The 72,089-nt window shown below is 38.0% G+C and overlaps 2 protein-coding genes across 2 annotated transcripts; both read left to right on the top strand.

The window, feature by feature from the left end:
• Window positions 1–36,556: 36,556 nt before the first annotated feature.
• LOC142523476 (uncharacterized) lies at window positions 36,557–45,560 on the top strand. The gene is made up of 12 exons (XM_075627283.1): window positions 36,557–36,768; window positions 41,199–41,229; window positions 41,356–41,613; window positions 41,718–41,927; window positions 42,018–42,110; window positions 42,297–42,413; window positions 42,495–42,905; window positions 42,988–43,574; window positions 43,662–43,862; window positions 44,497–44,583; window positions 44,696–44,742; window positions 45,412–45,560. The coding sequence occupies exons 2-7, from the start codon at window positions 41,212–41,214 to the stop codon at window positions 42,876–42,878; spliced, it is 1,080 nt and encodes a 359-aa protein (XP_075483398.1). The 5' UTR covers window positions 36,557–36,768; window positions 41,199–41,211; the 3' UTR covers window positions 42,879–42,905; window positions 42,988–43,574; window positions 43,662–43,862; window positions 44,497–44,583; window positions 44,696–44,742; window positions 45,412–45,560.
• Window positions 42,908–43,710, top strand: LOC142521870 (uncharacterized). The gene is made up of 4 exons (XM_075625044.1): window positions 42,908–42,928; window positions 42,988–43,242; window positions 43,333–43,574; window positions 43,662–43,710. The coding sequence occupies exons 1-4, from the start codon at window positions 42,908–42,910 to the stop codon at window positions 43,708–43,710; spliced, it is 567 nt and encodes a 188-aa protein (XP_075481159.1).
• Window positions 45,561–72,089: the final 26,529 nt, after the last annotated feature.

Raw genomic sequence — 72,089 nt, 5'->3', positions numbered from 1 at the left:
GTATGTCGATTGGCATTTATCAGATTATGTTTTGATTTGAGTATTGATCAGAATAGGTTTTGAACTGAGTTATATACTGATATTGTATCTATTCGATTGTCATTATCAGATTGGGTATGGACAGAGTTTACTTCAATACTTCGTCTTCGTCGGACCGAGAAGATAAAGGTATAAATTAATGTTGAGTTGGGATTGCACAACTCGAGTGAGGTTTGACTCGAGTTTCCCTATATCACATACTTTACCTTATTGTATTGATTTGATTGATATACTTGTTCTCTTGATTGATAGATAGCAGATATTAGACGAGTATCTTGGGACAGAAGTGCCTGATAGTGGTGGAATCGCCACGGGCACATTGCACGATGTCACAAGATAGTGTATTGGCGATAGTGCCAAAGTCTGTCACCGGATGGTTGGCTATCGATGTGGATAGAAATGTGGCTTCTTCTATTACTGGTGATCGGTACTGTATCGATATGGATAGAATGTAACTCTTCTATTACTGATGATCGATATTATATCGATGTGGATAGAATTGGAGTTTCTTCTATTACTGGTGATCGATACTATATCGATGTGGATAGAATTAGAGCTTCTTCTATTACTGGTGATCGATACTCTATCGAAGTGGATAGAACTGGAGTCTTTTCTATTACTGTTGGTTGATATGGGAATGCTAACTTCTGGAAACCGGGATCCCTAGACTAGGATTGAGTCTAGTCTTAAATGTGACGTCATGAGTCTAATTGATAGTGTATATTGAGTTATGTTGATTATGTTCCTGAATATGGTACATGATGAGTTATGTTCCTGATGATGGTACATGTTTAGAATAGGATTTATTCTTGATATGGATTTATATTCTGATTTGAATACATGTTAGACATATCTGTTATATGCTTTTATATTTCTTTTATGATTGCATGTATACATGATTTATACTGAGAAGGTAATTCTCACCGGAGTTATCCGGCTGTTGTCTTGTTTGTATGTGTGCATGGCAACAGGTGGGATAGGATCAGGGTCAAGAAGAGAAAGAGGCTGGACTAGATAGCGTGGAGATCTAGGCTTCGAAGCAACTTAGGATTCATCACTGAGATATAGTTGAACCTAGTTGAATTCTTGTAGATAATACAAGATTTGTATATTTATGTTTAATATGTAATTTGAATTGAACTACATTACGTTTCCGCTTTGTATTTTAAAAAAAAAATTTAGACCCTGTTTATTATAATTGGTTGAATTATTCCTAAAGAAGATTAAGGAATGAATTAGCGTCCGGGTCCCCACAATACTCCACACATTAAACAATTAAAAATAATTATTTAATAAAATATTTTCTCTCATATTGTCCTCGATCTCCGTTCCTCGATCGCGTCTCGAATAACATTCATAACACAGTTTTATGCATTCTAATATAAAGCTACATTTTAAATACGTATACATGCACACCATATTTAATTTAAGCAATTAAAACAATTCAACTAGTAATTTTTTATTTTCCCTATATTTGCATGCAGTTGGATTACGTCATCGTATTTCGGACCTTACATAGATGTTCCTCGATCGCTCCTCCTCGCTATTTCGCGATGACGATTGAATTTCGAGCATTTTAAACGCAAAGACACGTTTTAAATCTTTCTTTTTGCACCATTCAAATAATAATACGTGTTTTTATGTCTTGAAGCATGAAAACTATGTTGAACAAATTTTTTAATGTTTGGATGTGTATGTTTCAATTTTTTGATATTTTCACGCTTGTTGAGTCTAGCTTTGATTTCTAAGGGACTTGATGCCACTATGGGACGTTTAAGGTTTGAAAAAAAGGGGCGTTTAAGTGTGAGACGATGGCTGGACAAAATATAGAGGAGCTAAACATGGGAGGGTTCGAAACTAGGGTTTCGTAAGGGTTGCTTGGGGAAACATGGCACGACTGGACCACAGCTGCACCAAAGCTCGACCAGGCATGGTCCTAGCCCTGTCATGGTCATTTACAGAAGGTATGAGGCGGCTGGAAGGTTGGCTCGAAGGGCATGAGGTAGCCGTAACCCTAGGAAATAATTTACGGTTCGGGTTGGAGGGTCTCGGCCTAAGGTTGTGACAGCTGGGTTCGGGTTGGTTCATGCTGGTCATGATGGTCCTAAGAGGGTGTTGGGGGTCTAGTATTGGTTGGGACTTGGGCTCGACGCACTTGGCTAGCGCTTGGTGAGAGTCGCGATCGGTTTTGGGAAAGGGGAGGGCTCGGCGATGGCTATTGCAGCAGGAGGGGCTGGTCGTGGGTTCACGGAGGGCTGGTTCATGGATTATAGGGGTAGTCTAGGGTTGAGAAAGTCATGTCTTGAGTTTGGGAAAAATTTATTGAGTTTTGAGTTAAATCGGGTTATACGAAACGGAATTACGGTATAGCGATTAAGTTGAATAAATCAAAAGGCTCGAGTTTACGTTTAAAAAAATTAGTAGAAGTAAAAAATGAGGTTATATGATGGTTATGGATAAGCTCGAGTCAAGAAACATAGGAAAAAGTCAAAAACGGGAAGTTCGGGGTCCAGGGGTAAAATGGTCAATTACGTCCTGGGGAATTCGAATGTCCTGGCAGTGTCCCGAAGGGTCATAATACATGTTAAATGATTTTTAAAATTATTATCGTGAATTTATGATATTTTAACGTTAAATGCTATAGTTGAGCGATTTTCCTGAAAATGTTTATTTTATGATTTTTGGACGTTATGTTATTCTACAAATAAAAGGAAAGAAAAAATATTTGAAGGATGTGAATTGACTGTGACACTGAGGATTTGTAGGGGATCCGTCTTACGAAGGGGCGATGAACTTACTTTTTGGCCATGGCCCAATGACGAGAGTTGTTGACACCTCGCCCTTCAATAAAACATAGGATAAAGGATAGACATTTTCAAGGATCAAACTTCAGTAAAATGATTTATGATGAGAGAAATGTTTTATAATATTATGTGCCTAAATGATTTACGAAAATGTTTATAATTTTACGAGTTTTTATGTCAGCTTATTTTATTAAAAGAATTCTTCTAAAGATGCATGTGTCTATATATGTATTACTCGTTACGTATGGTTTAGACGTGCAGAGTCGTTAGACTAACTAGATTTGAATGGTTGTAGGTGAGGATGTTGTTGAGGGAGGCTCAGACGTTTGAGTCGATCGGGCATGGCAGTACACTCCCGAAAACCTTACGTTTTCCGCATTAGCATGATAATTAAAGTTTTGATCAAGATTTTGAGGATTATTTTAAAGGGATAATTATGTTTCGTTTTTAAAATTTTAGACGCTGGATTTTTTATTCTTTTATGATTGACGATGTTATGGATTTTTATCTCAAATTTCAGTTTATTTTTTTAAATATGGATTTATGTTTTGGTATGGTTCGGTCTTTATGAAGATAAAAAAAAATTTCTAGTATTATTTATTTAAAGTGGTAATGGACGTTTCAGTTGGTATCAGAGCAAAGGATCTTGTAAAGATTGTGTCTACTGCCACTCAGATAAGCTCAAGAAGTTATGCCTCAAGTCTGTGAGTTTTTACCGCTTTAAATTTTCGTGCTAAATTTAGATGCTTTAATGATATGGATATTAAGAGGTTTGGCGTTCTTTTAAATGTAAATGCATGATGGTTACGTGACTTGGACGGTGTGTACAGTTATACCTCTAAGACATGTTGTTCCTATTAGTGCAGACGAGGAGAGACATGGGGAGATACCTCGTGTGGGGACCCGGACGCTAACTCATTCTTCTCAATCATAATCGAGATTAATTGGGAACAAGTAAATAAATTGGGTCATAAAATTTTTTTAAAACGTTGAACACCTTATAAATAAGTGTACAAATTTCTATAATAAGTAGGTCCCATCTCATTCGAATACAAGATCAAATTTAATATCTACAACCTGATCAAAAGTACAAATCTTGTACAAAAGAAAATCATAACAAACTAAGGTTCAACCATTACATATCAAGTGATGAAAATCAACTCTACTTCTGGGTCCGGACCTCCACTCTAATCTCAATCTCTCATCCTCTTCTCGACCCTAATCATGTCCCACCTGTTGTCATACACACATACAAACACAACAACAGCCGGATAACTCCGGTGAGAAATATATTCCTGGTATAAAAAACGTATACATGCATTTCATATAACATATATAAAAGTATAGAACAATTATCAATAGCATGTATCATAATTTGAAAAACATGAATCGATATAAAACTGTAAATCAAATTCTTTGACTCTTAATCTTGACTCGACTCTTATCTAGGGATCCCGGTTCGAATAAGAACGCAACAGTCTCCCACCTACTCTTCCCAGCTAGATGGTTGTACGTTTTTATTCCCAGACTTTGGCCTTCTATATCGAATCTCTATAATAGGAGTCGATCTACTCCTAAGCAACATAGATATAAACCAAATGTCCAGGGACTTGGCACCTCTGCCAAAGACTATATACATGCTTTGCTATAAATCAATTGACTAAGCATATCAATCTCATGAATTGCAAACATCAAAGCAATTACAATAAAGTATGTGGTTTTTGGAAACTCAAGCTATCTCTGACTCGAGTTGTATCTTCTCGGTTTAACATTGATTTATATGTTTCTTTTGTCGATCAGACGAAGTCGAAGTCTTTAATTTGAAGTTGTCAACACTCAATCTGGCAATGATATTATTGAGGAGTACAATATCAATATACAATTTAAGGCAATATTGAATATGATCAGAATTCAATCTAATTCTGTTTCGACGGCATAACAGCACAATCTCGATATACCCAGCAATACAATATTAATAGATACCAATCTCAACAACTTATAATAGATCGATAAACACAATTCCAATACCAAATCTGTATATTCTCAATCAAATCAAATCTAAAAATGATAACAATTTCATATGGTATTCGTTCTTCGATCCGGTTTCGATTATACGATTAACACAATCTCAGGAACACATAATATGGATCAAATTATGATTCTCCCAACAATATATTTTCAAACCATGCTGAAAAGAAAATAAACTCACATATACTTGAAGCTCTTGTTGAGAGGAGCACGGTACCAAACTCGGATTGAAATTCTGACGGTCGGATCTCACACAAATCAAAATTTTATGCTATGGAGAATTGGAGGATTCTGGAGATGCTTTCCTCGTTTTCTTGCTGCTGAATCTGAAGAGGACTGAAGATTTTACCTACTCACTGCATAGCAAAGACTTGTGGCTTACACTTTGCACTGCGCGACCATAACCGGTGCATATGCGCGACCATAACTGGCGCATATGCGCGAGACTCTATGTCTCGGCAATTTCTTGATTCATCAACTCGCACATATGAGCGCCCTGTCCCCGCGCATATGCAGGAGACCTAATGTCTTGGCACTTCTTCATTTCACATGCTCGCGCATATGCGCGCCTCTTATCGCGCATATGCGCGAGCTCTTCTGCCTCACTCGCGCATATGCGCGGCTCGTTTCGCGCATATGCGCGAGACCTTCTGTCCTCGCACAACACAATATCACATGCTATCTGAAATCGTGCCTCAGAGTGGTCTTTCTATAATTACATCAATTCATAATCAATAATCTCAGACTAACAGAATAAAATTTCGGGCATTACAATTCTCCCCCTCTAAGATCTTATTTCGTCCCCGAAATCACAGGAATTCAAATCACATACAAGAAGGAGATATACAGAAGCTAAATAAGAAGACTTACATTAATGAAATAACTCTGCAAATTTCTGTCTCATATCTGATTCAGTTTCTCAGGTATCTTCTTCGATGCCATGTCGATTCCACAAAACTTTCGCAAGCGGAATAGTCTTCGTTCTAAACTGATTTTCTTTACGATCTAGAATCTGGATCGGTTTATCAAAATAACTCAGGGTTTCATCATGTTTTGCCTCGTCAGGTTGAAGAACATGAGAAGCATCAGGAAGATATTTGCTCAGCATAGACACATCAAAGACGTCATGTATCCCGGATAGCGAAAGAGGAATAGCGAGTCGATAGGTACGAGTAACTATCTTCTTCAAAATCACAGACGGCCCAATATAACGAGAAGATAATTTTCCTTTCTTGTCAAATCTGACAATGCCTCTGAAATGAGAAATCTTCAAGAATACTCTGTCTCCTCATCAAACTCTAATGGTCGACATCGAATATTCGCATATTTGGCCTGTCTATCTTGAGCCGTCTTCATTCTCTGCTGAATCAGCTTTACTTTCTCAGTCATATCTGGAATCATATCAGGGCAAAGTTCAGGTACCTCAGATATTTCATCCCAACAGAGAGGGGATCTGCACTTCTTGCCATACAAAGCTTCAAACGGAGTCATCTCTATACTTGTCTTATAGATGTTGTTGTACGAGAATTCACAAAGTGGCAAAGAATCTTGCCAACTAGTGCCAAAGTCTAGCACTACAGCTCTAAGCATATCCTCCAATGTATGGATAGTCCGCTCTGACTGTCCGTCGGTCTGAGGATGATATGAAGTACTCAAATGCAATTTCGTACCTAGCGCTTGTTGCAGACTGCGCCAAAAGTGTGAAGTAGATCGAGGATCACGATCTGATAAGATAGACTTAGGCACACCATGCAATCTGACCACTTCTCTGACATAAATTTTTGCCCTCTGGTCGTGTCTGTACGTCATTATGTAAGAAATAAAGCATGCTGATTTGGTTAATCTTTTAATAACAACCCAAATCGCATCGCAACCTCGGGAGGATCGTGGTAGCTTCATAACATAATCCATTGGAAATGTGATCCCATTAAAATTCTGGAATAGATAAGCTATACAACAGACCTCCTAGTTTCTACCTTTCTGCTTTCACCTGTTGGCAATTCAAGCATTTGGATACAAACTCTGGAATGTCTGCTTTCATCTGTTTCCACCAAAACTGTTTCTTCAGATCATTGTACATTTTTCTGCCACCAGGATGAATACTCAAACGACTACAGATGGTTCAGCTTGAATGGCATATAATCTCAGAGGTTGACAATCTGTCTCAAATACTAATCCAGAATGACAGCAATCTTCAATCAAATTCGAAACACCAATCGTCGATAAGGATAAAGAACATATCTTTTGAATCAGTGCATCAACAGCTGCATTTGATTTCCTCGGATAATATTTTATTTCACAATCAAAATCTTTCAATAAATCAAGCCATTTTCGTTGTCTCATATTCAATTTTGACTGTGAAAATAGATATTTCAAACTCTTGTGATCAAAATAGATTTCAAATTTCTCACCATATAGGTAATGTCGCCAAATCTTCAATGCAAATACAATGGCAGCCAATTCAAGATCATGAATCAGGTAGCGAGTCTCATGTGGTTTCAATTGTCTTGAGGCATAAGCAATAACATGTCCTCGCTGCATCAAAACACAACTCAATCCTCTATGAGAAGCATCAAAATAAACAACAAAATCACCAGTACCTGACGGAATAGTCAACACCGGAGCACTGGTCAGTCTCTTCTTCAACTCTAGAAAACTTGATTCACACGCCTCTGACCAAACAAAAGGGGCATTCTTCTGAGTCACTTGAGTAATCGGCTTAGCAATGCTGGATAAATCTTTAATAAATCGACGATAGTAGTCTGCTAAACCCATAAAACTGCGTATCTCTGGCATTGATGTCGGTCTAGGCCAACTGATCACAGCCTCCACTTTGCTAGGATCAACAGAAATACCATCTCCAGATATAATGTGTCCCAAAAATATCACTTGCTTCAGCCAAAACTCACATTTAGACAGCTTTGCATATAATTTCTCAGTTCTCAGAATCTTCAATACAGTTCTCAAATGCTCCGCATGATCAATCATATTCTTCGAATAAATCAGAATATCATCGATAAAGATAATCACAAAATCATCAAGATATTTCCGAAATATACGGTTCATCAAACCCATAAATACAGCTGGAGCATTCGTTAAACCAAACGGCATGACTATAAACTCATAGTGGCCATACCTGGTTCTAAAAGCTGTTTTCGATGTATCAGAATCTCTGACTCTCAGCTGATGATATCCAGATCTCAGATCGATATTGGAATAAACAGAAAAACCCTGCAACTGATCAAATAAATCATCGATACGAGGCAAAGGATATTTATTCTTTATTGTAGCCTTGTTCAGTTGTCGATAGTTAATGCAGAGTCTCATTGAACCATCTTTCTTTCTGACAAAAAATACTGGAGCGCCCCAAGGAGAAACACTAGGTCTAATGTAACCCTTAGCTAGTAAATCTTCTAGCTGCTCTTTCAATTCTTTCAATCCAATCGGTGCCATTCTTTATGGAGTTTTTGAAATAGGAACAGTACCTGGTATCAATTCAATATTGAAATCTATTTCTCGGATTGGAGGAAAACCCGGAATCTCATCTTGAAAGACATTAGCAAACTCACATACCACTGGCAAATCGGCCAATGAAGAGCTCGATTTCAGTACATCTACTGAATACACAAGCAATCCCTCTGCTCTTTCCTGTAATAATCGAGTCATAGACAACACATATATCAAAGGAATTCTAGCTCTAGAACCCTTACCGTAAAATTTCCGTTCATCGGCCATCTCAGGTCTGAATCTCACAATTTTCTGGAAACATTCTACGGTAGCTCTGTACTTGGTCAACATATCAATACCGATAATGAAGTCAAAATCAGACAAACCTATTACCATACAATCTAACTCAATCTCATTACCATCATACTGCAGTATACATTGTTTAACAGACTTCACTGATATAAGACCTCTCCCCAAAGGTGAAGAGAGAGATACTATAGCAGATAATGACTCAACAGGCAAATCATGTATCAATGCAAATCGTTCAGAAATAAACGCATGGGATGCACTGGTATCAATCAATACATAAGCAGAGTAACAACAAAGAGAACAGTTACCTACAACAACATCATCAGGTGCTTCCTGGGCCTGTTCTTCAGTCAATGCAAACACTCTGGCATGCTGTCTCGGAGGCTGGCTAACACTCTGGCTTCCTCCTGGCCTCTGCTGTGACTGAATAGTAGGGGATGGCTGGAAAGAGTGAACATAAGATGATCCTCTATCAGTCTGAGCCACTGATCCAGATGATTCTGCTCCCTAGGATCGTTGAGAAACTCGCTGTGGATAGACTCTGGCAAAATGTCCTTGTTGTCGACAGATGTTGCAACTACCAAACACTCCTTGGCATTGCTCTGTGGAATGTCTTCCTCCACAAGTTCTACAATAGACCCCTGTGTAGCTCTGGCTCTGTCGTGAACCACTGGAGCTAGATGAACTACTATCGGAATTCTTAAACTGTCTTCCTCGAGCTTTCAAATTATCTTTCTTCCCATTGCTGCTACTACCACTATCAAATCAGGGAGGGGGTTGGTAGAACTGAGCTGAGGGTTGCTGCTGTTTCGGGGCTGGGGCAACATACGAAGCTCCTTTCTGCCTAATCATGCCCGTTTCCGCTCCTTTAGCTCTATTCAGGGCATCAGCAAAGTTATTCTGTCACCGTGCATTTACCAGTATAAAGATCTCGGGATTCAGCTCATTGATAAACTGATCAGCCACTGGTTCATCATTCTCAGCAACATGAGGAGCAAATCGTAGCAAGGTAGAGAATTTAGCCACATATTCTTCAATGTTCAGATGACCCTGTCTTAAATTAGCAAACTCTGCGCCCTTGTCTTTTCTGTACGATAGTGGGAAGAATCGTTGATAGAACTCAGCTTTAAAGATCTTCCAAGTAATAACTGTACCTCGATGTTGCAAATCCCTCTTGGTTATGAGCCACCAATTATTTGCAACATCATGCAATTGATGCCCAATCAGTCTAACTCTTCGTTCATCTGTATAATCAAGTGAATTGAACAACATTTCAATGTCATCAAGCCAGTTGTCACAGTCAACAGAAATCTCAGTGCCCTTCAAGGTTGGCGGTTTAAACGACTGAAATCTCTTCAACAATGTTTACATGGGTGTCGCTGTAATATCCAATGGATTAGTAGAGGTACTACCCTGTTCTGGGATTCTTCGAGGAGGCATATCTGATTATCAAAAAGATTAGTAACCAAATATAATAAATATGTTTCAGTCCTCCTCTGATCATCTTACTGTTGATCAAGAATCAGTTCTGATTCATTCTTCAGTAGTACAAGTTTCCAATCAAATCAGATAATCAGGTAAACATGTATTTTAAAGCAATAAAACATGCTGGCAGTACAAAAGCAGGAAAGAAACTCAATCTACCCCGCTCACTCGCTTATATCTCAGTCTAAGGAATATACAGCTCTGATACCAAATGTTGTGGGGACCCGGACCCTAACTCATTCCTTTCAATCATCATCAGGATTAATTGGGAACAATTAAATAAACTGGTTGATAAAATTTTTTTTTAAATGTTGAACACCTTATAAACAAGTGTACAAATTTCTATAATAAGTAGGTCGCATCTCATTCGAATACAAGATCAAGTTTAATATCTACAACCTGATCAAAAGTACAAATCTTGTAAAAAAGAAAATCATAACAAACTAAGGTTTAACCACTACATATCAAGTGATGAAAATCAACTCTACTTCATGGTCCGGACCTCCACTGTAATCTCAATCTCTCATCCTCTTCTCGACCCTGATCATATCCCACCTGTTGTCATGCACAGATACAAACACAACAACTGCCGGGTAACTCCAGTGAGAAATATATTCCCAGTATAAACAACATATATATGCATTTCATATAACATATATAAAAGCATAGAACAGTTATCAATAGCATGTATCATAATCTGAAAAACATGAATCGATATAAAACTGTAAATCAAATTTTAAACTCTTAATCTTGACTCGACTCTTATGTAGGGATCCCGGTTCGAATAAGAACACAACAGTCTCCCACCTACTCTTCCCAGCTAGATGGTTGTACGTTTTTATTCCTAGACTTCGGCCTTCTATATCGAATCTCTACAATAGGAGTCGATCTACTCCTAAGCAACATCAATATGAACCAAATGTCCAGGGACTTGGCACCTCTGCCAAAAACATGGCACATCTGCCAAAGACTATACATGCTTTGCTATAAATCAATAGACTAAGCATATCAATCTCATGAATTGCAAACATCAATGCAATTACAATAAAGTATGTGGTTTTGGGAAACTCAAGCTATCTCTGACTCGAGTCGTATCTTCTCGGTTTAACATTGATTTATACGTTTCTTTTGTCGATCAGACGAAGTCGAAGTCTTGAATTTGAAGTTGTCAACACTCAATCTGGCAATGACATTATTGAGGAGTACAATATCAATATAAAACTTAAGGCAATACTGGATATGATCATAATTCAATCTAATTCTGTTTCGACGGCATAACTGCACAATCTCGATATACCCAGCAATACAATATTAATAGATACCAATTTCAAGAACTTATAATCGATCGATAAAGAAAATTCCAATACAAAATCTGTATAATCTCAATCAAATCAAATCTGAAAATGATAACAATTTCATACGGTATCCGTTCTTCGATCCGGTTTCGATTATACGATTACCACAATCTCAGGAACACATAATATGGATCAAATTATGATTCTCCCAACAATATATTTTCAAACCATGCTTAAAAGAAAATAAACTCACATATTCTTGAAGCTCTTGTCGAGAGGAGCACGGTACCAAACTCGGATTTAAATTCTTACGGTCGGATCTCGCACAAATCAAAATTCTATTCTATTGGAGGATTCTGGCGATGCTTTCCTCGTTTTCTTGCTGCTGAATCTGAAGAGGAATGAAGAATTTACCTCTTCACTTGCATGGCAAAGAAATGTGGCTTACTCTTTGTACTGCACGTCTCGCGCATATGTGCGACCATCACCGACGCATATGCGCGAGACTCTCTGTCTCGGCAATTTCTGGATTCATCAACTTGCGCATATGTACGCCCTGTATCCGCGCATATGCGCGAGACCTATTGTCTTGGAACTTCTTCATTTCACATGCTCGCGCATATGCACGCCTCTTCTCGCGCATATGCGCGAGTTTTTCTGCCTCGCCCGCGCATATGCGCGAGACCTTCTGCCTCGCACAACAGAATATCTCATGCTATCTCAAATCGTGCCTCGGAGTGGTCCTTCTAAAATTACATCAATTCATAATCAATAATCTCAGATTAAGAAAATAAAATCTCTGGCATTACACCTCGGCCACCCCCGGATGCTGCTACTCGGGTTCTAGAGAGGATGGCTCGATTATTGGAGCATCATGCTGGCAATGCTGCTCGGGGACGACATGAGGATGTTATATGCAGTCTAAGAGGATGGAGCCAAATGATTTCTTTGGCACTGCCACGAATGGATCCGATCGTTAGAGATGATTTATCATTATATGAATATGGTTGATGCTGAGAGGATCCGATGCGCCATTTATCTGCTGAAATATGATGCGTCGTTATGGTGGGAGGGTGCTGAACGAGGATTGAATCTGAATACCCTGACTTAGGAGGAATTAAATAGGATATTCTACGAGAAGTACTTCACTGCTGATTTCAGGTCTAGACTGAAGTGAGAGTTTATGAGTCTCCGACAGGGAGACATGTCTGTTGCTGAGTTCGTAAAGAAATTCGATAGGGGTTGTCAATTCGTGCCCATGATTGCCAATGATGCTGCTGAAAAATTGAGACATTTCCTACATGGTCTCAAGCCTGCTGTTCGTCGGGACGTACAGCTGGGAGATCCAACGAATTACAACGATGATGTCACAAGGGCCTCAAGAGTAGAACAATCACTGAAGGATATCGAGTGGGAGATGTAGAGGAAAGGGCCCCCTCCACAGCAGCAACAACAGCAGAGTAAGAATCCGTTTTCGGGGCCACCGAGATGGCAAGGGCAGCCACAGAGAGCAATTGCCCCGGAGACTGACGAGAAGCCACTCTACATGGATTGTAGTCGCCAGCACTTTAGCAAGTGTATGTGGGGCACCTACAGTGCTTCAAATGCGGAGGAGATGGGCATAAAGCTACTGATTGACCGAAGCTGAGACAACCCGTGACTGGACGAGATTTTGTGATGCATGATGGACTGGCGGAGATAGACACGATACTTATTACAGGTATTCCGACTATTCAAGCATTTTATGTCGCTTTATTGCTTGAAATGCTGAATATGGATGCTAGGAGTAATTTCAGGTGAATTGAACTTGATGATTTAGGGTTGTATGCTTCAATGTTTTAGAAGTACGAGCTTTAATTATAGGAAATCAAGAGCTTATGACCAAATTCTAATTAATTAGAAAGCTTTAAGGATTCAATTGCATAATTTGGAAACTTTAAAAACTCTAGGGCATTAAATTCGATATTTTGGGCTTAAAATGAATAATCCAAGAACTATAGGGCTTAAATTTCAATTTTCAGAAATTTTTGGGCTATTTACTACATTTTCAAAAATTTAGGGGCTGTTATGAAATAAATTCGAAGGTTGAGGGGTTGTTTTGCAAGATAATCGAAACTTGGAGGGCCTGGATGCTAGGAAATTTCGAATTTTATGGCCTTGATTTGCATACGATACGATTGTTCACGCAGGGAGTATATTTATAGTAGGCGTAGCCATCTACGCTTTGCTAGATTCTGGAGCTACACATTCATTCGTATCTGAATCTTTCGTGAAACGTTGGGAATCTTATCGGAGGACGTGGAATCAAGATTCAGGGTTACAGTGCCTTCATGCAAACAGATGATATCTACCAGCATGGTGAAGAATGTGGAGCTTAAATTGCAGAAAATTGTCATTCGAGCAGATCATATTGTGTTGTCTATGCCTGAATTCGATATTATCTTTGGAATGAATTGACTAACACTGAACGGAGCTTCTATTGATTTCCACCAAAGGTCAATGTCTATAGACCACCCGAAGACAAATAATTTATCTTCGAGTCTATACAGAACAGACAGATGCCGCATATCATTTTCCTGTATTCGTGTGAAGAAGCTTATGCCAAGAGGTTTTCAGGGTTATCTTGCTAGTATTATTTCTGAAACGTCTAGTAAACGTCTCTTAATTTTTTATTTTTTGAAAGCTAACACTCAAAAATTATATATAAATGCATGCATGCAATACAGCTGAAACTTCACATTTTTAAAATACTAGTAATCAACTAACAGGTAAAAATACTTCAGTTAAAATTCATGACGAATCGTCTGCCCCAAGCTTACGTCTTAAAATAAATCAAATATGAAACATGTGAAACCCCTGATAACCATCAACATAATAATAAGACATAATGTGTAAATATTCAAAATCACTCCTATCTCAAAACATGATGTGCAGAAGAAATAAGGTCATCGGGTTCGCGAGCGCACATCCAACTCTGCCTACTCAGTATTCCGCAACTCCAATCTCCTGATCAATATCCTCACCTGCATCATTCACACCTATTGAGTCTAAAGACTCAACACACCTGTAACGTTATAACGAGTACATATACATAAAATGCAATAGTGAAAATTACTGTAATCAACATACATTTCATGATCTTAAAAGCGTAAACGTAAACATATCGTACAAAAGCATAACTTGTCAAAACATGTCTCACCATAATCATCATAAACATATACATTTTCTTGATTGAATTCAGTTCGTTAGTTGTTACTTTCGTATCAACTCTATAGTATCAGTTCTATTCGATGGATCCATCAACGTATAACCATGGTACCCGACGGCGGGGACATCAGCGACAGCATTACCCGCACACCGAGCCTTGGCTTTCAATATCATGGTATACATATACATGTTAGTCACGACCAACTCCCAACCTTCAAAACATGTCATCATATTCATCACTTATAAAAATCATGCATATACGTAATTTTCCTTAAAATAAAGCATGCAACGTATTTTTTTCATATTTACATAAAAAGTCATATTCGAGAAAATATAAACATTTAAAACATGACAAATCATGTTTAGGGCACTGCCAGGACTGCTAACTCGACCCGGGTACAAAATGACCATTTCGCCCGTGGAAACCCTAATTGACCATTTTACCCCTGGACCTCAAAGTTTCGACCGGAGCCTATCAAAGTCCTTAAAACACCTAAAAACATATAAATAAGCATTTCTTAGACGTAAACTCGAGCTCGTTTCAAAACTTAACTTATTTGTTTTAAAACTTCCGGAGTCTCGGTTTTAACCCGAAACTTAACCGAATTTTTCCCAACACAAACCATGACTCAAACCTACATGACCAGCCTCTAAACCACTCATTCCAGACCACTTATGACCTACGAACCATGCCCAAAGTTTGCTGGAAATTTCCAGCGTGTTACGAACTTCAACCCTAGTACACTAAACTTGCAAACCTTCGACCCTAGTCCCTACCAGCTCGAACCAACCCTTCCTAGCCCACCATAGGACCCTCCTGGACCAACCTAACCCAAGCTCACATCCCTATGCACGCTAACCCAACCGAGAACTACCCTAGCACCATTCACTCAATCGGCCTCTTCCCTAACTCTAGCCATGTTCGAGCCATCCTAGGCCACGACTCAGACGCACCAGGGTCTGGTCCAGAGCTAGGAACGATCCTTGCACAGCCGGCGCACCACAATCTCTCAATCTAGTCACCTAGCCCAGCTAGGTTTTTCCACCCTAACCGATTGGCCTCACCTAAACAAATACATATACACTAAGCCTTGGCTTTCCATATCATGGTATATATATACATGTTAGTCACGACCAACTCCCATCCTTCAAAACATGTCATCATAATCATCACTTATCAAAATCATGCATATACGTAATTTTCCTTAAAATAAAGCATGCAACGTATTTTTTTAGTATTTACATAAAAAGTCATATTCGTGAAAACATAAATATTTAAAACATGACAAATCATGTTTAGGGCACTGCCGGGACTCCTAACTCGACCCGGGTACAAAATGACCATTTCGCCCATGGAAACCCTAATTGACCATTTTACCCCTGGACCTCAAAGTTTCGACCCGGAGCCTATCAAAGTCCTTAAAACACCTAAAAACATATAAATAAGCATTTCTTAGACGTAAAATCGAGCCCGTTTCAAAACTTAAATTATTTGTTTTAAAACTTCCGGAGTCTCGGTTTTAACCCGAAACATAATCGAATTTTTCCCAACACAAACCATGACCAAAACCTACATGACCAGCCTCTAAACCACTCATTCCAGACCACTTATGACCTACGAACCATGCCCAAAGTTCGCTGGAAATTTCCAGCGTGTTACGACTTTCAACCCTAGTACACTATACTTGCAAACCTTCGACCCTAGTCCCTACCAGCTCGAACCAACCCTTCCTAGCCCACCATAGGACCCTCCTGGACCAACCTAACCCAAGCTCCCATCCCCATGCACGCTAGCCCAACCGAGAACTACCCTAGCACCATTCACTCAATCGGTCTCTTCCCTAACTCTAGCCATGTTCGAGCCATCCTAGGCCACGGCTCAGACCCACCAGGGTCTGGTCCAGAGCTAGGAACGATCCTTGCACAGCAGGCGCACAACAATCTCTCGATCTAGTCACCTAGCCGCTAGGTTTTTCCACCCTAACCGATTGGCCTCACCTAAACAAACCAAGCTTCGACTCCAGCACTCAGCCCTCTTACTTCTCGACATTATCAACTCCATAGCAACCTAAGTCAGCATCCCCCTTGCACAAGAAACACAAAAACGTGAGTAAGAAACAATAGAATGCATATTTCGTGTCAAACGTTTGCAAAAACGATGCCACAAAATAAATCGAAGATTTACTCATAAAAATACATATAAATCAGTATACATAGCGTGAACGATGATAAAAATAATGATAGAAGGCATGCCTTAACGTTTTTGTGCTAAAAAGCTCGAAGGTATGGGCGTAGGACTTGCACCGGAGAGGGGGAGAAGAATTTTCTTGAAAGCTATGGAGGATTTCGTGAGTTTCTGCTTGTTTTTGCTTCGAAATTGCTGCTGATGAAGGGGAGGGTGGCTGCTAGGTTTATTTTAGGTTTAGGGTTTGCTTAATAATGTAAACAAATCAAAATATAATGCACTAATGGGCTCTTAACTAAAATTAAAAGGGTTAAAAGGATTTGAGCCCATTAAGAATTTGAAAAAACACATCAAGTCCAATAACACTCATGAAAAATATTTTGTCTAGATACGATTAAGAAAATATTGCCCGAACCCTCAAAAAGTCCCCGGTCTCGCTAAATTTTGCATACCGATTAAAAATATGACCCGGCGAGTAAAAATACACACCAAGGCCCAAATTTTGAAATCCTCCCTAAATTACACCTCATATTAAATAATTAAAATTAATTATTTAATAAAAATATTTTTCCTGATTATCCTCGGTTTCCGTTACTCGTTCGAGTGCGAAATGCAACTTAAAACCCTAATGAATAAAACTTTAATAACCCATGAATTAAAACACATATTTATGCAATAAACATGCATTTAATGCATCAAAACAATTTAAAAAAATACATAAGGAATTTGGTAACTTGCATGCATGTAGTTCACGTGGACCTTCAAATTTTCGGGACGTTACAATCTATCACCCTTAAATTGAATTTCGTCCCCGAAATTTTTTATCCTCGATAATCAAAAATTTAGACTCTTAATTCTAGTATCCCAATAATCAATGCTTCTGTTGCGGTACTCTGATAAAAATAAATGTTAAGCTGTCATTATGTCTTTTCAATCCTAATTAATTTCCTACCAAAATCCCCATTTGCGAAATCCCAACTTAAAATGACCTATGACGACTTAATTCTATTCTACTATGACCTCGAATTTGACCTTTCTCGCAATTCCTCATACTAGAAATGGATGTCCAAACTTATTGCACTTTACTTTGCTTATACAATACACATAATGTTCATCAACCTATTACATTATCATTTATGCAGTTCGACTTAAGAAACTTTAGGAAAAATTTACAGATCGACTTTTATCCACGGTAATACACTTAAAAGTTAAATCTTATTTCAACCACAAAATAATATTAGCCTAAGATTCATAAAACCCAAATATACAACATCGATCTTCTACCTATATAATATAGCTCTTCTAGCCTCAATTACATGCTTAAACTATTTCTTCCCAATTACAATATAACTGAGGCCTAATACCTTTGGACCTTCCTCATTACAACAAATGTTGCATTCTTATGTATCCTTAATGCTTAATTAATACTAGCGTATAAAACTTAACAAGTTCTCATCTGATAATTATGGACTGACTCTAATAAATCAACTTAACTTATAACCCATAGAGTTCTAGAATCCTCATATCAACGTTTTAGATTTTCTTACTCGATAAAAATTTTAATATTCGTTCATTAATAACCTATGTTGAACACAACTAACTCCCTCTTGTTTTTATTTCACCTAAAGTTTCCGTATGAATACCTATTTCATAAACTTGAAATTCCAGCTTACACAACCCAAGTAGTCTTAGATAACCTAATTTGAACACTCATATCCACTTAGTCCTAAGTTTCTTAATGACTTTAAAAAATTCCTCGAGACAAGATGTCTAACTCACTTCTTACTTGCTTCTATCAAATATCCTAACCATCAGTCATGCCCAACTTTCTAGAAAATATTTAACCCTAGAAAAGGTATAATTTTAACTCGTAAGATTATGATTAAAACTTATGCTCCAACAAACCTTAAGTTCCCAAAAATAAATTAACTTAATGTCTAATCTTATAACTTAACTAATTGATCCTCTTTACCTCAAATTGTTATCACTCTAAATTATTAATTTGCCACAACATTATTTCAATAACGCTTTAAATTTTTCATGCCTAATATTGATTCATCATAGAGTACCTTTGATTACCAATCCTTACAACATTATAACCTAGATATCTCAAGGTTCTAAATATCCTTTCAATCCAAAATCATAGAAAATTCCTATCACTTAAACTATTCAATTCTCACTTGTTGCTAAACCACTCCCCAAATTTCTTAACCATTGCAAGATAAATTCCTAATTTTTTTGGCGTTCTCAATTCCATTTTGTAGTTTTTCCGTAACATAAAGTTCAGTCATCTTAAACTTATTAATCCACGATCAATTATCAAAACCAAACTTATGTTTCCATCAATACCTAAAATTTCAATTTATACATTTTCATACTTTTAAAGATCGTCGTAGTCTTCGAATCATTATTCCTTATATGAAATCCTCAAAATTTATCTCAACTAGAAACCACGAATTATCAGTATTTTTTTTGGAAAATCTACATGTCCCAAAAGCATTCCTAATCTTCGAGATTAACTTATGACCCATAAGTAGAACATCAGTACTACTAACCAAAAATATAGTCAAATCATTTTCAACCTCTCCTTATGCGTAATATTCGAATTCTTAGACATGTCCAATTCAAAACGTAACCAACATTAAATCTAATCTAGTTTTCAAAACAAGTACTCTTCATATCGTAAAAAAAGCTAGACATCTAACTGAAATCGCTGAAAACATGTATCACATAAACATGTAGGTGATAGCGTTAAATCATTTAAAACTTTTGAAATCATATAAACTTACAGACTTGAGGCTTGAAGACTGAGCTGCAGAAGCTGGCGCTGGCACAACCCTATATAGGACCCTTGCTCTGTTAAAAACTGCAACATTTACTAATTTTTTTTTTTGAAAGATAACACTCGAAAAATATTTAAATGCATGCATGCAATACTACTGAAAATTCACATTTTTAAAATACTAGTAATCAACTAACAGGTAAAAATACTGCAACTAAAATTCATGACAAATCGTCATCCCCAAGCTTACGTTTTAAAAATAAATCAAATATGAAACATGTGAAACTCCTGATAACCATCAACATAATAAAAAGACATAGTATGCAAATATACAATATCACTCCTATCTCAAAACATGATGTACGGAAGAAATAAGGTCATCGGGTTCGCGTGCGCACATCCAACTCTGCCTACTCAGTCTTCGACACCTCCAATCTCCTAATCAATATGCTCACATGCATCATTCACACCTAGTGACCAATCTTACGTTTCCATCAATACCTAAAATCTCAATTTATACATTTTCATACTTTTAAAGATCGTCGTAGTCTTTGAATCATTATTCCTTATATGAAATCTTCAAAATTTATCTCAACTACTAACCACGAAACATCAATATTTTATTAGAAATCTACATGCCCCAAAAGCATTCCTAATCTTCGAGATTAACTTATGACCCATAAGTAGAACATCAATACTGCTAACCAAAAATATAGTCAAATGATTTTTAACCTCTCCTAATTCCTAATATTCGAATTCATAGACATGTCCAATTCTAAACGTAACCAATCTGCAATCCAATCTAGTTTTCGATACATACTCTTCAAATCGTAAAAACAGCTAGACATCTGACAGAAAATCACTGAAAACATGTATCGCATAAACATGCAGGTGATAGCGTTAAATCATTTAAAATCATACAAACGTACAGACTTGAGGCTTAAAGACTGAGCTGCAGAAGCTGGCGGTGGCACAACCATATACATGACTCTTGCTCTGATACTAACTGAAACGTCTACTATTTTTTTTAAAAGATAACACTCGGAAAATATTTAAATGAATGCATGCAATACTACTGAAAATTCAAATTTTTAAAATAATAGTAATCAACTAACAGGTAAAAAATATTGCAGTTAAAATTCATGAAAAATCGTCATCCCCAGGCTTACGTTTTAAAAATAAATCAAATATGAAATATGTGAAACTCCTGATAACCATCAACATAATAAAAAGACATAGTATGAAAATATCCAATAACACTCCTATCTCAAAACATGATGTGCGGAAGAAATAAGGTACTCGTGTTCGCGTGCGCACATCAAACTCTGCCTACTCAGTCTTTGACACCTCCAATCTCCTGATCAATATGCTCACCGGCATCATTCACACCTAGTGAGTCTAAAGCCTCAACACACCTGTAACGTTATAACGAGTACATATACATAACATGCAACAGAGAAAAGTACTGTAATCAACATACATTTCATGATCTTAAAAGCGTAAACGTAAACATATCGTATAAAAGCATAACCTGTCAAAACATGTCTCATCATAATCATCATATACGTATACATTTTCTTGATTGAATTTAGTTCGTTAGTTGTGTCTCTCGTATCAGCTCTCTTGTACCATCTCTTTTCGATAGATCGATCTACGTATAAACATGGTACCCAACGACGGGGACATCAGTGACAACATTACCCGCGCACGGAGCCTTGGCCTTACATATCATCGTACACATATAAATGTTAGTCACAACTAACTCCCACCTTTCAAAGCATGTCGTCATATTCATCACTTATCAAAATCATGCATATACGTAATTTTCCTTAAAATCAAGCATGCAACGTTTTTTTTAATATTTACATCAAAAGGCATATTCATGATAATATAAACATTTAAAACATGATAAATCGGGTTTAGGGCGCTGCCGGGACAGCTAATTTGACACGGGTGCAAAATGACAATTTTGCCCCTAGAAACCCTAATTGACCATTTTACCCCTGGAACTCAAAATTTCAACCCGAAGCCTACCAAACTCCTTAAAACACCTCGAAACATATAAATAAGCATTTCTTAGACGTAAACTCGTGCTCATTCCAAAATTAAATTATTCGTTTTCAAACTTGGACGGGGTCCCGGTTTTAACCCGAATCAACCCGAAACTTAACCGAATTTTTCCCAACTCAAACCATGACTCGAACCTACATGACCAGCCTTTAAACCACTCATTCCAGACCACTTATGACCATCGAACCACGCCCAAAGTTTGCTGGAAATTTCCAGCGTGTTACGAACTTCAACCCTGGTACGCTAAACTTGCAAACCTTCGACCCTATGTGCTACAAGCTCGAACCATCCCTGGACCAACCCTTCCTAGCCCACCTTAGGGCCATCCTAGACTGACCTAACCAAAGATCACAGCCCCATGCACGTTGCAAGATGCAAACGACCGCTAGCAACCAACAATGCACCAGCCGAGAACAACCCTAGCACCATTCACCCAATCGGCCTCTTCCCTACATCCAGCCATGTTCGAGCCATCCTAGGCCACGGCTTAGACCAACCAAGGTCTAGTCCAGGTCTAGGGACGACTCATGCATAGCCGGGGCACCACAACCTCTCGATCTAGTCGCCTAAAGGTTTTTCAACCCAAACCGATCGGCCCTCACCTAAACCAACAAAGCTTCCACTCCAGCACTCAACCCTCTTCCTTCTCAAGATTATCAGCTCCCAAGAAACCCAAGTTGGCGGCCCCTTGCAAAAGAATCACAAAAACGTGAGTAGGAAACAACAGAATGCATTTTTCGCGTCAAAACTTTACAAAAACGATGCCACAAAGTAAATAGAAGAGTTTCTCATGCAAATACATATATATCAGCAAACATTGCATGAATGATGAGAAAAATAATGATACAAGGCGTGCCTTAACATTTTTGTGCTAAAAAACTCGAAGGTATGCGCGTAGGACTTGCACCGGAGAGGCGGAGAAGAATTTTCTTGAAAGCTATGGAGGATTATGTGAGTTGCTGTTGGTTTTTGCTTTGAAATGGCTGCTGATGGAGGGGAGGGGCGGCTGTTAGGTTTATTTTAAGTTTAGGTTGTGGGGACCCGAACCTAATTCGTCTTCTTAATCATTATTAAGAATCAATATAACAATTAAGAAATGTGGGACATAAAATTTTTTACTTGAAATGATAAGCGCGAAAACGTAATGTACTCGATCTGATATACATGTCAATATAAACATACAAGTTTTGTACAACATTAATTTATCTCAAACTAAAGTTCAGTCACTATTTCAAGTACTGAAAACTCAACCTACTCTAAGTCCGGATCTCCACGCTAAATCTGAAACTCTCATCCTCTTCCTGATCATGTTCCTGCCCCACCTGTTGTCATGTACACATACAAACAAGACAACAACCGGATAACTCCGGTCAGAAATACATCCCAGTATAAACCATGTAAACATGCAGTCATATAAAAGCATATATAAAAGCATGAAACACATATCCATATCATGTATCAAATCAGAAGACATGTATCGATATAAAGCTGTAAATAAAACTCTGGACTCGTCATCTCAGACTAGACTCATCTCTAATCTAGGGATCCCGGTTCCTGGACATTGGTACAATATACCGAATTTCAGCGATAGGAATGAATCAACTCCTAAGCGACATCGATATAACCCAAACATCAAGTGTCTTGGCGAATCACCCTAAGACTTGGCACATCAGCCAATGACTAGGCACATCAGCCCCTGACTCAACACATGCCCTGCTATAAATCAATAGACTAAGCATACTAATCTCAAGAATTGCAAATATCAATGCAATAACCATTCAGTATGTGATTTTGGGAAACTCAAGTTGAATCTAACTCGAGTTGTGCAATCCCAGATCAACATTGGTTTATACCTTTCTTTCTTTCAATCTGACTGTGTCAAAGTCTCGGATTCAAATTTGTCAATACTCAATCTGGCAATAACAATATCAAGGTATCGTATCAGTATACAACTCACATCAATACTGGATTTAATCAGAACTGAATCAAATTCTGTTTCAACAGGATAACTGTACAATCTCAATATACCCAGCAATACATATCTGTCAGATATCAATTCCCACATCTCATAATCGATACAATACAAATTTGATATCAAATCTCAATCAAATCAACTCAGAAAATCATAAAAATTCTATACGGTATCTGTTCTTCAATCCGGTTTCGATTGTACGATGTCTAACATATCAGAAACACCATATATGAATCATATCCGATTCCTTCAACATCATATTTTCAAAACATATCAAAACGTAATAAAAGTTACGTTCAGTTGAAGCTCTCGTCGCTAGGAACACGGTACTGAAGTCGGATTGAAATTCTAACGGTTGGATCTTTCGTAAATCGCAAATCTCTGATTAAAAGGCATAAGGAAAATCCTTAACCTTCCTGAAGCTTTTCACCATTTCATTTCTGAAGGAATGAACTTGTATATATATCTCTCATGCATGCCTAGGATACGTGTCTAATTTTCATACATTTCAATCGGCGCTCGGGCAGTTGCAAATTCCCGCTCGGGTGCGGCATGTTCTGCCCGAAACATTTTATTGCATCTCGGTCGGCGCTCGGGCGATTGCAATTTACCACTCGGGCGCGAGAGGTTCTGTCCGAAACATCTCCTTGTTGGACATTAGCGCTCGGGCGGTCAAAAACTACAGCTCGGGCGCCAACAGTTCTGTCCAAATTTGTGTAAATCATATGTTTTGCCCAATCTGGTCTCGGAATGATCCGTCTATAATCATATTAGTTCAAAATCAATAATCTCAATTAACAGAATCAAAAACTCGGGCATTACATAGGTTTTGCTTAATGATATAATTAAATCAAAATATAATGCACTAATGGGCCCCTAATTAAAATTAAAAGGGTTAAAAGGGTTTTGAGCCCACTAAGCATTAAAAAAAACCCATCAAGTCCAATAACACTCCCGAAAAATATTTCGTTTAGATAACTTTTTAAAAATATTGCCCGAACCCTCAAAAAGTCCTCGGTCTCGCTAAATTTTGCGTACCGATTAAAAATATGACTCGACAAGTAAAAATATACACCAAGGCCCAAATTTCGAAATCCTCCCTAAATTACACCTCCTATTAAATAATTAAAATTAATTGTTTAATAAAAATATTTTTCTTGATTATCCCCGGTCTCCGTTACTAGTTCGACTGCGAAATACAACTTAAAACCTTAATGCATGAAACTTTAATAACCTATGAATTAAAACACATATTTATGCAATAAATATGCATTTAATGAATTAAAACAATTTAATAAAATACATATGGAATTTGGTAACTTGCATGCACGTGGTTCACGTGAACCTTAAAATTTTCGGCTAGCTTGCATGCATGTGGTTCACGAACGCCCCAACGATCTTCATGAATCTCATGAATCGCATATTTCTGATGTACCTTGATCAGTTCTAAAATGTTTCTAACTCTTTTTTCTTTAAAATGTACAATAAATTTCTTTTTTTCTTAAAATCTTTAGGCTTCTGCCGAAACATTTAAATATATATAAACTCAACATTTATTTTACTCAAAATCCCAATAGTTCAGTAAAAGTTATAAAAAAGTAGACGTCAAACCAAACCTAAAACTAGCATTTTTCAAAGTAGCATAAACGTCAAACTCCTCTAAAAAACCACTTTTACTTCCAAAAATAATCAAAATCTTTAAATTAATATAAAGAAATCATAAAGCGGAAAAACTAGCAATGGTCCTCGGGTTATGTGCATCATCAGCCCAGCAAGTTCAACCATCAATTCCTCCAATATCCTCAAAAACATCTTCACCTGCATCATTCACACCTAGTGAGTCTAATAACTCAGCAAACTCTAACCATGACAGCAAGTAATAAGTATATATTCAGATGCAACAGTGAAAATACTTTTAATAAAATAGGTTTTCGTGAATATACATAAACTATAAAATCATTCTTTCAACATATACGTTTCCTTTCGTCATATACATATACATTTCTTTTTTATTGAATTCAGATCATTAATTGTGACTTTCGTATCAGCTGTTGGTTGATTGATCAATCTTACGTATAACAATCGTACCAGGCTGCGGAGACATCAGCGACACTCTCATGCGTCAACTGAGCCTTGGCCTTACATATAATCATGTAAGGCTCGAGATTTATTAATCTTCATTGATGTGATATTCGGAAGATATGAGTATGCATGACATGCAATGAGAAGCACTAAATGAGATTATGAAGTGGTGCATGAAATAATAGACCGCACCCGCGGTAAGGAAAGGACCGCACCCGCGGTTGAGCTCATGAATTGTGGAAGAATTACAGTAGCATGAGCGCACCCTCGCTATGAACAAGACCGCACCCGCGGTTGATGGACAGAGAGTTGGAGATTAATTACGGAAGTGACACCGCACCCGCGGTGCTAGACAGACCGCACCCGCGGTGTTGTACCAGTGAGGTCAGCGCACCCGCGTTATAGGACAGAGCGCACTCGCGGTCGAAGCTTTCGGAAAAGTTGATGTATATCCTTACACTGAGCGCACCCGCGGTGCGACGTGCAGCTTGAAAAATAAGCCATGTTTCCTGGTGTTGCATGCAGTATATATATAGATATTCAAGCGATTCATTCTTCACAATTCAGAGAGGAATCAAGAAAAGGCTTCGAGGAAGGATTCCAATTTGTGATTGAAGATTTTGGAGATCCATCCGTCCGATTGTGAATCCGACTTCAGTAGTGTGTTTCTATCGACACAGGCTACAACTGGACGTAGGTTTCGTTACGTTTAGACATGATTTGAATTTATGACATTGTCAGAATTGAATATGAATCAGATATGATGTTTCTGCTACAGTAGACACGGTATAACTGAAGTCAGATTAAAGAATAGATTGTTTATGAAATTGTTATGAATTTCAGAGTTGATTTAGTTGAGATTTTATATCAGAGTTGTGTTATTATTCAGATTATGAGTTGTACTGATACTGATTATGAATTTTGGTATTATATCCGGGATGTTGAGATAGACGGGGTTATCGTGACTGTATTGTTATGCCGTCGAAACATCAGTAGGTTGATATTGATCAGATTCAGTAATGATTTCGATTGTATCGTGATATCATTGATATGAATCAGATTGTACCTTGTTCAGATATGGATCAGATTATATACTGATTTGAGTATTGATCAGAACAGGTCTTGAATTGAGTTATATACTGATATGGTATTTATATGATTGTCATTGCCAGACTGATATGGACAGATTGGAATACAAGACTTAGTCTTCGTCAGACCGGGAAGACAAAGGTATAATTCATGTTTTGTTTTGGGGAAGACACAACTCAAATGAGATTCAATTTGAGTTGCCCAACAAAATCACATACTAGAGTTGTTGTTTACCTTTTGATATAATTGATTTGTTTATAGAATTATATTCAAATCTCTTGATATGACGATGCCTTGTTTATAGATTTATATTCAAGCATTTGACATAGGAGAGTCATTGGCAGACTTGCCAAACTAGATGTTCGGTGGTATCGACGCTTCGGATCAGATTCACTCCGATTGTAGACATTCGATACAGACATGACCGAAGTCTAGGAATAAGACGTACAGTTACCCCGATTGGGAGGGTAGGTGACAGACAGTGACGTCTTATTCACATCGGGATCCCTAGAGTTAGAGTCGAGTCGAGTCAAGATATGAATTGAATTGAGTTGCATGCTTATTTGATTTTGATTTCAGAGATTATGGAATCCATTGTTACTGCATGCTTATTTTGATTGGGTTTCCTAGACTATGAAACCTATTGTTATGAATTTTATGCTTGATAATATGCTTTATGATTTATATTGTGTATATGCATGTATACATGTTTTATACTGGGATTTATTCTCACCGGAGTATCCGGCTGTTGTCTTGTTTTGTATGTGTGCATGACAACAGGTGGGACAGGATCGGGGTCAAGAAGATGATGAGAGAAGATGAGTTAGAGTGGTGATTCCGGACTTATTGTCGACTTGGTTTAATACTTGAAATTTAGTAGTTGAACCTTAGACTAGTTTGAATAATTGTTGTACATTATTGTACTTTTATACTGAGATGTATAATAGATTGATTCCATTACCTTCCGCATTTTAAAAAAAAATTTTTAGACCCTGTTTATCTTAATTTATAATTAAATCCCAAAGATGATTAAGAAGATGATTAGCGTCCGGGTCCCCACAACATGTGGTATCAGAGCGATAGATCCTTTAGACTGAGATAGAAGAGAATGAGCGGGGTAGAGTGAGTTTTCTTTCCTTGCATGTGATTGCTAGCATGAGATTTATTTTAATGTTGACTTACATTGTGTGTGCTAGCATGGCATTATGCTTTACTGCTTTGAAATACATGTTTACCTGATTATCTGATTTGAATTGGTAATATGTATTATTGAGTATGAATCAGATCTGATTCATGATCAGCAGTAAGATGATCAGAGAAAGATTGGAACAGATTTGTAGTATTTGAGTACTAATGGTTTGATAAGAAGATATACCTCCACGGAGAATTCCAGAAAGGGGTAGTACTTCGACTGAACAGATAGATGTATCAGAAACTCAGATGGAAATACAGTTGGAAGAATTTCAGTTATTTCAGCCGCCGATTCTGAGTGGTGTCGAGACATCTGAAGATTGTGAGAACTGGTTTGATGACATAGAAATATTGTTTGATTTACTTGATTATACAGATGAGCAGAGAATTAAACTGATATTCCACCAATTACGAGAGACTGCCAGAAGTTGGTGGATTACAAGTAAAAGAATGCTAGAACAGAAAGGTACAGTGATTTCGTGGGAAATATTCAGAACTGAATTTTATCGAAGATTTTTCTCGGTTTCGTACCGAAAGGACAAGAAAGCAGAATTTGAGAATTTGAGACAAGGTCAACTGAATATTGAAGGATATGTTGCTAAATTCTCTACTCTATTGCGTTTTGCTCCTCATGTAATTGGGAATGATGAAGCTGTAACGGATCAGTTCGTCAGAGGATTGAACTCGGAGATAGTTGCATTGATGAATATGCAGCGACCTTATCATTTTGCTGATGCCTTGAGTAAAGCGAAGAGAGCGGAGGCGAGTCTGATTAGACAATTAAAAAGGGTGTGTGCGATGCTACCCCAGACACAGCAATCCCCTCTCCGATTTGATCGCGGCAGCAAGAGTGGAAAGCTAGATTTACTGAAAGCTCGAAAGAAGCCATTCAAGAAGTTAGGGAGCGGACTGAGTGGTTCGTCTAGCTCCAGTGGTTCCAGCCCGAGTCATACTGGAGTATATTGCAGAACTTGCGGAGGGAGACATCCCACAGAGCAATGCCAGAGAGTGACTGGTAGTTGCCATATTTGTAGACAGCCGGGACACTTTGCTAGAGTTTGTCCTCAAAGAAGTTTCCGAAGATTTTAGGGAGCAGAAAACCGAGGAACAGACACCGGACACACCTGATGATAGAGTGTCAGGTACTGTTCTTTTATGATTATATTGCATAGGTATTGATATATACTAATGCATTCCCTACGATTATCTTTGACTGAGTTGCATTGAGATACGCTGTATCTGTTGAGTTTGATTGTACTGTAGTATTGATTCCCTTACTTGTTGGAAAAGAAAGATTGATATCAGAGATTTATGTGAAATATTTTATACTACAGTAAGATGAGAATGAGGTCGAGTGAGATTATGATGTACTTGTATTTCTGAGTTGACCGCATTATTAATATTAATATGCTGAACAAGTACAAAACTATTATAGATTCCTTTCAGGAGAGTATAAAAAAAAAAATTTCAGACAAGATATGGCTGATGAGTAAAGATTTCACGGTAAGGATTCTAGATCTAGAATTCCTTGGATATCTGTATTGTCTATGACTCGATTATTACAGAAAGGCGCAGATGGCATCCTTATGTATTCAGTAGACATACTAAAATCGAGCCTAGCATTGGCAGATTGCCAGTGATGTACGAGTTGGCTGATAATTGCCAGATAAGATTTCAGATTTCCTTTATATCAGAAAGATAGATTTCAGAATTGAATTGATACCAGGTACTGGTTGTGTTTTAGAATTCAGTACAGAATGATATTGAATGTACAGAATGTTACTGAATGAATTGAAAGAATTAAAAGATCAGTAGAAGAGTACCGACCAGGAGTTACATCTGATTTAGTGTTTCTCTTTGGCATATTTCAGTAGGTTCAGAGATATTCTGATGATTTTATGCTCGTTGTATCTATGATGTTTTGATATATTTGTAGCATCTGATTGATTAAATTGAATATCTGAAGATTGTATTGAATACTTTGAGAACTGTGATTATTGTATATAGAAATTATTCAGATATGAATCCTGCTTGAAACAGATTGTATTCAGAATATGTGATATCTGAAGTTAGTATACCGATTGATTTTGACACAGTTGAGATTGTGATCAGTGACTGAGAACGATACCGATGTCAAAAAGATCAGAAAATTCAGAATGTCAGAAATTTATTTTGGTCTGAATTGACAGATTTTCGTATACGATTGTTGTTTTGTGTCTGCCTGAGTATTGTTATTGTTCTAACACAATAATTGAGACAGCTTATATTGTTTGAGGACATATTATATTTGCAGATGATATATAGCAGTTGATCAGAACGACATGAAGACGTGATTGATTAGTCAGAATTGACAATATTGCCAGGAATTGCCGTTTTATGAGTTTACTAAACTCACTAGATCAGTATAGATTATTGATATTATGAATCTGATTTGATAGTACTGTTATTCTGAGTCAGTGTTTGATATAGATTATTCAATCCGAATCAGAGTTGAATTCGAGAACTTCAGTAGATTAGAAATATAATCAGAATGTTCAGAGCTTAATTTCGATAATCAGAATCGAACATCGATCAGAGTGACAGATATGTGATTGTACGGTATGAGAATGATTATCTTGTGATGTCAAATGTTTCAGAATTGTACAACAGAATTTGATATCGACAATCAGAACCGAATACCAGGTAGGTATTTTTCTTTAATTCATATTATTAACTGATTTTTTGTACCAAATAGTTCGAATTGGAAATGACAGATAGGGTCAGAAGCGCACAGAAATGGATTCAGTAGTCGTTCAGGTAACAGAAAGTATATGATGATTCGGACAGATAGTTTTGATATAGACAGATTAAATCAATTATGACAGAATTTGTACTGAAATGTTGGCAGAATTTGCACTGAAGTGTCTAAATCACCAATGAATGAAGATAGAAATCAGAAGAGTTATTACAGAATTGGTATATTTCTTGACTAGACATGGGGAGTATATTTCGATGAAAGTCGTAATGAAATTACTGCAATACTTTCCAGATTGTGACATAATATGATTATGATTGACAGATTGTTCAATCTATATCTATTAGTTTGTACAAGATGACGTACAAACATGATCAAATGACACATATTGATGTCAAAGAAATGGTCAGATGGATCAGAATGTAGAACTAGAATATATCAGATTATGATTTTGATTGAGTTTATAATTGTGGCAGAACGTACCATGAACTCATTCATATATTATCCACCGACTGACAGATAGCCAGAGCGTACTATCAGGATATTGATAGATATCCAGAGAACTACAGTGCTGGATGCTAGCACCAATTGATATGACATATTGTCATCCTATGAATTATAGTATGATAATAGCCATCAGAAGAGTAATGAGATAGTTACAGACGATATATTGTACAGTGAGTACTGCAGATTTCTTTGGTATAAGAATAATATCTCGGAGACACCTGAGATAAGATTTGATACGGTCAGAGATATGACAAAGAAAATGTAGCTAATTCAGAAGAAAATGAAAATAGCTCATACCAAATAGACTTAATACGCCAACGTCGAATGATGACGATTGGTATTTGGGGCCAAAGATTGAATATATCCTTGACTGGGATAAAAAGATTTCATAACAGCTGATGATATTGATTTGGTACGAGCCGTTGATTGATATATACGGATGTTGTATAGCCTTTATTGTGAGATTGATTCGGTCAGAGTTATTTCGAAGGGTATTATGATATTATGCTCTTGAATTATTATTCCAATTTAGAATCACAGATCCGTACAAGAAAGATATTTCAGAATGAAGACTATTCTATTATTGAAAATACAGTAAGTTGACAGGGCCTCAAAGAGACTACCTGAAAGACAGAACTTGGCATGAGATTAAGATTTCAGAATGGATTCATTGAGATGAGTTTTGATTTAAACTCTGTATACATTTCTTCTGATACATCTGAATTGATTACTTGTGATTTCGAGGACGAAATCATTTCTTAGAGGGGGAGAAATGTAAGGCTCGAGATTTATTAATCTTCTTTGATGTGATATTCGGAAGATATGAGTATGCATGACATGTAATGAGAAGCACTAAATGAGATTATGAAGTGGTGCATGAAATAATAGACCGCACCCGTGGTAAGGAAAGGACCGCACCCGCGGTTGAGCTCATGAATTGTGGAAGAATTACAGTAGCATGAGCGCACCCTCGCTATGAACAAGACCGCACCCGCGGTTGATGGATAGAGAGTTGGAGATTAATTACGGAAGTGACACCGCACCCGCGGTGCTAGACAGACCGCACCAGCGGTTCTGCTACAGAGAGGACAGCGCACCCGCGTTACAGGACTAAGCGCACTCGCGGTCGAAGCTTTCGGAAAAATTGATGTATATCCGTACACTGAGCGCACCCGCGGTTACTGAATGAGCGCACCCGCGGTGCGACGTGCAGCTTGAAAAATAAGCCACGTTTCCTGGTGTTGCATGCAGTATATATATAGATATTCAAGCGATTCATTCTTCACAATTCAGAGAGGAATCAAGAAAAGGCTTCGAGGAAGGATTCCAAATTGTTATTGAAGATTTTGGAGTTCCATCCGTCCGATTGTGAATCCGACTTCAGTACTGTGTTCCTATCGACGCAGGCTACAACTGGACGTAAGTTTCGTTATGTTTAGACATGATTTGAATTTATAATATTGTCAGAAATGAATATGAATCAGATATGATGTTTCTGCTACAGTAGACATGGTATAACTGAAGTCAGATTAAAGAATAGACTGTTTATGAAATTGTTATGAATTTCAGAGTTGATTTAGTTAAGATTTTATATCAGAGTTGTGTTATTATTCAGATTATGAGTTGTACTGATACTGATTATGAATTCTGGTATTATATCCGGGATGTTGAGATAGACGGGGTTATCGTGACTGTATTGTTATGCCGTCGAAACATCAGTAGGTTGATATTGATCAGATTCAGTAATGATTTCGATTGTATCGTGATATCATTGATATGAATTAGATTGTACCTTGTTCAGATATGGATCATATTATATACTGATTTGAGTATTGATCAGAACAGGTCTTGAATTGAGTTATATACTGATATGGTATTTATATGATTGTCATTGCCAGACTGATATGGACAGATTGGAGTACAAGACTTCGTCTTCGTCAGACCGGGAAGACAAAGGTATAATTCATGTTTTGTTTTGGGGAAGACACAACTCAAATGAGATTCAATTTGTTGCCCAACGAAATCACATACTAGGGTTGTTGTTTACCTTTTGATATAATTGATTTGTTTATAGAATTATATTCAAATCTCTTGATATGACGATGCCTTATTTATAGATTTATATTCAAGCATTTGACATAGGAGAGTCATTGGCAGACTTGCCAAACTAGATGTTCGGTAGTATCGACGCTTCGGATCATATTCACTCCGATTGTAGACATTCGATACAGACATGACCGAAGTCTAGGAATAAGACGTACAGTTACCCCGATTGGGAGGGTAAGTGACAGACAGTGACATCTTATTCACACCGGGATCCCTAGAGTTAGAGTCGAGTCGAGTCAAGATATGAATTGAATTGAGTTGCATGCTTATTTGATTTTGATTTCATAGATTATGGAATCCATTGTTACTGCATGCTTATTTTGATTGGGTTTCCTAGACTATGAAACCTATTGTTATGAATTTTATGCATGATAATATGCTTTATGATTTATATTGTGTATATGCATGTATACATGTTTTATACTGGGATTTATTCTCACCGGAGTATCCGGCTGTTGTCTTGTTTTGTATGTGTGCATGACAACAGGTGGGACAGGATCGGGGTCAAGAAGATGATGAGAGAAGATGAGTTAGAGTGGTGATTCCGGACTTATTGTCGACTTGGTTTAATACTTGAAATTTAGTAGTTGAACCTTAGACTAGTTTGAATAATTGTTGTACATTATTGTACTTTTATACTGAGATGTATAATAGATTGATTCCATTACCTTCCGCATTTTAAAGAAAAATTTTTAGACCCTGTTTATCTTAATTGATAATTAAATCCCAAAGATGATTAAGAAGATGATTAGCGTCCGGGTCCCCACAAATCATATCCATTCGTAGTCATATTCATATTAGTAACAATCAAGTCGCCTCTTTCAAAACCTTTTATCGTATCCAACACCTATAAAAATTCATGCATATAAAGTTTTTCTTTTAAACCAAGCATATAACACATATTTTAACTTCATCGTTTTTCGTCATGAAATCCCATAATCTTTCTAAATAAATAATTTAACATTAATTACAGTATTCAGGGCACTGCCAGGACGACTAACATTTTTCAGGTGTAAAATGATCGTTTTGTCCCTGAAACACTCACTTTCCCAATTTACCCTTATACCTTAAAACGAAAACCCGAATCAATCCAAAATTAACATAACACCTTAAAATACACCCATAAACATTTCTTAGACTTCAACTTAAGCTCCTTAACCATATTCACAATTCGCTTTAAAACTTGAACCTATGTCTCGGTTTCAACCCAAATCGACTGAAAATTTAACAAAACTTGAACCATAACTTAATCACACCTAGCCATACCCTATGAAACCCAAATCAAGTAGTTTAGAACGAATGAAATACCATAGAAATCCTACTGAATTTTTTTTTCCCTTGTTCGAACCCTAACCCTAACCAACTAAAAATTCATCGATCCTAGCCCTTAACCATCATGTCCAAACCACCCTATGCAATCATTCTAGAACCTAGACTAAACCCTTAGGACTCTACTGGACCAGCCCTAACTAGCCATGCAAGCACATCTACCACCCGCGCACTTCAAGAACCCTCGTAGCCAAGGAACACGTCTACCGTCCTTCTCATTGCACCAGCCTTCCATCAACCCTTCTAGGACCATGACTAGACCCTCTTAGGTCCCCTGCACGTGACCCAAGCGCAACACGCATCCTGCACATTACAAGGCTCTAAAACCGAAACCCTAGCTTGTTTGAAACCCAAAAAATGTGCAGCCCTTGTCCTTGCTTATTCCAGCTTTCAACCATGCACCTAGGAATCCCTAATCCCTCTGAAATTCATCCCTTCTAATGGCCCTACCATGTCATCCTCATAGTGCATAAAAAACATGAAGAATTATGCAAGAAAAACCATGATTTTCCATATATATGTCATAAAAACGAAAATAAAAGAAATGATATCATATTTTTCATGCAAGCATGTATAAACACATTTAATATGGTATGAACGATGAGTGAAGGAAGATTAAGGTATGCCTTTGCGTGTTTCACACAGGAAAAATAATTCTTGACGCAAGGGACGTTGGCGGAGAGACGGGGGATCCTTGCTGCGTTTTATTCTTCAAACTCACGTGAATTCCTTCAAAATGTGATGTCTGTGTGTGTGCTCATGGTAGAGAAAAGGCCAAGGTTTCCACTGTTGTGGGGACCCGGGCTCTAACTCGATTCTTTTTGGGATTAGTTGGATCTTTGCTAGAAATTGTGGGTCAAATTTTTGCTTTTAACATTAACTCAAATGTATATAAACATGTACAAGGTCTTCATTTATTTTATTTCTACAAACATAATATACATGTCTTTTCCAGTACATATTCAACAAACCAGTATTCAAATACAGTACATGACAAAAGTACAACTACTAGTACATCTGCTATGCCCGTGATCACCACGCTATATCCATCTCTCATCTCTGCTGCGACCCAGATCCTGCCCTACCTGTTGTTATGCACACATACAGACACAACAACAGCCGGAAACTCCGATGAGAATAAATCAAAGTATAAAACATGTGTACATGCATGTCATGCAGTTTCATACAGATCATAACACATAATCAGTAATTATGACACATTAGTGAATACAGATAAAACAATCTGACTCTTACTGTTTAACTCGACTCGTATCTAAGTTTAGGGATCCCGGTGTGAATAAGATGTAACAGGTCTCCCACCTACTCTCCCAATCGTGGTGGCGTTACATCTTATTCCTAAACTTCGGTCTGGTCTGTATAGAACTCTACAATCGGAGTGAATCTGATCCGAAGCATCGATATCACCGAACGTTTAGAAAATTGGCGTACCTACTAATGACTCTCCTATCTCAGTACATATATATATAACCACTACAAGAAAATCTACATTTAACCACACTCCAAAGACAACGGATTTACGAAAAACTGTTGTCTTTTTTTTTTTAACAACGGTTTCACAGGAAACCGTTGTCTTTGTGTTTTTTTTTCTTATCAAAGACAACGGTCTTTCATGGGTCAAAGACAACGGTTTTAAAAAAGCGTTGTCTATGAGCGGATTTTTTTGGTTGCTACGACAACGTTTTGTAAAAATTCGTTGTGTTTTAGGTGTAATAGACAACGGTTTTTTAAACTGTTGTTTATGAGCGTGTTTTTTAATATATATGACAACGGTTTTGGAAAATTGTTGTTAAAAGCCATTAAAAAACTAAAAAAAAATAATTAAAAGGGAAAAATTAAGATTGAGCGGAAAAAAACCCATCCCCACAAATATTCATTCCCGCCCCGTATGTCCAAGGAAGAAGAAAACCAAACCCTACTCCCGTTGCTCTCTCCTTCACGCGTACGACGGCTTCTGGCCAGCTCTGCCCAGAACACCGGACAAGAAGCGTCGAGCTCCTGAAGTTCTTCCCCAAGCCCTTGCACCTATTTTCTATACTGAATCAAGAAGAAATCGAAGTTGGCTTTGCGAGATTTGCGTTCGATTGAGGTGAGATTTGCATTCGATTCTTGGTTGTTTGTCTTGTATTGAGTAAGGAATTAAGTTTATGTGGAATGATTAGACAATATATGTTCCCCTGCTTTATTTATTTCATTGAACCCGTAGGTTATGAGTCCTAACAGTTTGTTCTTCGAATTTTAGCAGAAGAAAATGACTGTTTAGATTAACCAAACCTTATTGTAAATGCGGGTTGGATTGGGAATAGTGAAAGATGATTGATTTTGTTGTTGTATTTAGCTTTTGTTACCATGATCCTATATCTATTGTTTTGTTTCAAAATGTATTAGCTCCATGTTCTCTTTTAGTTGAATCCCATTTTTACACAGCTCAATACCAGAGAATATAACATGTCTGTTTATTGAAATTTGCGTATCAAATACGATATCGGGGCGGAATTGGAAATTTTTTTTGGTGTTGAACAAAATCGGTTGCTATAATATAGTATAGTATAGTATATAGATAATAAGTATCTCTGTTTTCTGAATATATAATATAGTATAGATATAGGCTATAGATATTACGGGGCTATAGATATAGGATATAATATTCTATAGATAAAACAATCATATAATATTAAATGTTTTCCTTGACATAGGCTATAGATATAGGATATATTATCTGTTTTCCTTGACATAGGCTATATTATTTGTTTTAATATTTACAACTGTTTTGAAGGTGTTGGTTGATTAGTTTTACCAAGAATGGAGAAAGAATGGATGTCAAAGGATAGACTATCACATGAATATGAATTTGGAGTAGAGTCTTTCTTGCAATTTGCAATGAAAAACGCAAAGGACCCTGACACAATATGTTGCCCATGTGCAAAATGTGGTAATCTAAGGAAGACAAATTTAGAAACTATACGGGCACATATGTATTCTAATGGTATAGATTTGACTTATCATACATGGATATGGCATGGGGAAAGATCTATGATAGGGAACTCAATGAATGGTAGTGATCAAGTAGGGCAAGATGGACAAAAATCTTTTGCTCAGGAACCGATAGATATGGTACATGATGCATATGATAGTTATGCTGGGAATCCAACTCAATTCAATAAGCTACTTGAAGATGCAGAGAAACCTTTGTATCCTGGATGCATTAAATTTACGAAGTTATCTGCACTTGTGAAATTATTCAACTTGAAGGCAAAATATAGTTGGAGTGATAAAAGTTTCACTGACCTACTCAGTTTGTTAGGAGAAATTCTTCCAGATGACAATGAATTACCTTTATCTTTATAAGATGCGAAGAGAAGCTTGTGTACATTAAGGATGAATTACGTGAAAATTCATGCTTGCCCTAATGATTGTATCTTATACCGAAAGGAGTATGCCAATTTGACCAGTTGCCATACTTGCGGGATTTCAAGGTGGAAGTTGGGCCAAAAAAATACGGTAAGGGAAGGAGTGTCTACAAAGGTCCTGTGGTACTTCCCACCTATTCTTAGATTTCAAAGAATGTTTCGGAACAAGGAGATATCGAAGGATCCGACATGGCATGCTGATAAAAGACTTCGTGATGGCTACTTACGTCATCCAGCCGATGTGCCATCTTGGAAATTAGTTGATCGCAAGTGGCCTGGGTTTGCTAATGAGTCAAGAAATCTTAGATTGGCCATATCAGCTGACGGGATCAATCCCCATGGTTTGATGAGTTCTGCATACAGTTGTTGGCCAGTTTTAATGATCACTTACAATCTTCCTCCATGGTTGTGTATGAAGAGAAAATTTATGATGCTCACTTTGTTGATTTCTTGTCCCAAACAACCAGGAAATGATATTGATGTTTACTTAGCACCTCTGATTGATGACTTAAAATGCTTATGGGATACAGGCGTTGAAACATATGATGCATATCGACAAGAAACTTTCTCACTTAGAGCTGTATTACTATGGACGATCAATGACTTTCCTGCATATGGGAACCTATCAGGATGTGTTGTGAAAGGATATCATGCATGTCCTATTTGTGGTGAAGAAACCTATTCAACAAGATTGAAGCATAGTAAGAAAATGTCATATACAGGCCATAGAAGGTTTCTACCTGCAACTCATCCTTATCGACGGCAAAGAAAGCCATTTAACGGGAACGAAGAGTTCAACCCCGCTCCAAAACCATTGAGTGGCCATGAAGTTTTGGAAAGAGTTGAAAGAATTAATTGTCGCTGGGGAAAAAGTATTGGGATCCTTAAGTCGAGCAAGGATAATGTCAAATCTTGCTGGAAAAAGAAATAAATATTCTTTGAACTTGAGTATTGGGAACATCTACATGTTCGACATGTTCTTGATGTGATGCACATTGAAAAAAATGTATGTGAAAGTCTCATTGGCACGTTACTTGAAATTCCTGGAAAAACAAAGGATGGAGTAGCCGCGAGATTGGACCTTGTGGAAATGAATGTGCGGACAGATTTAGCACCAAATATGGGGGAGAAGAGAACGTATTTTCCAGCAGCATGTTATACACTTAGTAAGGATGAGAAAAGAAAGATTTTGAATACTTTGAGTTGAATACAAGTCCCTACATGTTACTCATCCAATGTTAGAAACCTTGTATCGATGAAGGAATTGAGACTTGTTGGCCTTAAGTCACACGATTACCACACTTTAATACAACAATTGCTTCCAGTGGCCATCCGTGGTGTCTTGCCCAAACATGTCAGAGACACTGTCACTCGATTGTGTTTTTTCTTCAATGTGTTATGTAATAAAGTGATAGATGTGTCAAAGTTGGATGAAATGCAAAGAGAGATTGTGACGATATTGTGTTTACTTGAAAAGTAATTTCCACCTTCATTTTTTGATATAATGATTCATCTGACTATTCATCTTGTGCGGGAGGTGAAATTGTGTGGACCGGTTTGGTATAGGTACATGTATCCGTTTGAAAGATACATGAAGATTTTGAAAGGTTATGTGCGAAATCGCAATCGACCTGAAGGTTGTATAGCTGAATGTTATATTGCTGAAGAGGCTATTGAATTTTTCTCAGACTATCTGTCTAGTGTGCACACAATTGGGATCCCATCAAGTCATCGACAAATAGAACTTACGAAGCCTTTATCTGGTGCAGTAGTGCACTCCGCTTGTCACGATGAGTTGCAGCAAGCACATCTTTATGTGTTGGCAAATGATGTTGAGATTGATCTTTATGTCAAGTAATTTCTCCAAATTAATAATACTTTCATGCGCTTTGCTTACATTCTATTTGTTTATTTATTTTTAATAATAATTTAATTAGGGAACACATGGAGTATTTGATCGCCAGATTTCCTACTAGGGCTAAGTCCAAGAAGTGGTTACAAGATGAGCATAATCGAACGTTTATTATTTGGTGTCGTGATCGTGTAAGTTCCTTATGTATTACGTATTTACATACATTCTTTGATTCGATTTACGCAAGACAAATAATTTATCACATACAAAAATATAGGTTGCACATGTTGTTGACCATTCAACACATCATGTATCCGAAAGATTGAAGTGGATATCGCGCGGACCTAGCAAGCATTGATTGATGGGGTTAGCTACGCAACAAAAGAGCGTGATGATGTACGAGTTGTTCAGAACTCTGGAGTTAGCTTAGTCGCAAAGACAATGCAAGTTGCTAGTGCAAAGGATAAAAATCCTATCGTCACAGATATGATTTTTTATGGAGTTATAGAGGAAATATGGTTACTTGATTACCACAAATTTCAAATTCCAATGTTTAAATGTAAATGGGTGGAGAATAATGGTGGTATTTACATAGATGATCTTGGGTTCACGTTGGTAAACCTCAATAAAATTGGATTCAAATATGACTTTTTCATCTTGTGGCTAGTCAAGCAAAGCAAGTATTTTACATTGAAGGTCCTGAAGATCCTTTATGGAGTGTTGTACTTGCAACACCAAGTAGAGAGTATTTTGAATACATAAAGGGTGACGAGTGTGAAGACACTATTCTCCACTATCAATGTTTTAGCAGAGGGTTGCCATCAATGGATGTTGACGGAGCAGATGATAATGAACCACCATGCGTTCGTGAAGACTGTGATGGGACTTGGGTTAACAATATTTAGCTAATGATTTGTTATCTTGCTTTTGACTAATGATTTGTTATCTTGCTTTCGACAATTGATTTGTTACCTTGATTTTGACTAATGATTTTTTATCTTGTCTTCGTTTTTATCGTGGTGTTGTGGGTTCTCAATTTGTTGTTTGGTCATCAATTGATTGTTTAATTATAAACATATGTTCAATATATTATATGTTGAAATTGTTCCTTTAGTGTTGCAACATAAAAGTTGCATAGATTTGTTGTGGAACAGTGGTGCAATGTGTTTTCGAAGTTCTCAATGTTGTAGTTTTCACAATTGCCTATAAATTATGTTGCATATATCAATTGTTAAGTCCAAATTTTTTTGTGAACAGATTTGTGGACTCAATGGCATCCAATACCAACTTTGAAATAAGTTCTCCTGGTGATGACATGGTTGGAAACAATAAGAGATTAAGACAACATGCAAGTATTGGGAAAGGTAAAGAAAAAATTACGTCTGTTGGCACGAGAGAGAGCTTGGAATGCAACACAAATTTGGAATCAACAGATACCGACACCACAAGAAAATCTAGAGGTCGGACACATATGGATAAGCTTGCTAGACAAAGGGTTCAAGGAATTAGAAAGGATGTTACATTCAACAAACTGGGACAACCAATAGGAGAAGCTGCTGTTGAAATGCAAAGTTATGTTGGCGTACTTTCTCGAGAAAAGATTAAGATTAGTTACAAAAATTGGAAGCGTGTTCCAAGTGATGTTAAAGAATTGATATGGGAATCGGTTAATGTAAGTAAGTTTTCATGTTTTTACAGCTATAATATTTAGATTATATGGTATATTTAATGTTGTTAGTTTATCTTTTGAACTTATTTCCAATTTTTTATTTACAGTTAATGTACAATGTTGACACAACACGGAAGAAGGGCTGTTTGAAATCAGCAAATAACAAGTGGCGTCAATACAAAACTCATCTCACTCGAACATTCATTTTTAGCAAGCTTGACAAGCCAGGGGAGTTGAACGAGCCACATACTGGCTATGGAATTAGCAAAGATGATTGGAGTTCTTTTGTCATCAGTCGCATGTCCGACGACTTCATTGTAAGATTCTTAATTTATTCTTTCAAAATTAGTCTACCATAATTCATTATTTATATTGAAATTTGATTGTGGAATTTCTGAAATAACTAGAGACAAAGTGATCAACAAAAAGAGAGAAGAAAGCAGAATATATACCCTCATAGGCTTGCACGTAAAGGATATGCACGCTTTGCCGAAGAAATAGTAAGTCAACCAATTGATAATTGTGGTGTCCTCTCTTCTCTGTAGCGATTGGTTAGATTACGGACGGATTTACAATTGTCTATAGTTAATTTTATTTTTTGATGTTTTTAATCTCTTTGTTTTATCTGGGGTTTTTTTATTTTGATATTCTCTGGACTTTGATAAGTTACTAATTTCTTGTTGTAGGCTGATGAACTATGTGATGATGATGAGATCAATAGAGCTATTATTTGGAAGAAAGGACGACTTAACAAAGAATGGAGCTTCGAGGGCGAGGATTTGATGAAAACAGTGGATAAGATTGTAAGAAAAATGAAAATAAGTCAACCAATAATTTTATTGCAACTGTACTCATTCAATAAAAAAATGTTTTCAATATTACAGGATGCTTATATACAAGAAAAACGGGAGGGTAAGCTGAAAATTGAAGGGCCAAAAGATGGTATACTTACAAAAGCACTTGAGAGTGAAGAACATGCTGGGCGTGTGAGAGGTATTGGAGGTCATATCACTCCAACGATCTACTTCAATGTTGGTAGAAACTGGAAGTGTTCTGATGTTGCGAAAGATGTAATCACTGAACACAAAAGAGAGTTGATGGAAGCAAAGAAGAAAATTTCAGAACAAGATGCATGTATCAAAAAACTTGAAGCAATTTTTTATAAAAGTGGTGTATGTGACATGTCGATCCATGACAAAGGCAGTTGCTCAGTGAAGTTAAATCAAATGAATGAAAGCAACATGAAACATGATGATGTGGAGTTGTAAGTCGTTAGCAAAGTTGGTGTTTTATAGGTATGACAGTAGCTATAGGTAAAGTAATTACAACATAACATAGAGTAAGTAAAATTTATCGAAATGCCTATTTTGATTTTAGGGTGAACAAGTTGCATTGACTTTGGAAGGTAGCAGAAATATTGTTGCATATGGTACAGTTGTCTGTGTCAAAGGAGAAGATAAATTGATCCTTGGTGTTCCGTTACCCCATAATTGCATACGGGTTTCCATTGATGAAGCAGTGGACAAATCAACACCTTTGCCAGTTCCGATTCCTAGTGAATGTGAAACTATTGGTGATGCCGTAGGAACACTTGTGGCTTGGCCAGAACACTTGACATTGAAGTCCAATGAGGTACATGTGATATTCGATTGAAAATTAAATTGACTAAAAAGTTTCTTATTAACTCTATCTAACATGTTTACATTTGCAATTACAAAAAAGGTCGAAAGGAAGATAATTGAACAGTCAATGAAGAAAAATCATTTGTCAGCAAGTGTCCCAAGATCATTACATATGTTGTATTGTTATAGTAAGCGTGCTCTTCAAGAAGGAGGATACATATCAATGATTTTAGATCGTGATGTATTTGGCAATGATTACAAACTTATTCTGCACATTGACGATATCATTCCTTTGTATCATTTGGACCCAATTTCGGCGAATTGTGTAGTTGGCTACATATGGTAAGTGATTTGTTCTGAGTTATATGAGCAAATTATTTTGCCAAAATACATTATTGTTTTGTATGCTACTTATGTTTGAAATGCCAGGCATCTTTACAAAAACCTATTGAAAGATAAAAAGATGGAGAAATTCTGATTTTTCAATCCACATAGCATTCCATATGTGTCAAAAAATACACAAGACAAAACAGGTAAGCTTGAAAGGTTGAACCACAATGCAAGTGTTTTAGCAGATAAGCTCAGTGGTGCATCAGTGGATCAATTAGTTTTTGTGCCGTATAATGTCGGGTGAGTAAGAATTGCAATATCACTTTCAATCGCTTCATTTTCACAATTTATTGCATTTTATGCACTGATTATGCGTTTGTGCGTAATTTTCATTGGATCCTCGTTGTCATTGAACCTTACAAGGAGGTTATTTATTTGTTGGATTCCATGTATCATCGCATTCGCGATGAGGACTGGAAATATGTACTGGAAATATGAGTTAATATTCTTTTTTTATTAAAGAAATTAATTTAGTCAATAAAAAACTCATATATTAATTATTGTTAATGTATGGAGGGCCTTGAGATTGTTTAATTCAAACAAGGGAAGGAAAGGCAGGAAAAATGCTTTGTGGGAAGTGGTAAAGGTATGTGTAATTATGTTAAACAGTAACTTTAATGCTTATATTTTTAATTAACAATTTGTTTCTAATTACCATAGGCTCCTCGACAACCAGATGCAAAACAATGCGGTTATTATGTTATGAGATTTATGAGACAAATTATTGAAGAAATTGCAACTATCGAGAGAGATTCACTACGATCAATAGTAAAATTATATTGCTTCTTTGAAAATTTACATTATCGATTTCAACATTTTGAAAATTCAGTAATGATTGTTTTTTTAGTAACATAAGATATATGTGTATTCACAGTTCACAAAATCGGAGTACTCTCGGGAAGAAATCGATGAGGTGCGTTCTGAGTTGGCAGAATGTATACAGGATCATATTTATGAGTAGGTATGGAATGCTTCCCTCCATAATTCTATGTTTATCTTTTCATTTCACAATTGTTTGATATCAGTAAATGAACATTTGCAAAGTTTCAAAAGTATAAATCCTCCATTTCCAGGGAATTGCTACTGTTGCGCTATTGAGACATTTCAGATATTTTTGTTGGTAAGTACTAAATAAATACATCTTGAGTCACTTTCCGAGGACATACCCCGTGTATTTGTATATATGGTGTGATACTTGATTGATTGATTTTATTTGGAATGATCGAGCTTGGCCGGCTCTGCATGCGATTTTGTTTTACGTTTGAATCGATGGACTTAATTTTCGAGTATACAATTGTTATGTTGTTTTGATTTTTTTCGGGATGTCCTATTTACGGGAAGGTCATGCCGAAATTTCTGGAGAACTAAAACAAAATATTTGTACCATTATGAAATCCTTATTTATGTTCCTGGATGAAAACCTAACCAAATATGTCTGATATATCCCTTTTGATGATGACTTGATGCTTTCCCCTTGGGAACCGTATGGTGTCATTTTAGTTTCCACATGTACTTATTGACGTAAATTTGTAGATATGCCAACCTAAATGATATTGTGTGAAAGGCGTGAATTTTATCATTAGAAACAAAGGCATGCATTCTATAATTTTATTCTTCAAAGCTCTTATTTATTGTAGATATGTTAGGTTTTGCGTTGTTTTCGCTAGCAACGGCGAAATAGTGCATGGAAATCTATGTGTTTTTGCTTTTGCATCTGGTGTTTTATTTGGTTTTTGAGCTCAGCTAAATATTCGAAAAATATAACCATGGTTTTTGTTTTTCAAAACAGGATAGGTTCGAAATGATAAACACTTTGCAGCTTCGAAAGAAGGAGAAAGAAAGCTTCAAAAAAATATGCACATCTAGTGTTTTTGGTGTTGTAAGACTTATTTTAGATCAAATATTATGGATTATGGTACGTGGATGTGGGCACCATTTATGTTTTACTTGTGAGCTTAATTGTTTTAGGATGATTGTATGCTTTTATATTTTATTAGTTCTAATTGCAGGATTTTTTAATTTGTGTTTTATATAATCATAAATTAATTTGTTCATTGTATATAAAATGTGAAAGACAGCGGTTTTTAAAAAATTAACGGCAACGGTTATAAAATGATGCAAAACTGATTTGTAATCAAGGTCGAAGACGACGGTTTTCATTTGTTCTTAAAATAACTTACAACAACGGTTTCTATTCGTTGCGTAAATGTTGTTATAAACAACAAACAACAAAGTTTTTTCTACATTGTTAAAATGTTGTCGTAACTTCGTAACAACAACGTTTTTAATTTGCATCGAAAAGGTTGTCGTAGTTGATATCACACAACGGTTTTAAAGCGTTGTAAAAGTGTTGTCTTAGCTAACATTACACAACATTTTAAAAACGTTGCAAAACCGTTGTTTTTGTTATATAAGACAACGGTTTATATCCGTTGTTGTTGACCAGGGTTTTTAACAACAGTGCTTACAACATCAGTGTTTCACCCTAAAAGACAACGGATAAAAGACAACGGATAAAATCCGTTGTCTTTTAGCGTTTTTCTTCTAGTGAACTCAATATAAAGTACAAACAGAACAAGTATGTGATTTTGTTCGGAAAACTCAAATTGAATCTCATTTGAGTTGTATCTTCCCCAAACAAACAATGAATTATACCTTCTTGTCGTTCGTAGAAGTCGAAGTCTCGTATTCTTGATATCGAATCTGTCAAACCAAATCTGAAATGACATATATATAATGCACCATATCAACTTCTAACTCAAAAGAATACACATACGGATCAATATTCAATCTCGGTACATTTCGACGGCATAACGGCGTAGTTTCTCGATACCGGTCAACTCAAACTTCAATAATCAGTAACCATAACTCATAATCCTCATCATAAACACATGATAGTACTCAAAATCTGCATAACTTAACACTAAACATGCTGGAAACAGTAACAATAGCATACAATGTCCGTTCTTTGATCCGGTTGCGAATATACGTTGCTTAAAATCTCAAGAACATATTATGGAGCTCAATTCATCATTCTCCCAACACATATATATCTAAACAAGTTGAAAGTGAACAATACTTACATTCTCTTGTAGCCCTTGATGTAAGGAGCACAAATCTATGTTTGGATTGAAGTTTGGATTGCTAGATGTTGCACAAGCTCAATTATAGAATGGAAGGTACCATGCCTTTGCTCTGAAATCTCTCTCTCGGTTTTCTTGCTGCAATCTGGAGGTATGAAAGAGACAACATATATATTGCATGGCCAAGAACACATGGCTCATTCTTTGGAGTACACGTCTCGCGCATATGCGCGACATCACCCGCGCATATGCGCGAGACCTACTGGTCTCGGCAATGTCAATCTTAACTCCTCGCGCATATGTGCGCTTCATCTCGCGCATATGCGCCAAAGATTCTGGACGTGTCGCACATATGCGCGTATCTACTCGCGCATGTGCGCCAATGTTTCTGGAAATGTCGCACATATGCGCCGGACTGGTGGTGCATATGCGCCGAGCTCATCTCACACCAAAAATTGCATCTACTTTTCCGTCTCTTCCGGTCCGATACAATGAGTCTACAATCCCCTTAATTATCAACAAAACAAGTCTGATTATGATAATCCAATTCTCGGGCTTACATTTCTCCCCCTCTAAGAAATGATTTCGTCCTCGAAATCGACTTCAATCAATCGAAGTATATACAAGATGCAATATAATCAAAACTGAATAAATACTCACGTCATAGAATTAGCTCGGGATATCTCTGTCTCATATCTGCTTCTGTCTCCCAAGTCGCTTCCTCGATGCCATGACGACTCCACTGGACTTTTACAAGTGGAATAGTCTTCGTTCTGAGCTGCTTCTCTTTCCGATCAAGAATCTGTATCGGTTGCTCAACATAACTCAATGTCTGATCAAGCTCGGCTTCGTCAGGCTGAATGACATGAGAAATATCTGGCATATATCTACGCAACATCGATACATGAAAAACGTCATGTATCCCAGATAAAGAAGGAGGAAGAGACAGTCGATATGCTCGATCGCCAATCTTCTCAAGAATCTCGTAAGGACCGATGTATCGAGGAGACAAATTTCTACGGTTGCCAAATCTGACAATGCCTCTGAAAGGAGAAATCTTCAAAAACACTCTGTCTCCTTGTTCAAATACTAACGGTCTACGTCTGATATTGGCATACTTGGCTTGTCTATTCTGTGCCGTCTTCATTCTCTTATGGATTATCTTTACCTTCTCAGTCATTTCACGAATCATATCAGGCCTAAGTTCTGGTACCTAAGATATATCATCCCAGTACAATGGAGATCTGCACTTCTTGCCATACAAGGCTTTAAACGGAGCCATCTCAATGCTCGTCTGATAGCTCTGTTGTTGTATGAGAATTCACAAAGTGGCAGTGAATCTTGCCAACTAGTGCCGAAATCTAGCACTACAGCTTTCAACATGTCGTCTAAAGTCTGGATAGTCCGCTCTGACTGTCCATCTGTCTGGGGATGATAGGCAGTACTCAGGTGCAATGTCGTACCTAAAGCCTGCTGCAAACTGTGCCAAAAGTGTGAAGTGAATCGTGGATCACGATCTGATACGATAGAATTCGGCACACCATGCAATCTGACTATTTCTCTGACATACAACTCAGCCATCTGATCGTGTCGATATGTCATTCTGTATGGAATAAAACAAGCTGATTTGGTCAATCTGTCAATAATGACCCAAATCGCATCACAGCCCCGTGATGATCGAGGTAACTTCGTCACGAAATCCATGGAAATGTGATCCCATTTCCACTAAGGAATAGATAAACTCTGAAGTAAACCTCCGGGCTTCTTTCTCTCGGCCTTTACCTATTGGCAATTCAAGCACTTAGACACGAATTCTGCAATATCTGACTTCATCTGTTTCCACCAGAATTGTGTCTTCAAATCGTTGTACATTTTCCTTCCACCAGGATGAATACTAAACCGACTACAGTGCGCTTCTGACAAAATCTGTTGTTTCAATTCTGGAACATCTGGCACTACAAGATGGTTATTCACATACAGAACATAATCATGTACCTGATACTCAGACTGATGTCCTGATCTGACCATATCAATCGATTTCTGCACATTCTGATCAGTTCGTTGAGCTTCCTTAATCCTCATAATCAAATCTGGCTCAACTTGAATCGTAGCAAGTCTCAATGGTCTACTATCTGTGTCAAATGCTAAACCATACAAACAGCAATCTTCAACTAAATTCGAAACACCTATCATCGATAAGGATAGAGCACATACCTTTCGACTCAAGGAATTCGCTGCTGCATTTGACTTCCCTGGATAGTATTTGATTTCGCAATCAAAATCTTTCAACAAATCGAGCCATCTACGTTGTCTCATGTTCAACTCTGACTGAGAAAACAAATATCAGCCTCTTCTTCAACTCTAGAAAGCTAGACTCACACTCCTCAGACCATACAAACAGAGCATTCTTCTGTGTCAACTGGGTAATCGGCTTTGCAATGCTGGAGAAATTTTTGATGAATCATCGATAGTACCCTGCCAGACCCATGAAACTGCGTATCTCAAGCACAGAAGTCGGTCTCGGCCAACTGATCACAACTTCAACTTTACTCGGATCCACAGAAATACCCTCTCCAGATATGATATGACCCAAGAAGACAACCTGTCTCAGCCAAAACTCACACTTGGAGAGTTTAGCAAATAATCTTTCATTTCTCAACGTTTGCAACACAATTCTCAAATGATTGGCATGTTCATTCAGATTCTTAGAATAAAACAAGATATCATCAATAAAAACAATCACAAACTCATCCAAATACCTCGGAAAGACACGGTTCATCAATCCCATAAACACTGCTGGAGCATTCGTTAAACCAAAAGGCATGACAACAAACTCATAATGTCCATACCTGGTTCAGAATGCTGTTTTCGGTATGTCAACATCTCTAACTCTCAGTTGGTGATATCCCGATCGCAAATCAATCTTGGAATAGAAAGATGATCCCTGTAACTGATCAAATAAATTGTCAATACATGGCAATGGATATTTATTATTCACCGTTGCTTTATTCAGTTGTCGGTAATCGATGCATAATCTCATGGAACCATCTTTCTTGCGCACGAATAGCACTGGAGCACCCCAAGGAGGACACACTGGGTCTGATATATCCCTTGGCTAGAAGATCTTCTAACTGTGCTTTCAATTCTTTAAACTCTATCGGCGCCATCCTATACGGAGCTCGAGATATAGTAACGGTACCTGGAATAAGATCAATACTGAAATCTACCTCTCGGGCTGGGGGTAACCCTGGGATCTCATCTGGAAATACATCTGAAAACTCCCGAACTATTGGCAAATCTGCCAATGCCGGGCTCGATTTCTGTATGTCTACAGAATAAATAAGGAACCCCTCTGCTCCTTTCTGCAGCAATCTACTCATAGTCAGAGCAGACACTAAGGGAATCCGAGATCTGGAACCCTTATCGTAGAATTTCCATTTTGCTGTCATTTAAGGTCTGAATCTGACAATCTTATGAAAACAGTCGACGGTGGCTCTGTACTTGGTTAACATGTCAATCCCGACAATACAATCAAAATCAAATAAGCCAAGTACAAAACTGTCTAAATCAATCTCATGTCCCTCAAACTGTAGTATACACTATCTAACTGAAGTCACAGATATCAAACCACTTCCCAATGGAGAAGAAATAGACACTACAGTAGACAATGACTCGACAGGCAATGCATGTGTCAATGAAAAACATTCTGATATGAATGTATGTGATGCACCTGTATCTATCAACACATATGCAGAATAACCGCAAAGAAAACAGTTACCTACAATCACATCGTCTGGTGCATCTTGGGCTTGCTCCTCCGTCAATGCAAACACCTGAGCCTGTTGTCTGGGAGGTTGGCTCACTGTCTGGCCACCTCTGGCTCTAGGATGGGACTGTGTATGAGTGGGCTGGAAGGAATGGACAGACGAAGCTTGCCTCTCAGGCTGAGTCACTGATGCAGATGACCCTGCACCTTGGAATTTCTGTGCACCTCTCTGTGGACAACTTTGGCGAAATGTCCCTGTTGCCTACATATGTTGCATCTGCCCATCACTCCCTGACACTGCTCTGTGGCATGTCGGCCTCCGCAAGAACTACAGTATACACCTGCATACTCTGCACTCTGACCAGGACCTCCCTGTCGGGGTCCACTGAAGCTCGAAGAACTGCTCCCTGATCTCTTGAACTGCTTGCCTTTAGCTTTCAAAGAATCTTTCTTGCTACTACTACTGCTACCACTATCAAATCGAGGAGGAGGTGGTGAAAATTGTGCGGCGGGTTGTGGCTGTCTCTGACTCTGAGCACTATAGGAATCTCCTCGCTGCCTAATCAAGCCAGCCTCTGCTCCTTTCGCTCTGTTCAGTGCATCAGAAAAGGTGTTGGGTCGTCCCGTGTTCACCAAAGTAAAAATATCAGGGTTTAAATCATTGATGAATTGATCGGCGACCGCTTCATCATTTCCTGCCACGTGTGGCGCAAATCGAAGCAAGGAAGAAAACTTGGCAAAATTCTCTTCTATGTTCCACTACCCCTGTCTCAAGTTGGCAAATTCGGCTCCTTTGTCTTTTCGATAGGAGACTGGAAAGAAACGTTGATAAAATTCATCCTTGAATACCTTCCCAGTAATATCAATACCTCTATGCTCCAAGGCTCGTTTCGTTGTAAGCCACCAACTTTTTGCCACTTCCTGCAACTGATGCCCAATCAACTTTACTCTCTGTTCATCTGTAAAGGCAAGAGATTCAAACAACATCTCTATATCGTCTAGCCAGCTCTCACAATCCACTGCAGTCTCCGTGCCCTTCAAGGTAGGTGGATGGAATGACTGAAACCTCTTTAATAACGTCTCCATATGTGTAGCTGTCACATCCATCTAAGTACCTGACGTACAACCCTGTTCTGGCACTTGACCTGCAGCTGGTTGTGGTATTCTGCTAGGCGGCATATCTGATTATCAAAAGATTAGTACACAATCTATACAATCAGTCTCAGCCCTCCTCTGATCATATAAATATGCACAAGGTTTTCATTTATTTTATTTCTACAAACATAATATACATGTCTTGTCCAGTACATATTCAAAAAACCAGTATTGCAAATACAGTACATGACAAAAGTACAACTACTAGTACATCTGCTATGCCCGTGATCACCACGCTATATCCATCTCTCTACTCTGCTGCGACCCAGATCCTGTCCTACCTGTTGTTATGCACACATACAGACACAACAACAGCCGGAAACTCCGGTGAGAATCAATCCCAGTATAAAACATGTGTACATGCATGTCATGCAGTTTCATACAAATCATAACACATAATCAGTAATTATGACACATTAGTGAATACAGATAAAACAATCTAACTCTTACTCTTTAACTCGAATCGTATCTAAGTCTAGGGATCCCGGTGTGAATATGATGTAACAGGTCTCCCACCTACTCTCCCAATCGTAGTGGCATTACATCTTATTCCTAAACTTCGGTCTGGTCTGTATCAAACTCTACAATCGGAGTGAATCTGATCCGAAGCATCGATATCACCGAACGTTTAGAAAATTGGCGTATCTACCAATGACACTCCTATCTCAGTACATATATATATAACTCAATATAAAGTACAAACAGAAAAAGTATGTGATTTTGTTGGGAAAACTCAAATTGAATCTCATTTGAGTTGTATCTTCCCCAAACAAACAATGAATTATACCTTCTTGTCGTTCGTAGAAGTCGAAGTCTCGTGTGAAGGGCCTAAAACTCCTTTCTTGAAAATTTGCGGAAAATATAACAACTGCTGCACTGAGGTCCTCGGGTGCCACTACTGCCGACCCAAGCTGGCTCACTGGTCCCCGCCCTCGGCCCTGACCTCATCAGTACCTACAACAATCAAGTCTAGTGAGCCTAAAGACTCAGCATGCATAAATCGCATCTAACGAGTAAAAATCTGAATTAAAATATGCATGAGTTAACATATCCTGTCCTGAGGCATACTGAAAATAATCTGTACTAAGCAATTATAATACGTGCATAACTGAACTGTAAATCACTGTAAAAATATTTGCTCCTTGGAGCCTGTACTGAAATATCTGGTAAGATTTTCTGTCGAGATTATGTTTTACGCCTGTGGCCACTGCACTAAGCTGAACTGATCGGTAACTGGCTACCGGGGAGGCTGAAACTGATCTGAGCTGGCCGGTCATTGGCGACCGGGTGGTACCATACTGAACTGATCGGTCACTGGCGACCGTATAAAATAACACTCCCACATAGTGAATGAACCACAAGCCATATCGCATAAATCTCAAAAATAATCATTTTCTATTTAATGCACGTAAAATAATTAACTGGTGTAATGAAAATTCCTGTAATTTTACCAACTGGATTGGATTGGATCGTTCCCAGGCTCGCTGCAACCTAACGGTGCCATGAAAATTATGCAATAGCTTAAACTTGACCAACGATGCAATTTACGTTCAAAAGATGCGACTATGACGCCTAATGACTTCGCATTTAATCATGACTCCGAGCCAACCTGAACCGACACCGAACCGACGTATAGTCATGATTAAAATACGCTGAAAAATCATAAAATAATGCTCCTAAAATGATAGGGTCGAAATCTAGGTGGAATGGAGGCCAAAACACGAAACGCTCTTTCGAGAGTCAATTTGGCACATTGCACCGTAAATTCTCGTACGACCTCAAAAATGATCCAAATGACGAACGGTCAAAAACATGACCTTCCCAACTCAACGAGGCACTGTCCAGTCCAAGGCCATGGGCTAAAAGCCAACCAAGAACTCAAACGAGCCTTCTAAACGACACAGAAACTTGCTGTAATTTCCAGCAGCTGCGCAACTACAAGACTTGCGTTGGTTTCGAGACTATCGGCCATTAGGGGCGTGAACCACCGACCAGAGACTCTTACCAACATCCCAAGGAATGATTTGAACCATGGCTAAGGGCCCTAGGCCAGCCACAATCCGCATCACACCATAACTCAACCGAAGGGTCCAACCGAAAGCAACGTGCATGCGTGTGTAGTGTTTATGCTATGATCGATGTCTTGCATCATTCCAGTGGCCATTTGATTGACCATGGCACGATCTAGACATCTAGGAGCATGATATGAACCGTGGCTAAGGGCCATAGGCCAACCAAGATCCTCACCAAGCAAACACAAACCGAAACCAAAAGCTGTCCAACCGAAGTAGCCGAAGGGGTATAGGGGCTGTTGTGATGTTTTTATTAAAAACCGATGAACCATGGACCAAGCCACCAAAAGGGCAACTTAGTCACGTCTTAGACATGCTAGGGAAGTGATCCAACCATGGCTATAGGCCCTTGGGGCAGCCAAGATCAGATCCCTCCTCCATGACAAGAAACTGAATTTTCAAACAACATTTCTGCACCTATGGGGACTTGCTGTCATTCTGAATTTCCAGCAAGCATGGGGCTGGTTTGAATGGACCAACATGGTCCTAATGCATTCTACTACATGTATACAAGCCGCCTTGGGAGCCTGGAGTCCATCCAATACCTAAAACTCACAAACCAAAAGAAATCGTGAAGCTTGCCAAGGAATTCGAAAATTCTGCATGTGTTGTTCCAAAATGTTTTGACATGTATCTCGGTTTTTGCTTGAATAAACATGATCATATACTGAAAAATAAATGATAATATGACTTGATTGAGGTTTGAAAGAAATCTAGACATGCCTGGTTTCGTTTCGAAAGAAAACGAACGAAACGACGACGACGCGGCACGGAGGAGGTGGAGCGCTTCTTGTCTACCTTTCTTCCTCTCGATTTTTCTCCCTTTCTCCCTAGCTATTAATCACGTTTTTTCTACTGAAAAGGGGTCTGATTTCACTCTGAATTTTCGAAAAGGAGAGGGGGGGAAAAATGGTTAGGAGGGTGAGGGAAGTGGGTGCAAGATATAAGGAAAGAATCAAGACCAAGTCTTCTCATTTTTGAATTTTTGAATTATGGTTTGATATCAAATGAGTTGGTGGATGCTTCTAGGAGGTAGTGACCGAAATCTTGCTTATTTTCTAGTCTAGGATATGTCCATTAATTAATTAAATTGTGCTCCCAAAAATCCTAGAATTATCCTACTAATTACATGCAAAGAATTGGTCAAAGTTGATGAGTTGGAATGAATTGCTTAATAAATCCAAGGGGTCGAAATCATGCTAATAAAATGAGTGGGAAGTGTTGGTTATCTAGTCAACTAATAATCCTTGAAAGCCTTACTAATCCTTTAAATAATTTAGTGAGCTAACCCCTTAATTTAATAACTTAAATGAGTTCATTTCTTAATCACCTCAAATAATTAAATTAAATCCTCAAACCTCCCTTTCTAACTTAAATGAACTTGGTTGCTAGCTAAATTAACTTCTGGAAATATTTCTCGAATCTTAAATTCTATCTCAAAACTCCAACTCCGGTCCGGCCTCACTGAAAATACTGAAATGCTAAAAATCAATCTACTGAACTGAAATAATGAAATAATTAACTTCAAACAAATGCATTTAAAATAATCATGCAATGAAGTCAATTAAATTTAAAAATCTAGAATTATGCATGGCTTATACGTCTACTGATTTACGGGTTCTACATCTCGTATTCTTGATATCGAATCTGTCAAACCAAATCTGAAATGACATATATATAATGCACCATATCAACTTCTAACTCAAAAGGATACACATACGGATCAATATTCAATCTCGCTACATTTCGACGGCATAACGGCGTAGTTTCTCGATACCGGTCAACTCAAACTTCAATAATCAGTAACCATAACTCATAATCCTCATAATAAACACATGATAGTACTCAAAATCTGCATAACTTAACACTAAACATGCTGGAAACAGTAACAATAGCATACAATGTACGTTCTTCGATCCGGTTGCGAATATACGTTGCTTAAAATCTCAAGAACATATTATGGAGCTCAATTCATCATTCTCCCAACACATATATATCAAAACATGTTGAAAGTGAACAATACTTACATATTCTTGTATCCCTTGATGTAAGGAGCACAAATCTATGTTTGGATTGAAGTTTGGATTGCTAGATGTTGCACAAGCTCAATTATAGAATGGAAGGTACCATGCCTTTGCTCTGAAATCTCTCTCTCGGTTTTCTTGCTGCAATCCGGAGGAATGAAAGAGACAACATATATATTGCATGGCCAAGAACACATGGCTCATTTTTTGGAGTACACGTCTCGCGCATATGCTCGACATCACCCGCGCATATGCGCGAGACCTAATGGTCTCGGCAATGTCAATCTTAACTCCTCGCGCATATGCGCGCTTCATCTCGCGCATATGCGCCAAAGATTCTGGACGTGTCGCGCATATGCGCGTATCTACTCGCGCATGTGCGCCAATGTTTCTGGAAATGTCGCGCATATGCACCGGACTAGTGGCGCATATGTGCCGAGCTCATCTCACACCAAAAATTGCATCTACTTTTCCGTCTCTTTCGGTCCAATACAATGCGTCTACAATCCCCTTAATTATGAACAAAACAAGTCTGATTATTATAATCCAATTCTCGGGTCTTACAACTATTTTAAACGTGTGGTTGAAGTGGCTTCGGACTTAGGAATTCCTCGTTTTAGTATTAAATATTTGGTAAAATTTTAGGCCCAATAATCTTGGTATAATAGGCCCATTAGGCTCATTATAATGTAGAAAAAATATCTTGTTTATGAAAGTTTTTAAAATATTAACCAAGCCTACAAAAAGTACTTGTTTTCGTCAAAAATCAATTACCGGTTTAAAATTCGACTCGGTATGTAAAAACATCTCAGAAGACACCAATTTTTAAATTTTCATATTTAATATGCAATTTATTAAATAAATAAAAACAATCATTTAATATAAATATTTTACCTTTACAGTCCCCGATCTCCGTTCTTCGATTGCGTCTCGAATAACCCTAAAAAAACAGTTTTATGCATTCTAATAGAAAACCACATTTTAAACATGTTAACATGCCTATCACATTTAATTAATACAATTAAAATGATTTAATTAAGTGTTTTCCATTTTCCCTAGATTTGCATGCAGTTGGATTATGTTGCAATATTTTTGGACCTTACAATTCCTCCCTCCCTTAAATGAAATTTTGTCCTCGAAATTAATACTTACCGAATAACTCCGGGTAGCTACTCCTTATGTCACTCTCGATCTCCCAAGTAGCTTTCTCCTTCGAATGATCTAGCCACTTGACTTTGACAATTTTAATAACCTTATTTCGGAGCCTTCTTTCTTGCCTATCCAGAATTTGTATAGGCTTTTCCTCGTATGACATATTTGGAGTCAACTGCAGAGGTTCATAATTCAGTACATGTGAAGGATTCGACTTGTACTTTCGCATCACCGAGATATAGACCACATTATGCACTCCAGCTAGTACCGATGGCAAAGCCACTCTATAAGCTAATGTTCTAATCTTCTCTAAAATCTCGAACAGTCCTATGAACCTCAGACTGAGTTTGCCTTTCTTTTCAAATCTCATAACACCCTTCATAGTTGCTAATTTCACAAATACATGTTCACCCACGGCAAATTATAGCTCTCTTCATCGCTTATCAGCATAGCTTTTCTGGCGGATTTGAGCAGTATTCATCCTATCTCGGATATTGACTACTAGCTCCGATGTCTACTTGATAAAGTCCAGACCGAATTCCCCTCTTTTGTTAGAGTAGGTGCACGTCGAGCCAAGTGTTGGCCGAGTGTTCACAATGAAACTCTATGTATAAACAATCTTTATTTTAATAATATTTGAAATTATTATTTTGGCACATCTTTATCTGTATACCCATGCTAGTTGCATAGATAAAGCCCTTGAATATACAAATAGTAGAAAGAATATGAGATGCTCATATGATGAGCATCACGAAACTCATATTTGGAATAATGTATATTCGAAACAGTTCCTAGTCGATTCAGCCGCCGCTAAGGAGGATAAAGGCCGCTCGAGTTCGAGACTAGTATCTGCGATGTGAGTACCATGTTTCATTGGTAGGGGACATTGTGATGTCCGAGCATGCAGATAGGTGCTCCTGGTAGAGTGCACTGAACAACCCTCCATAAAGGACTTTCCAAGTGGTTCTCACTTATCGAGTGGAAACGTCCTCGTTTATGGTTGTACACCATTAGTCCTTATGACCCGGGACAACATTGAGACTCTATGTGCTAGCACTACACTTTGACTTGTTTACCGACTCTGTAGGGGTCATCAGGTGGCAAGGTTGGGTGTTCTGTCGAAACATATAGGAGTCTATGCATTGTAGTCGGGGATTCACCGCTTACCATCGGGTATGGATATCCTATGTGTTCTCATGTGTATGCAGGTTGAAATCTCTGATCAGAATATGGTGGTAATTATGAAAGGAGTTTCATAGATTACACCATCGATACAACTACGACATGACACATAGTATCGATTTATTGACAACTCTCGATAAACCAATGGTTGTCGAATCGATCGGGATATATGAGTTGAAGGGACCGTACTGTACGCTAACCATAATAGAATGATTCTTGCAGGCACTATCATTTGATACCTAGGGAATCATGTAAGCGATGCTGCTAGGCGTTTAACATGATTGGTTGGGTACTATCAGACTTGAGTTCTGACGTTCTTGTTATCAAGGAGTTGATAAGTAAGAATGGAGCAATTGGGGTATGCTCAAATAAGGACATTTTTAGTCCAAATCACATAGAGATGTGAACCCACGGGTAGTTGTATCAGTGAACCATTGAGGGCCACACAAGTACTAGTTTTCTAGATCCCGTTAAGAAGTAAAATAGTTCAATGTGTTGAACGGCTTATAAATGAGTTTATAAGCTTAAGGAAAAATAGAAGTGTGACTTCTATGAGAGAAATGTAACTTTTAATTTATGAATGTGTTCCTAAATTAAATGTAGGCCAAGTGAATAATGTATTTGAAAATTGTGATTTTCATAAACATTATTATGGACTAAATTAAATTAATTAAAGTGTTGAATTAATTAAACACTAGTGGGCCTAGTAGAGTCCAAATAATTAAATTAATTCTAGTGTTGAATTAATTAATAACATTGTGCCTTGTAGAGCCCAATTGAAAATAATTATTTAACTAGTGGGCTTGAGTAAAATCAAGTAAACTATAAATGGGCTCAAATATGTTTGGGACATTTAAATAAAAGTCCATGGACCTTGTAATTGTTACAAGCCCACTTGATATGCATGCTTGGGAGGTGAAAGGTTGGGGAATACTTTTGATTAAAAAATTTGCATGGCATGCAACTTTTTGCAACACCTTTTCCCACACCCAAGACAAGTCTTCCCCCTCTCATTCACATGTGTTGGCTGAAAATATTTAGGAGTTTTTCCTTAATTTTTCTCTCCTCTTGTGTTCTTCAATACTTGGAGAAACAAGTCACTTCTCTTTAAAAAGCCTTACATTTTCTAGTGCAAGTGTGAGGTGGATCTAAAAAGTTGGTGGTGGGCCTAATTCTTGAAGGAAAGGAGGAGAGCTTGAAGATTTGTCGTCCATTCAAGAGCTTTGTTGTTTGACAACAAAGTTGGAGCCATCATCAACCTCAAGAGGTTGGTAGGTAACTATTTCTAAACACCCTATGTATGACATTTTGGTGTTTTGTTGTATTTGCTACACAAAATAATATGAGGTGGCCGAATATATTCCATAAAAATTAAAATTTTAATTTCAATTGTGCTTCCGGTCACCGTAACCGATCCCCTTTCAAGTGGTATCCGAGCTAAGGTTACGATTTTGTGTAGCAATTACAAGATATTATATTGAGATTGATTTCTAACCGCATGAGACCAAAATTTTGCAACAAAGGAGGCCGAAAATTTTTCATGTTTCGGGCAGCCCGGGCTGCCCAAGGGGCTGCCCATTTCGGGCAGCAAGGGCAGCCCGGGCTGCCCGAAGGTTCCTTATAAAAATAAAAAAAAAATATTTTGTGGTTTCCGGAATCCGGCGACGGAGCTTCGGCGACGGCGATGACGACTAGGGTTTTCAAAAGTGTTTTGGAATATTAAAGTATCATGGGCCTTGAGTTGTTGGGCCATTGGATGGCTAACATATTTGTGAATTTTAAATGGGCCAAAATGTTTTTGGTGAAAATAAGTTTTTGGGCCGTTAAGTTTAGAATTACAAAAGTTGCAAATATTTTCTCATGAAATAAATATTTTAAGTTGGACTTTAAATATTTGTAGTAAATGGTGATTTACAAGAAATTCGGTTATAAATAAATTAATTTGAAAGTAGACAAAGGTGTTTGTATACTTTGTTAATTTACTTTAAAATCGTGACGGTTAGTGATTGGATCAAGATATATAATATTGGATCAATTACTTATTGTGATAATTAATTGATGGTGTATGATATGTGATATTATGCATGAAGGATGATCAAAAGCCCAAGCCCAATTTGCTAGGTGTATGCTAGGATATTTTGTGTTGAATGATTGTAATAATTATCAAATTTAAAGTGGGCTTGGTTTATGGCCCGTTCCCACCCCATGAGATGTATCCCTATTTTCCATGGATATTTATTTGTAAATATTAGTATAGTGGAAGATCAAGATTGGAAGATGGTGGCCATGATGATTATGAAGATCGAAGACATGTAAATATTGGAAGCTAATGTAATAGTTGCGTTTGCATCCCTTGCATTTTCCTAGGATTGGACCTAGGCCCGTGTTTAGCTCACACGGGCCATTAGTATTGGGGCGATTGATCATCCTTGTTTGTTTACTGTTTATAATATATGCATGATATGTTATAAATAATAAGTATGTGCGTTATTATTATGATAATAACAAAGTTGCATGAATCCGGCAAACATACGATCAAACATGGCGAGCTTTTAAATAAAATTAATGATGAGACCTTTCAAAATTAAAAACCCTCATTTTGGATAAGAATCAAAATTAATATCAAGCCCGAAAAGGGGAATTATAAATTTCTTTATAATTTCCTTGTCTTCCATCGACAATGGGTGCATGATGAACGCTACCCGTACTCGGGGCTCGGCTCATATTATTGGGGGAGCTCTGGGTGCCGGATAGCTGTGACATCCATTGACATGGTGATGTGAACTACGTGGAACTCCCATGATTTCGGCTCATATTATTGAGGGAACTCATGGCGACCTTCCATTAAGGTTCAACATCGATGGGTAAGGCTTGACACGTAAAGATGAACGACGTCATATTATTGGGTCCTAATCAAACGTGAGACAAAAGTTTACGTAAGGATTGCATTGTGATGCAATTGGAAACTACCTTTTAGGAATTATGATTGGCTGATATTATTTGGGATCGTAATTCGCAAATTGGACCTTACGTACCTACTGAGGAAAGGAGTTTCCCGTTTGCACTAGAGGGTAGTGAAAATGTCAAAACAGTGGGAGCGAAAATTTATAAAGTTAAAGTCCAAACTTTATATCTTATTAAATATTTTAAAATAGTCATTAACATTTATCTGTTTTACTTTTCAGTACAAAACTTTGACAATGTCTTCGATTCGCAACCCGCTATCCGCTATACTCGAAAAACATGTGTTAACCGGACCTAACTATCTCACTTGGCTAAGAAATCTGAAAATCGCCCTAAACTCGGAAAAGATTGCATATAAACTGACTGAGTCGCCCTCTGCTGAGGCTCCGACTAGCTGCACTCCTGAGGAATTGCAGACCTACAAGGATTGGTGTGACCATGACTTGAAGCCTAGGTGTTATATGCAGGCTTCTATGAATGATGAGCTGCAGAGGCGTTTTGAGGATGCAAAGAATGCTGCTGACATTCATATGCACCTCAAAGAGCTCTTTGGTGAGCAGACTCGGCCTCTTAGGCATGCTACCGTCAAGGAGCTGATCACTATGCGCATGCGAGATGGGGCCTCGGTCCATGAGCATGGCTTGAAGATGATTGGTCTCGTGGACAAGCTCGTTGGCATGGATCTGATCTTGCCTTCGGAGTTGACCACCGACGTGTTGCTCTTATCGCTGCCTAGCTCATTTGATCCTTTTGTGGTGAACTTCAATATGAACAAGATGGAGCCGACCCTTGAGGAATTGGTGAACATGCTTGTGACCTTTGAGTCCACCATCAAGAAAGAGAAGCCGGTTCTTTTTGTGGGCTCTTCATCTGGTACGAAGACCGGTCCACTTGGGAAGGGAAAGAAGCGTTCTTTCAAACGTCCCAAGAAGAGCGTGCCCTTGGAGAGGCAGACTCCGGGTCTTGTAGTGGCAGCCACACCAGTGAAGGCTGAGAAGACTGTTGACATCTGTCATCACTGCAAGAAGCCTGGACATTGGAGGCGTAACTGCAGGGAATATCTTGCTCAGAAGAGTTCTGGAAACGGTATGTTCTATATCGAAGTAAACATTTCAATTAACTCTACTTCTTGAGTATTGGATACCCGCTGTGGCTCACATCTCTGTAATGATTTGCAGGTGATGGGAAGAAGTAGGAGGCTCAGGGAAGGTGAGACCTTCTTGAGGATGGGCAATGGGGCAAGAGTTGCTGCCAAAGCTGTTGGAGATGTTTCTTTAATTTTGAACAATGATTTTAAGTTGTTGTTAAGAGACGTTTTGTTTGTTCCTGAGTTGGTGAAAAACATTATTTCCATTTCTATGTTAGATAAAGATGGATTTTCTTGTTTATTTAGCAAAGGTGTTTGCAATATTTACAAGAATGAATGTTAATTGGTACTGGAGAACTTGAAAACGATCTCTACACCTTAAAATTGAAAGATATTCCACTTAACAATGTCCAAGCTATAACAACAACAAACAAGCGCAAACAAGATACTCGAAATTCGGCACAATTATGGCATGCTCGATTAGGACATATTTCCCTAAGAAGGATGAACAAGTTAGTGGGAGTATGCATGTTTGATATGTCTGATATTAATGCTCTCACGACTTGTGAATCCTGTCTGAAAGGAAAGATGACCAAGATTCCCTTTAAGGGCCATGTGGAGCGAGCCAAAGGGTTATTGGATTTGATCCATACCGATGTGTGCGGTCCGCTTAGCATCACCACTAAGCATGGACATGCCTACTTCATCACCTTTACCGATGACTTTTCGAGGTATGGGTATGTGTATTTGATGAAATACAAGTCTGAAGCCTTTGAAAGGTTCAAAGAATTCAGAAGTGAAGTAGAGAAGCAATTGGGACGAAGCATCAAGACACTTCGATCGGATCGAGGTGGTGAGTACTTGAGTGCCGAGTTCCAAGAGTATCTTAGGGAGAATGAGATTCTCTCGCAGTGGACTCCGCCCGCTACACCACAGTTGAATGGTGTTTCGGAGCGTCGTAACCGGACTTTGATGGACATGGTTCGGTCTATGATGGGGTTCACTGAGTTTCCGACATCCTTTTGGGGATATGCGCTTGAAACAGCGGCAATGTTGTTAAACAATGTCCATACAAAGGTAGTTCATAAGACACCATATGAGATATGGATGGGTAAGCCACCCAAATATTCTTATCTTAGAATATGAGGGTGCCCTGCTTATCTGAAGCAGGTAGTGGGAGATAAATTGGATAGTCGATCCATTTTATGTTACTTTGTGGGATATCCAAAGAATTCGGTTGGATACTACTTCTATCATCCCTAAGAAACAAAAGTGTTTGTTTCTAGGAATGCAACCTTTTTGGAAAAGGAATTTCTATTAGATAGAAAAGGCGAGATGATTGAACTCGAACAGGTTCGAGAGACACCCACAATTGTAGAACCCACACCCGAAGAGCCAAGAGAGGAGATACAAGCTCCTAGAAGATCCGAGAGAGTCTCGAGACCACCTATGAGGTATGGTCTGCTTCTTGAAGAGGGCCATGATGAGCCTAACCATGGATGTGATCGAAGGACCTTCAAGGAAGCATTATCTGATGCCGATTCATCCAAGTGGCTTGAAGCGATGGAATCTGAGATGAATTCCATGCATTCGAACCAAGTGTGAAATCTCGTGGATCCACCTGAGGGAATTGTTCCCATAGGGTGTAAATGGATTTACAAGAGGAAACTTGGGGCGGATGGGAAGGTATTGACCTTCAAGGCTCGATTGGTGGCAAAAGGATATACTCAAAGACAAGGAGTTGACTTTGAGGAAACCTTTTCTCCAGTTGTAATGTTCAAGTCCATAAGGATTTTGCTAGCCATAGCTGCATGGTATAACTATGAGATATGGCAGATGGATGTTAAGACAGCCTTTCTTAATGGGGATATTAAGGAAGAGATTTACATGTCTCAACCCGAAGGGTTTACATCTATCAGAAGTGAGCATATGGTATGCAAACTTCAAAGATCTATTTATGGTCTAAAGCAGGCATCTAGGAGTTGGAACCTCAGATTAGATAGTACAATCAAAGAGTTTGGTTTTGCTAAGAATCCTGAGGAACCGTGTGTGTATAAGAAGGTCAGTGGGAGTGCTGTGACATTCCTGGTGTTGTATGTTGATGACATTCTACTCATTGGGAATGATGTAGGAATGTTGCAATCAACGAAGATATGGTTAGCGAGTAAGTTCTCGATGCAGGACTTGGGTAAGTATCTTTTGTATTGGGAATACAGATCTATAGAGGTAGATCAAAAAGATTGCTTGGTCTCACCCAGTCCACATACATTGATACCATCGTGAAACGGTTCTCGATGGATGAGTCCACGAGAGGACATCTACCAATGTGTCATGGCGTGTCCCTATCCAAGTCTATGTCTCCGAAGACTGATGCAGAGATAGCGGCGATGACAAGCATTCCTTATGCATCTGCAATTGGTAGCATCGTATGGGATGATATCTACGCGTCATGACGTGGCTTTCGCACTAAGTGTAGTGAGTAGATATCAATCGAACCCCGGTCTTCCACATTGGAAAGCTGTGAAAGACATCCTCAAGTATTTGAGAAGGACCAATAAATTGTTCTTGGTCTATGGGGGTGGAGAACTGAAATTGGAAGGCTATACCGACTCTAGCTTCCAAAGCGATATCGATGACTCGAAGTCAACCTCTTGATTCATATTCATGCTCAATGGTGCTGCTGTCTCTTGGAAGAGTTCCAAGCAAGACAATACTGCGGATTCCAACACAGAGGCCGAATACATTGCTGCATCAGATGCAGCAAAGAAGGCTGTTTGGATAAGGAAGTTTGTCCAAGAGTTGGGCGTCATTCCTAATGGAGTTGCTTCTGTCCCGGTGTTTTTTGAAAACACGGGAACTATAGCTTAAGCAAAGGAGCCAAGGGCTCATCAGAAGTCAAAACATGTATTGAGAAAGTACCATATCCTCCGAGAGATTGTGGAAAGAGGAGATGTCTCGATTGACAAAGTCGGCTCCGCAAATAATGTTGCTGATCCGCTAACTAAGCCTTTACCTGGACCATTATTCGAGAAGCATCGCGAATCGACGGGTTTGAAGCATATGCGTAGTTGGCTCTAGTGCAAGTGGGAGATTGTTAGAGTAGGTGCACGTCGAGCCAAGTGTTGGCCGAGTGTTCACAATGAAACTCTATGTATAAACAATCTTTATTTTAATAATATTTGAAATTATTATTTTGGCACATCTTTATCTGTATACCCATGCTAGTTACATAGATAAAGCCCTTGAATATACAAATAGTAGAAAGAATATGAGATGCTTATATGATGAGCATCATGAAACTCATATTTCGAATACTATATATTCTAAACAGTTCCTAGTCGATTCAGCCGCCGCTAAGGAAGATATAGGCCGCTCGAGTTCGAGACTAGTATCTGCGATGTGAGTACCATGTTTCATTGGTAGGGGACATTGTGATGTCCGAGCATGCAGATAGATGCTCCTGGTAGAGTGCACTGAACAACCCTCCATAAAGGACTTTCCAAGTGGTTCTCACTTATCGAGTGGAAACGTCCTAGTTTATGGTTGTACACCATTAGTCCTTATGACCCGGGACAACATTGAGACTCTATGTGCTAGCACTACACTTTGACTTGTTTACCGACTCTCAAGGGGTCATCAGGTGGCAAGGTTGGGTGTTCTGTCGAAACATATAGGAGTCGATGCATTGTATTCGGGGATTCACCGCTTACCTTCGGGTATGGATATCCTATGTGTTCTCATGTGTATGTAGGTTGAAATCTCTGATCAGAGTATGGTGGTAATTATGAAAGGGGTTTCATAGTTTACATCATTGATGCAACTACGACATGACACATAGTATCGATTCATTGACAACTCTCGATAAACCAATGGTTGTCGAATCGATCGGGATATATGAGTTGAAGGGACCGAACTGTACGCTAACCATATTAGAATTGTTTTTGCAGGCACTATCATTTGATACCTAGGGAATCATGTAAGCGATGCTGCTAGGCGTTTAACATGATTGGTTGGGTACTATCAGACTTGAGTTCTGACGTTCTTGTTATCAAGTAGTTGATAAGTAAGAATGGAGTAATTGGGGTATGCTCAAATAAGGACATGCTTAGTCCAAATCACATGGAGATGTGAACCCACGGCTAGTTGTATCAGTGAACCTTTGAGGGCCACACAAGTACTAGCTTTCTAGATCACGTTGAAAAGTAAAATAGTTCAATGTGTTGAACGGCTTATAAATGAGTTTTTAAGCGTAAGGAAAAATAGAAGTGTGACTTCTATGAGAGAAATGTAACTTTTAATTTATGAATGTGTTCCTAAATTAAAAGTAGGCCAAGTGAATAATGTATTTGAAAATTGTGATTTTCATAAACATTATTATGGATTAAATTAAATTAATTCAAGTGTTGAATTAATTTAACACTAGTGGGCCTAGTAGAGTCCAAATACTTAAATTAATTCAAGTGTTGAATTAATTAAATAACATTGTGTCTTGTAGAGCCCAATTGGAAATAATTATTTAACTAGTGGGTTTGAGTAAAATCAAGTAAACTATAAATGGGCTCAAATATGTTTGGGATATTTAAATAAAAGTCCATGGGCCTTGTAATTGTTACAAGCCCACTTTATATGCATGCTTGGGAGGTGAAAGATTGGGGAATACTTTTGATTAAAAAATTGGCATAGCATGCAACTTTTTGCAACACCTTTTCCCACACCCAAGACAAGTCTTCCCCCTCTCATTCACATGTGTTGGCCGAAAATATTTAGGAGTTTTTCCTTAATTTTTCTCTCCTCTTGTGTTCTTCAATAGTTGGAGAAACAAGTCACTTCTCTTTAAAAAGCCTTATATTTTCTAGTGCAAGTGTGAGGTGGATCTAAATAGTTGGTGGTGGGCCTAATTCTTGAAGGAAAGGAGGAGAGCTTGAAGATTTGTCATCCATTCAAGAGCTTTATTGTTTGACAACAATGTTGGAGCCATCATCAACCTCAAGAGGTTGATAGGTAACTATTTCTAAACACCCTATGTATGACATTTTGGTGTTTTGTTGTATTTCCTACACAAAATAATATGAGGTGGCCGAATATATTCCATAAAAATTAAAATTTTAACTTCCGTTGCGCTTCCGGTCACCGTAACCGATCCCCTTTCATCTTTTACCAACCTCGTCCCAATATATCGGTGATCTACACTTGCTCCCATAAAGTGCCTCGTAAGGAGCCATACCAATAGACGACTGGTAGAAATTATTATAATTGAACTCCACTAGAGGTAACTTCGGTTCCCAACTTCCTTGGAGATCAATTACACAAGCTTGGAGTAGATCCTCAAAAATTTGAATCACCCTTTTGGACTGACCATCGGTTTGAGAATGAAACGCAGTGCTGAACAACAGCTTTGTTCCCATCGCTGCATGTAGACTCTTCCAGAAAGACGATGTGAACCTCAGATCTATGTCCAAAAAAATAGACACTGGAATTCCATGCAGTCGGACTATCTCTCGGATGTATAGCTCTGCGTACTGTGTCATGGTGAATGTCGTCTTAATAGGTAGAAAATGAACTTATTTTGTAAGACGATCAACTATCACCAAAATGGCATTGAATCCTCTGATAGTCCTTGGCATTCCCACTACAAAATCTATAATAATATTTTTCTATTTACACTCAGGAATAGGAAGTGGCTTAAGTTTCGCTACTGGCCCCTGATGCTCCGCTATAACTTGCTGACATGTCAAACATTTGGACACAAAATGCAAGATGTCTCGCTTCATGCCAGGCCACAAATATAATGACTGAAAATCCTTATACATCTTCGTACTTATAGGATGAATGGAGTACGGAGTATTATGAGCTTCCTTCATAATAACCTCTCTAAGTAAATCGTCACTAGGAACCCAAATTCGATCTTCATATCGAACTATGCCATCCTCCTCGGAATACAACTTCCAACCTTTAGATTCATCACTTCACGGATTCTATCCCTCAGAGTCGACTGAACTGTCATAGTAGAAATATTAGGGGTTTCGCCCCTAGCATACACTGCAAGCTCGAATCGCTGAATCCCTGACTACAATGGTCTCTGAACTGACAATTGTGTAATAAATGCAGTATTTCCACTCAAAGAATTCGCAATTACATTATCTTTTCCCGGATTGTAGCTAATATTGAAGTCGTAGTCCTTCACTAATTCTAACAGTCTTCGTTGCCTCATATTCAACTCTTTTTGGATGAACAAGTACTTCAAGATTTTATGATCAATCAAAATCTTGCACTTCTCCCCATATAAGTAATGTCTCCAAATCTTCAATGCAAATACTACCGATGCAAACTCGAGGTCATGAGTTGGATAATTCTTCCCATGAACCTTCAACTGTCTAGACGCATAAGCTATCGATCATTCTGCATCAGAACTGCACCTAAATCATGCTTCAAAGCGTCTGTATAGAGAACATACTCTCATTGCTCTGATGGCATCGATAGAACTAGCACTGAAGTCAAAGCTTGCTTCAGCTTCTCGAAACTCTCTTGACAGTCAGATCCCCAAATAAACTTTGCATTTTTCTTCGTCAAGGTTGTCAGGGGTACAGCAATACAGGAGAAACCTTGAATGAACTTCCGGTAGTAGCCATCTAGACCCAAGAAACTGCGGATCTCGGTCACACTCTTAGTTATTGGCCACTCTCTAACTGCCTCGACCTTCCTGGGATTGACCTCAACTCTATCTCCAGAAATAATGTGGCTCAAGAACGCCACTCTCTCGAGCTAAAACTCGTATTTGCTGAACTTAGCGAACAACTTTCTATCTTGCAATATATGTAAAGCCGTTCTTAAGTGATGACTATGCTCTTCTTTGCTCCTCGTGTTAATCAAAATATCATCTATAAAGACTATGATAAACAGATCAAGATACGGCTGAAATACGCGATTCATGAGATCCATGAAAAATCGCTGGCGCATTGGTCAAGCCGAATGACATCACCATTAACTCGTAGTGACCATATCGAGTCCTGAAAGACGTCTTATGAACATTTGGCTCCTTCACCTTCAGCTAATGATATCCAGAACGAAGATCTATCTTCGAGAAAATCGAATCTCCTTGCAGCTGATCAAACAAATCCCCGATTCTAGGTAAGGGATACTTATACTTACTGGTGAATCTGTTCAGTTCTATATAGTCACTGCAGAGTCGCATACTACCATCCTTCTTCTTCACGATAATATCAGTGCGCCCCTTGGAGAGCAACTCTGGCAAATAAAACCCTCGTCCAACTTCTCTTGAATTTGATTCTTCCGTTCTTTCATCTCAGATGGTGCTAGACGATATGGTGCTTTAGAGATTGGCACTATACTTGGCATCAATTCGACAGAAAATTCCACCTCCAGGTCATTTGGAATGCAAAAAACGTCCTCAGGAAAGACGCTATGAAAGTCTCTGACAACCTCGACATCCTATAGCTTTGACTGACAGGAACATGTGCTGAAGTAATACATCCTAGAAAATTTTGACAGCCTCGTCTCATAAGTTTCCTCGCACAGATGCAGGAGATAATATGCGGCATTTGCTTGTTCCTTGCTACCTCAAAGACAAAAGATTTACCGGGTAGTGTAATAGATACTGACCTCTATCGGAAATCTATCGAATTTCCATTCAAAGAGCCAATCCATGCCAAGAATGTTGTCGAATTCAGGCATCGGGAGTACGATAATATATGCCCGAACCACATCCTTTTGCAAACGAAGCTCCAAATTCTTCACATTGCTCGATATAACCATTTGATCACCAGAATGAATATAAATTTTGAAGCTCAATTCCTTGACCTCGGGTATAATCTTCAGTCGCTTGATGAACGTCTCATATATGAATGAGTGTGTAGCTCCTGAATCCAGCAATTAATGGGTAGCTACACCTCAAATGAATGTCCTTTCAGCGACAAATATACCGTCAAATCCAATCATGTCGAAACTTAAAGAATTTAAAGTTTCAAAATTCTTCATATTTGGCACTTGAGTTTTTTAAAATTGCATCAAAAAACCTTAATTAATTTCGAATTCACTCAATTTCAGCCCTATCCCCTTCAAATTCACTGTTTTGGTCCCTAAATTCCATAAATCACATAAACAGCCCCTGCTTTCTAGAATTCGCAAAAAGCCCCTGAATTCTCGGCCTTGAGCATTTACGCCCTCAAGCTCTCTGTTTTTGCACTTTAGCCCTATAATTCTCGATTTAAGCAATACAATCCTCAAGAGTATCATCTTGACAATCAGTACTAGGTTTGCGTCTAAAAGGAATTTTATCTTAACGTATTCTAAATTCTAAATGTAACCAACATGCAATTAAATTTAAGCTTCTAGCCATTTAGCTTATAAGAACCATTTATCTATCAACTTTAAAAATAAATGCAATTTAAATTTCAAAAAGTGTTTAAACATGTAACTTAAACATATAAACCATGTAAACATGCAGGTGCCATCACTAAAATCATTTAAACTTACAGACTTGAGGCTTGAAGACTAAGATTTTTAGAACTTGCAGTGGCACAACCTTTTACAAGAACATTGCTCTGATACCAACTGAACCATTTCTAACTCCATTTTTCTTTAAATTGTACTAGAATTTTTTTCTTTCTTAAAATCTTTTGGCTTCGGCCGAAACATATATATATATATATATATACATACTTTTTTGCACGGTTAAAATAAATTCAACATTTATTTTACTCAAAATCCCAAAAGTGCAGTGAAAGTTATAAAACCGTAGACGTCAAACCAAACCGAAAACTAGTATTTTTCAGAAGTAGCATAAACGTCAAACTCCTCTCAAAAACCACTCTTACTTCCAAAAATAATCAAAATCTTTAAAGTACTGTAAAGTCATCGTAATGCGGAAAAAATAGCAATGGTCATCGGGTTATGTGCACCATCAGTCTATCCAGTTCAACCATCAAGTCCTCCAATAGCCTCATAAACATCCTCACCTACTTCATTCACACCTAGTGAATCTAATGACTCAGCAAACCATAACCATGATAGCAAGTAATACGTATACATTCACATGCAACAGTGAAAATACTTTTAATAAAATAGCTTTTCGTGAATATGCATCAACTTTAAAACCTTTCTTTCATCATATACCTTTCCTTTAATCATATACATATATGTTTCCCTTTTATTGAATTAAAATCATTAATAGTCACTTTCGTATAACCTGTTGGTCGATTGATCAATCTTACGTATAACGATGGTACCAGGCGGCGGAAACATCAGCGACACTCTCACCCGTAAACTAAGCCTTGGCCTTACATATCATGATATCCTTTCGTATTCGCATTCATATTATTCACAATCAAGTCACCTCCTTCAAAACCTTTAATCGTATCCAACACTTATAAAAATTCATGCATATAACGTTTTTCTTTTAAACCAAAAATGCAACACATATTTTAACTTCATCGTTTTTCGTCATGAAATCCCATAACTATTCAAAATAAACATTTTAACATTCAATACAGCTTTCAGGGGACTGCCAGGGCGTCTAACATTTTTTAGGTGTAAAATGATCGTTTTTGCACCTAAACCCTAACTTTCTCAATTTACCCTTAGACCTTAAAACGACGACCCGAATCTATCCAACCTTAACATAACACCTTAAAATACACCCATAAACACTTCTTAGACTTAAACTAAAGCTCCTTAATCATATTCGCAATTCGTTTCAAAACTTGAACCTACGTCTCGGTTTCAACCCGAATCGACTCAAAATTTAACCAAATCTTACCAAACTTGAACCATAACCTAATCACACATAACCATACCCTATTAAACCCAAATCAAGCTGTTTAGAACCGTCGAAATAGCTTAGAAAGCTTTCTGAATTTTCCTTGCCCTTGTTCGAACCCTAGCCCTAACCAACTAAAAATCCATCGATCCTAGCCCTTAACCATCATGTCCAAACCACCCTATGCAACCATTCTAGAACCTAGGC

The sequence above is a fragment of the Primulina tabacum genome, chromosome 13 (genome assembly GCF_025594145.1).
Source record: "Primulina tabacum isolate GXHZ01 chromosome 13, ASM2559414v2, whole genome shotgun sequence".
In the NCBI taxonomy this organism is placed as follows: Eukaryota; Viridiplantae; Streptophyta; class Magnoliopsida; order Lamiales; family Gesneriaceae; genus Primulina; species Primulina tabacum.
Note: the sequence above shows the minus strand (reverse complement) of the source record. Positions and strands in the feature narration are given on the sequence as shown.

Excerpts from the sequence above, each read along its gene's own strand:
- LOC142523476 (XM_075627283.1), top strand. Across the intron at positions 41,614-41,717 it reads TGATATGGGAATCGGTTAAT|TTAATGTACAATGTTGACAC; the intron begins GTAAGTAAGTTT and ends TTTTATTTACAG. Across the intron at positions 42,111-42,296 it reads CACGCTTTGCCGAAGAAATA|GCTGATGAACTATGTGATGA; the intron begins GTAAGTCAACCA and ends TTCTTGTTGTAG.
- LOC142521870 (XM_075625044.1), top strand. The coding sequence starts at position 42,908 with ATGACAGTAGCTATAGGTAAA. Across the intron at positions 42,929-42,987 it reads TGACAGTAGCTATAGGTAAA|GGTGAACAAGTTGCATTGAC; the intron begins GTAATTACAACA and ends TTTTGATTTTAG. Across the intron at positions 43,575-43,661 it reads TGTGTAGTTGGCTACATATG|GCATCTTTACAAAAACCTAT; the intron begins GTAAGTGATTTG and ends TTGAAATGCCAG.